Genomic DNA, 59,722 nt, shown 5'->3' on the forward strand with positions numbered 1-59,722 from the left:
TTAGGAGGCACCATGACCACCAGGCATGTGAAAAGCAAGCAGCACATGCTCTCCCTGCTTGGCTCCGTGACGTGTTAAGCCTCAGCAAAGCATTCCCAGCAAAGCGTCATGAGCTCCAAGGATGCTGTGAGCCTGCAGCCCTGCTCTCGTGGCTGGCCCGGTGCCCGTACCGGGGAGGAGAGCTTGGGATGGGGGGAGCAGGGCCAGGCAGCCCCTCTCCTGCCTGTCCCCTGCCCATCGAGAGATGCAGCCCATTTGCCAGCATTCCCCGCTGCCACATCCCCGAGCATCCCTGCAGCCGCGCATCCCCACTGCCTGCACACCATACCACCGCTCCGGGCATCAACACGCAGGCTACAAAACTTAAAGCAAAGAATTAGTGCAGATTAAAGTAGAAAATCTAAGTTCTACGCTATAAACCTCTATACAATTCCCTCACCTGCAGGGCCAGGTTTGGGGTGGATTTGTCCAAGCAGGCCCTTGCTGGGTGCTGGGGTGTCTCTGCTGGCAGCAGTGCTTGTGAAGGAGCGTGGGTGGGCAGAGCTCCGCTCCCCCACCAGGCGTGGAGCCACCCTGCAGCCGTGTGCAGGATCGGGCCTCCCTTCTGCTGGTAAGCATGGGAGGATGCGAGTGGTTTCCCCAACGGACAAAGCATTAAATGAGCAATCGTTAAAGCACCGAAACAAATGAACCGTCACCGGAGGATGAGGGATCTCTGCTGAATTCTCCGTTTTTCTTTTTGTAGGCAATTAAACCTCCCTGTGAGCTGCTGCGGGAAGGGGTGGCCCCATCCATCCTACTGCACCATCGCTGTGCTGCTGGTCCAGATATCGGGATTAATCTGGATTAAAGAGCACGGAGGAGAACCCACAATTGGCTTCACACACTGACCCAGCTTTTCCCAACTCTTTCTTTAAAGCCCATTGAGTGTTTGAGCTCACATCACCGAGAGGCCTGTGGGCTGGTACAAGGTGGGTGACAACCCCTCTGCCTCTCTAGGTGACAACTGTGACCCCAGAGCCACCCTGTGAGTGATGCTGGGGATGCTCTGGCTCAGAAGAGCCTTTCCTTTGGGAAGGCTGGATGGTGCCAGGAGGCAGGACCGCTCTGGCACGCGTCCCCACCGGGCTTTGCCATGACACCAATGGAGAAGGTGGCCGGAGCAGCGCTTGTTGCTCCCCACCGTGGCCGAAGCCATGCCGAGTGACAAAGGCCACCGCCGCGGCCAGCCCCTGCTGCCGGCTGGGCACTGCTCACCCCGTGCCTTGTCCCCTCAGCCCGGGCAGTGACATTCAGGCAGCACCTTGCGAGCCCTGGTGCAGAAACGACTCGCATCCGTGCGACACAAAGCCGGGACACCCCCAGCTCCGTCACCCCCGGGGAAGCAGCTGGAGCCTCTCCCAGCTTCAAAAGGCTCCGGATTCGGCCGCATCTTCGGCAGAGCGTAAAGGCAGATGCGATTATCCGCGCCGGCTGCACAGCCGTTCCGCCACCCCAGCAGCTCTGTGCTAGCCACGGGCCGGGGGAGGGCAGGGGGTTTGAAAGCTCTTTAAAGCCTCAGGATATAATCTCTGCTCAGAATAATAATAACAAAGTAATAATAAAATAAATAAAAAAACCAAACAAAAATGCCTTGCCACATCTGCCTGGGAAGCTCTCCAATGGCTTGGGCATGGAGCAGCCCAGACTAAAAGCTAGGGGCTGGGGGGGGAAGAAACCACGTTATGGAGCTGCACCTGGGGTGAAGGCGGCCCTGGGAGCTTTGCTGGGTTCACAGCTCAGACCATCCCTGGGGCCCCCCCAAAATAACCCCACCATTTGCTCCAGGCCCCCTGCCTTTCCCCCACACCTCCCTGCCCAGCCCCGCCATAAAAACCTATTGGAGAAAATGTGATTTTACGTCATCTTTCATGTTGTTCTGTTTTACATGCACACAAAGAAAAAAAGATCTGAAGCAAAAACAAGGTCAAACCTTGCTTTGGCTGCCTCATGTCCCCAGGGAGCACGGGGAGGTAGGGCTCCCCACCAGCACTGCCTGGGGGAGAGAAGGGGACCCTCCGGCTCTGGTCTTGGGCAGGGGGGCAGGGAAGAGGGGTCCCCAGCCCTCCTCAATGGCTCCAGGCACCCCAGGCTGCCTCTCGCTCCTGGGCTTGGCTGGAGACCCCCCCATGGGTCTTCAAGCGCAAACTCGTGACTGGAGGAGTTGGAGAAATCAAAGCATTTATTAAAGACAATAAATTACATTCCCTTGAAATACAGTAGCTAGTGAGACAAGTCCCTTGCTTGGCAGGACAGGCGGACCTCACCACCCTGGATAAGTGACTTCGGCAGGGCTGGGGGGCTCCTGGGATTACGATTGGGATACCGGTGTGGTCAGAGCCCTGAGGAGCGGAGTGGGCAGGATGCCGAGGCTGTGCCTTTGGGGAGGTATCACCATTTGCAGCCGTGCGACTCTTTCCCTGAAGGTGATTGATTTCTGCTCATCTGTGTTTACCATACCCGTGCAGCACGCACCGTTACCCCCTGCCGAGCACTGCCAGCACCTCGTGACACCAGTGACGAACGCAGCCAGTACCTGCCAGCCCCATGCAGGCAGGTTTAGGAAGCAAATGCCTCGACCTGACGCTCCTGCAGTGAGAGGGAGGCAGGGCCGGTGCAGCTGGGTGCTCGAGGCCAGAGGAGCGACAGCAGGCGCAGAGGTAGTTGCTGGGTGAGAAAGGCACAGCGGAGGGTGGGCACCAGGAGCATCCCCGACCCTCTGCCTGCTGCCGTCACCGACAGCCCAGAGCTCTCAGTGGGGCTCTGTGGGTCTGGGCTGCGCATACACCCACGGCTCCCCTGGAAGAATTTGGGAGGTGGAAGAAACATCCAGCTGAAGAGGCAAGAGACGTATGTGACTGGCAGGGGGGATATGCTGCCGGAGCCCGGTGCCAGGATAAAAATACCCAGCCCGTCGCAGCCGGTGGAGGGAATTAGAGTGGAATAACCCGCCCACTGTGGTCAGGGGAGGCAGACGGTCGAGGCAGGGCCAGGAGGGAACTCTGCCTGTTGGGAAATGATGCCAACGTCCAGGGAGAAGGGCAGGTGGCTCTACAGACCCACCCGTGGGACCCTCCCGGGGTGGGAGCCCAAGGGTGAGCCCCTGAGGCGGTTACCCCAAAGCAGTTGGGACAAAAGGCTCATCCTTCCTCCACCCCGGCGGCACCTCTTCGCACGGCAGCGCCAGGGCGGTGAGCAGCATCCCGCCGGCTGGCTCCCGGGCATCACTGCAAGGTACAGGCTGTGCCGGGCGGCACAGAGACCGTTCACTCAGCTGCACACGCCATCGTCACCCAGCCGGGTGGGATCCCAGCCACGCACGGCCCCATGCTGGGGGGAGAGGAAGGCGTGCGGCATCGGGATTACCCATGGGCAGGAATATCCCCGTGGCTGCAGCAGCTGCCAGGATATTGCCCACCACTTCAGCGAAGCCACAAGGGGGGACACTTCCCCAGGCCCCTTTTGTCAAGTCCCCTCCCAGGGGACAAGAGGAGATGGAGACAGGGACTCACTGCTCCGGACGGGCTCCGCCAGCGCCTCCTTGCCCATGGACTGCGCCTCCCGCATCTGCCAGGGGAGAGGGGTGTTTTCCAGGCTGCAGCCCCCCCAGCGTGCTCCAGAGCCCCCCTCAAAAGCAGCCGTACCTTTATCTGATCTTTCAGGTACTCGGCTCGGGCCATCAGGGTCTGGATCTGGTGGACAGAGAGGAAAGTCCCTTCAAAGCCATGCCAACAGGGACACGCCGCAGTCCCACAGCTGGCACTCACCTCCGCGTGGAGCAGCTCCCGCCGCCTCCCTGCAGGCTCCGCTGCGGAGGGAAGAGGGATGTGCCGTCCCATCAGCCCCGCGCGCAGGATGCGTCCCTGCCCCGCAGCACCCACCGCAGCCACAACTCACCGGCCAGGAGGAGCAGCAGCTCCCCCAGGCTCTGCTGGTAGAGCTCCAGGGTGTCACGGTCATCTTTGCCTTCCTCCTCCTGCAACAGACCCCAGGGGCCGGGCTGCAGCCGGGGGGATACACCAGCTCCCCCCTGCCCGGGTTTGCTCTTTCCCCTTCCACTCGAGGGGAGACGGGACCCCCAATGCACGACCCACCTTAGCGATGGCAGCAGAAGCCATTTCCAGCGCAGCGCAGAGCCGAGGCTTGTCCTTGGCCATCTCTGCAAGGGGATGTCGCAGTGGGAAGCACCCCGGGGAGGGGGTGACACCCTTCAGCCCAACCCCCCACCGGGTGTCCCCTTCCTGCTCTGAGGCTGGGGGTCCCCACAAAGCGCTACCTTTAAGGAGCTCTCTGGCTGGGTTTTCTTTCTGCAAGAGGCTCTTGTTGCTGGAGGTGACCAATGCCTTCAGCTCCTCTGCTCGGGAGATGTACTGCCCCACCTGCCCACAGCAGGGGGGTGAGGGGACCCCCACCACGGGGACTGGGGGGGCATCTTGCCGAGCTAAGCTGGGGGGATGCCATCCCCCACCTCCCCAGGGGTTTTTGGCTCACCTTAGCCCGGATGGCTTCTTTCCGGCGAGCATCACTTTCATCTGGAGGGAGAGCGAATGAATGCTGGGGTGGGTGGGCCGCAAACTGGCCTCTCCCAGGGTGCTGCCCACCCCCCAAAAGCAGCCAGCACTGCCCAGGACCCACACAGCCCCCGGGTGGACTCACAGTGCAGAGCCGGCACAAAATACTCCAGAGCTTTGCAGTACAGGGAGAGGGCGGTGGAGGCGTCCCCCTCCTGGTCCTTCTTCACCGCCTCCACCACCAGGTTGGTCTGGGGGAGACAAGGTGGGGGCTCAGGGCTCAGCCCCGCCATGTCCCCAGGGACCAGCTCCCCAGCACCCCGCTCACCGCCTTGCAGAGGCTCTCAGGGCCGGGGACGTGCTCCATATCCACAAAGGGGTGGGCAAAGAAGCGCTCAAAGGAGATGCGTTTCAAAGGGTCCCTCTCCAAGAGCTGTCCCAAGAGGTCCCGGCACTCCGCGGAGAGTAGGGGTCGGCTGGGCAGCTGGGGAGGGGCAGGGGCTGAGAGACCCCCGGTCCTGCCGCAGCCCCGGCATGCGGATGGGCTGCAAGAATCCACCCAGCACCATCCCATCACGCGTTACCTCAACAGCCCGGTCGCTGCGAATCTTCTCCTCCAGCTCAGCGAAGGAGCGAGAGGCAAAGGGCGGCCTCCCAAAAAGCGCTTCTGCAGGGGGCAAAAAGGGAGCGGCATGGGGAGATGGAGACGGGGAAATCGGCCCTGAGCCAACCCCTGGTGAGCACAAAAGCAAAAGCCCACCATAAAGGATGACGCCCACCGACCACAGGTCCACCCGGGCGTCATACTGCTGGCGGCACACCATCTCGGGAGCCATGTAGAGTGGGGAGCCCCGCAGAACGTGCTTCTCGTCCCACGGGGACATGTGCTGAGCAAACCCAAAATCTGTGGGGCAAAGAACGAGGAGAACTTGTGGGGAGTGGGGAGAAGGAATTACCACCCCCAGCCCCTCCCTGGGGACCTGCCCTGACCTGCCAGCTTCAGCTGGGGGTTCTCCAGGGTGCTCAGGAGGATGTTCTGTGGCTTGAGGTCCAGGTGGGAGATGTTGTGGTCGTGAAGGAACTTCAGGGCACAGGCTGGGCAGGCAGATGGGCACGTGGCAGCAGGAGAACACCTCTACAGCCCTGTCCCCCAAAATCTGCGGGCCAGAAGCCCTTACCGAGCTGCTGCAGGAAGATGCGTGCCACCTTCTCGGGGAGGATCCTGCGCATCCGGATGAAACGGGAGAGGTCTCCCCCAGCGCAGAACTCCATGATCAGATAGATGTGGTCACTGTCCCACTGGGAGGCAAGAGGACCCCGTCACGCTGCGCTGGCCGGTCCCACTGCATATCCCACCCACACAGGGTCCACCTGGACTGGTTTGCCCAGTCACAGGCACCAAGCCCCACGGACACACCCCTGGGGAGCCAGGGGGGACCCCAGGACCTGAGCTGGACCGGTGCTGGCTCAGTGTCCCCCCTTCGCTGGGAAACACCCAGCCCCACCTGGAAGTCCTTGAGCTCCACGATGTGCGGGTGTCGGATGGTCTTCAGGATCTCGATCTCCGTCAGCAGGTTCTCCACTGACGCCCGGTTAAGGCTCCTCTTGCTCACACACTTGATGGCCACCACCTCGCGCGTGTCCCCCTGCCAAGGGGCACCAACTCTAGGGTCCACCCGTAGCTCCCCCCAAACAGCCACCCTAGGGGTCCTCCCCCAGCCTGGGAGGGGTCCCGGGGGCAAAGGAACCCCTGCCAAGGCGGGGGACAGGTCCCATATAGGGGCTACAGGGCTGGCACCCCATATAGAAGGCTGTGAAAAGGGGGAGCGCCGCACGGGGGAGGAGGCGGGGGGGGGGGGGGGGGCCAGGCCCCAGCGGGCCCGACCCTACCTTCCTGTAGGCCTTGTAGACGGTGGCGTAGGTGCCGGCACCGAGGCGCTCGGTGAGGATGAACTCATCGAGGCGCGGCGGGGCCCAGCCGGGCCCGGCCATGGCCGATCGGCCCCGGACCCGCTTCCGCCTTCCCAGCGCGCCACGGCCGCAGGCCCGCCCACTACTTAAGCCCCGCCCAATAACCGCCCACAGCCTGGCTCAGGCCCCGCCCGCCGCTCAGGGCCCCACCTACCGCCCAAGCCCCTCCCACCGCGCAATCAGCGCCCGCCGCACGGCTCAGGCCCCGCCCGTTACCCCAGCTCAGACCCCCGCCCACCGCCCGCAGGGGGATTTTATTCTGAGCACATCTAGGTTTCATTATATTAATTATTAATTTTATTTCATTTTTTTTTTACATGAAAAGATCAGACGCAGCAAAACCCACCCCAGTACCCCCGGAGGAAGGGTGTGTGAGCCCACTGGTGTGTGGCCAAGGGGGCTGGGAGGGCAGTGGGCAGCCTCCCCCCCCCCCAGCACCCACTGCCCCCGCAGGATGCGGGTACACACCGCGACCCCCGCTGCTGGGCAGGCAGAGGACAGGGGCTGCACGAGGTCAAGTCTGCAAGTAAACCCATGGATGGATGGATGGATGGAGGGAGAGCTGGGGGGCTGCAGCGCACAGCCCCCACCACACCATCAGGCCCTGCCCCACACCCCAGGGATGCTGGGCACAGCTCCCAGAGCTGCACACACACCCCAAACCTTGGGCAGAGGAGGAGAAGGAGGAAGGCAGGGAGCTGTCCCTGGAGAAAGATTCATTCATGCTCTCGCCTGGCAGGCTCTCAAGGTTAGCCGGCGAGGGACGTCGCTGGCAGAACTGGCGTCCTCGGTGCCGCTGGAGCAGCGCAGCCAGCGAGTCGGGCGATCCTTCTTCCCCCTCCCTTCCCTGGTTTAAGGCCGCGGTGAAGACTCGGCCCCCCACTGATGGCTTCTCCCCCTCTCCATGCCTTGGGCTGCTGCCCAAAGGGCACAGGAGCCCCGAGGGCCATGATCTCTGCAGGATCCTTGTGGAAGCAGAGGGGGGTATCTGCCACAGAGGGACAAGGAGAAAGGTGTTTCCTCCCTTCTCCAACCCAGCCCTGCTCCCAGGTTTTAATTCATGCCACATTACCCCAACTCTCAGGCAGCCGAGCAGTTAAGAGGTCAAAATGCAGCATTGTTTAAGTGTAATAAACCAAAAGTACAGTTTCTGCTCTTAAAATTAACAACATAAACTACATGCAAGTTACAACCACCCCCACCCCACCCTCCAAAACAGCAGATAATCAAATTCTTCATAGCAAAGGCCAATAGAAGAGAGGAAAAAAAAAAAATCAAAAAGCCCTTCCCCTTGCCTTCCTGCTACAGGCAGGGCAAGGAGAGGAAGAGAAACAAATGCTCCGTATGTCCTGGACAGAGAAAGGTATTTGCTTCAGAGAATGTCTCCCCTATCTCCCCACACCCTAAAACAAGACAGGGAAAACTAATAGTCATAAATGTAGGCCAGCTGAAGCTAAAAAACCAGACCTCTTCTCATCTGGAGTCGGCATCACAGAGCTAACATGGTACTCCCAAAAAGTGCATCTTCAGGGAAAAAAAAAAAAAAAAAAAAAAAGGTTGGGGTGACAATGGCAGAGGAAGCGAGGGGGTGGCAGCCCCAGGAAGGGCTAGTTTCCCCGGAAAGCACTCTGTGCAGCTGAGGAGGCCACCCCAGCAGCTGCATTCTGGAAGCCCCTGTTGGTGAGGATTCCTTGGGAAAACTCCTCCTGGGCCCTTTGGAAACTGGCTCCCGTGCGCCGATACAGGGAATGCACCTGGAAAACAGAAAGAGAGCGGAAAACAACACAAAATCAGCATGCAGTCATGAGCTCGCTGCACACACCTTGCTTGCCAGCTTGCTTTTCCTCGGCCCTATTGCTAAGCAGCTCTCTTAGCAGCTAGAGAGGATGGGCCGGAGCCACTGGCTTCCACCTCACCCAGCACGTGATGCTGTGGATTTCAGGAGACCCTCAGTTGTCATAAAACGCGGAGCTCTCAGCCAAATGGCAGGCATCAGACCAGAAACCCCGCTCTCCGCACTGTGACGGTATGGACACTTAGCCCCTGCATTTACAGATACTTGCAGAGCAGGACCTGAAGGTGCCCACAACTACAAGCATCAGGTATTTCCTTCAAGACACAATTTAGGAGAACATGAGGAGGAAGCAATGGGAACAGGACCAGTTCAGCCTGTCCTTGCCTTCCCCAAAGCTACATTTCTGCTGTTAATTGCAGAAATACAACCCTCACACAGTCGCTCAGAGGAAGGAAGGGGGGCTTGTGGCTGGGAGCCAGCAGGAAGGTGCTTGTTTCGATCCCACCAGGCTTTCAGAAGTCCCACAACACTGTGGTAGCAGTGACTGTAAGGCCCTGGAAAGCCAAACAAAGCAACGGCCACCTCTGCTCAGCCAGCTCCGGACACACTCAAGGTAAAGGGAGGTGCAAGTTTGATGTCGGTGTTCAGTAAGGTGACATTTGGGACCTCGCTGGTTGTCTTTGGATGGCAGCTGATGCAGCACACCTTGCTACACTCTCCTTTATTCTAACATGCACGGTTAATGGCATGCCTTACTGAAGCACTTGTGCATCCTCTTCCCTCCCCAAAGGCTACTTTCCCACCTGCAAGTCCCCTTAGTGTTCAAGCAATGTGGCATCAATACAGGAAGCACAAGCAAAATTACTTCCATTAAAAGCTCTTGACCTGACAGTGCCCCAATTACACCTTCAAAAGCAAGCTAATCCCCAGAGAGATGAGAGGAGGTGGCAACCTCAGGATACCCTAGGAGCAGCCTGATCTGTGGCTCTGCGATTCAGCCAAAGTCACACCTTGCCTCCGAGCCACTCACCTGCTTCAGGAGGAAGAGTGAGAGAACCGCACACAGCGTGAAGAACCCTGCCACCACCATCATTATAACCGTCACGGCCAGGTTCCCGTGCAGCTCAGACAGCGCTGCAATCCATCCACTGCGAGAGAGAGGAGAGCAGGGTGAGCATGGCAAGCATTCAGTTCACAGGATGAGAGGGAGCAGAGGGAGAAGACGCACCGACAGTTGTGTAAGAGCCTTTGGGGGAAGGCTGCAGGGAAGTGCAAAACCAGCCATAATGGCTGTGGAAACAGGGACCCAGGTGCTCATCCAGGCACTTTTTTGGGGGCCAGAGTTTCCATTCTCATTTTTACAAGCAATGTGCCTCTACACAAGAGAGCTGTGCTCACCTCACCCACCCATGTTACAGCCCTGGCCCCTAGCCCACCCCGCCTTAAGAGGCAAACCCAATACCCTTAGTGCCATCATACATCACGTCACTTCTACAAGCAGCTTCTCAAAATTCAGCCACGTAGCGCAAAGACAGGCTGACACATCTAAATTGGAAATTGGAAGAGATCAGCTGGCAGATCCGAAGCCTAGACTTACATGTCACCATGACAGCTCTGTGTGGCCAGGGATGTAAGTGTTGGATAGGGAGGAAGAGGAAGGAAGGGGTGAAGTCAGAGCTACAGAAAGGAGGAAACTGGCAGTTGTTGAAGGGAAGGGGCAGGGGGGGACGGTGGGAGTTAACAGTGCTTGGCTGTGGGTGAAAATACCAAGATGCCTCACTCAAAACACCCTCCTACGTGCTGGAGAAAGGAACCTTCCAACTGCTAAACCAAGCAAGCCGTGTGCCACCAGGAGAGAGGGAATCAAGTGAGCCAAACCATCCCATTCGATGCACTGCACAACTTCTTGCTCGTTACCAGGAAGCGGAAAGGCACACCATGCACTACAGCCAAAAATAAATGTGCTGCCTGGCTCGAGGAAACACAGCAGAAAGCTCAAAGCACGCTCTCCAAGTCAGCTTAAAAACAGAGTGCCCCCTCCCAGTCCCCCGTGACTCAGGCAGCAGCAGCTAGCAGGGGAGGGAGCACGTGGACAGCTTTGCCCATGAGCCCTTCTGCAGGCAGCGGGCAAAAATAGACAGCAGTTTCATTGTGTTCATCACCTGAAGGCTCCCCCTCAGGAGAAAACACACTAGATGTTAACCTTTTCACTGTTCACAGAAACTCTGGAATCTGACCCACAGCCAAGGCAGCAAGGCGAACAGCAAGACTGTGCCCTCACTGCAGCGAGGCACTGCTGGCAAGAGGATTGTTGGAGCCACGCCAGAAGCCCAGACTCCCCCTTCTGTACAACACCATCCAGAAAGGGTGAGGGTAAAACCCTCTCTGCTTATATTTTTGAAGCACAGCCCACCACCAACACACTTAAGAAATTCAGTAAGAGTTTGGGGACAGAATCAAGCTGCTAACAGCAGGTACCATACCCAGACTCCAGGTCAGAGAGCCCTCCCCTCCACACACTACAGCCCCTGCCAGGGAAAGCTCCATTTTAACACAAGGCAGATGCGGTCAGCAAGGTTCAGCATCAAAAGGGGTAAGTATTATATGTAATAAGTGATGTGGAAGGCAGCAGAGGAGGCATGGAAGGTTTCACATACTCCTTTCTGCACTGGCCCCAAGCAGAAAAAGTACGTGCCTTCGCTGGGGCTAGGATGGGATGAGTGGAGGAGAGAGGCAGCCCAGCTGGGACCTGCCAGACTGTGTGTCGGGCGAGGGAGGAAACCCACGGGAGAAAGAAGAGACAGCTGTCAGAAACGGACCCCAAAGCTTCTGACAGTCACAGACCTGGTGAGAAAAAGCATCCATGCAGGGCTGTGACACAGCAGCGTGTGAAACCAAGCTTACCTGTCTCCCCAGCCAGGAATGCCGACAGCCTGGATGATGTAGATTGCTATTTGGCAAAAGAAGATGAAAAAGAAGACGAAGAAGCTGAAGGAGCTGTCAGACCTGCAGGAGAGACAGCAGCAAGAGTGAAACCCAGGGACGTGATCTCTGCACAGACTCCCTTCTCTACAGGGAGGGAAACTGTTTCAGTGAACTCCCTTCTCCCGGGGAAAGCTGCTAAGGAGAAGCAATTTCAGGAGGAACTTACGCAGCAACACAACTTATGCGTCCACTTCGTATCACTAAACCAGAGCTCTGCCCAGTGCAAGATGGGCCAGAGGCAGCCAAATGCACTGTGCTCAACACACAAATGTACCAAACAGTTTCTCAGAAATTAATAATAAAGCAGGACCCTGTGATTGGCTAGGCTTAGATTTCAAGATGAAAAAGGACCACCACAATTAAGCTCCCTCAGCGACTTCTAGTATGTTTAGGAACAAGTGGCTTTGATCTATTTAATGAAGCAAAGAGCTGGAAAAGTCCTGCAGGCAATGTACGATTGGAACAGATAAAACCAAAACTCCACGCACTAGAGGACACACCCCTGTTACAGAAAAAGCTAGTACTTGCCTGAAAGCCTTGTAAATTGGTCGGTACCAGCAGAGAAAGGCACAAGGTGTGAATAAAACAAACCACAGGATCGAGAGACCAAAGTCTACTCCCCTTTCTGACTCGACTGTGAACCATGCCAGGCAAGCAAGCAGGTTTAGGAGCAGGGTAATCGAATGCACTGTGCAGGATGGGAGAGAGAAAAAAATATCAGTAAGTTCTTGGAAAACTCGGACGCATCCCTAATCTCTCGCTGAACACCTGGAGCTCCACAGAAATTAAGGAGACTTTAGGCCATCTAATTTCCTTGCCTTGCTTGAAAGGAAAACAGAGCTTAACCTAGAGAACCTCATCTGATCCTGCTGCTTACAACCAAATCTTAAATCTTTTCAGAGCACCAAAACTGCCAAATACAGTTGAGACTGTTTTTCACCCAGTCTCTGAACTGTGCTATCCACTGTTTTTCAGAGTCTCAGGAGAGTTGTTAAAGTCTCTCCATTGCGCAAAACCAAAATTCTGTCATGAACAAGCTATTCCCAAAGCATAAACTTTGAGTCCTTTACATTTGCCTTCACAAAAAAGGGAGACATTACTTTACCCTTGCAGACAACACCCACAGAATTTACTGTAGGGCAAAGCTCAGCATTTGATACAGAATCTTCTTAGGAAGAATTTTTAATTGCAGTTCAAGCCATTACTTACGCATCCACAAGTAATACAGCATCTTGCATATCCGCTGGTAGTCAGCTGGGATGTCTGCAGAAAAATCCTGATAAAAACACGGCTTGATCGGACACTTCTTGGGAAGAGGTGGCCAGTTGTTTTGCCTTGCTGTGGAAAACAGAAAGGAGCAGTTCTTCACTTGGTCTTCTCTCATTAAAAGACTAATTTGCATGCCACAATTTGCAAGTAGCCATTCATATACACTGACATTAACAGCTTGGAAGAGGCTAGGTCTTGATAAGAGCAGGTGGCACAGCAGGGATGTGTAAAAAAAATCCGTGGGAGGCAGGACTCCCCTGCAATGGCCCAAGGGCTGTCACAACCATTGCCACTTGGCACTACGAGTCCAGATCCAGCCATCTCAAACCAAGATTAGAGGATAACACTGTTTTGCAGTGGTTAAGAGAGCCTCAACACTGGAAAAACGCTTTATTGCTCCCAGTGAAAAGCTTCAGTGTGGCAGCATCACACATCAGCTCAGGCACCAATACAAAATTGGTGTTTGAAGAACTTAATGTAGCCAAATGCAGATGCTGAGAGCACGCTCGAGGCAGAGACCCACCAGAGGTGGTCTCCAGAACCTCATCTCTGAGCTCATTTCCTATCTTGTAAGTTATGGGATGACAGGTACAGTCCCAAGAGGGTTGCCACAGCTGTGAAGGACTAGAGGAAAGACACATGGCTTCTAAAAAAGCTGCATACACTCAGACAGGCTGAGCCTTCAGCAAATCCTGACAAACCAAGCGACCCAGGCTTCCCTGGGCATCACGCTCACTGCAGGAAGCAGTACTTACGATTAATGCTGGCTGCATTACTCTGCAATTCCCTTTCCTTCTTCTCCAACTCAGCTGCCTTCCTCTCTAATTCTGCCTGCTGCTGAAGAAGCCCAGCCTGTGCTGCCGCAGCCACAGCCTAGAGCAGGGGGAGAAAAAGGTAAATCCTTCTCTCACTGAGGCACCAGCAACACCACCAGCAAACACAGCAGGTGCCAAACTGGAATGGAAGCAAAGGCAATTCAACAGCAAGGGTTAAGGACAATTTGAAAGCTGAACACCTGTGGCTGAGCTGAAATGTCTTGAGGCTTTCTGCCTTACCTGCTGGAGGATGAAATCAAGATCAATGCAGAACTCCACCCAGACATTCCTCTCTTATCCCATGGGAAGATAGGGCTGGAAGAGCCCTCAGGAGGCTATCCAGCCTGCTGCCCATCCTCTATGCCCTTTCCTTTCAGCAAAGCTATGCTTTTCTTGCAGTTTCTTCTACCTCCCAGTTCACCTCGCTCCTCTAGGCACCTCGCAACAGAGCGGTTGGCGAGACTCCTGAGCTTACCTTCCCTTCCCAGCTAGGAGAGGACGTTCAAAGGAAAGGCAAGACAGATGCCTACCACACCTCTTAAGCATCTCTTCTGCCTACTTGCTAGTCTGAGAACCGATCCTTTCTCCTAGCAGCCTTGGCTTTTCTGCTCTTTGGATGAGATGCTCCTGGCAGCCGAGTACTTGCCAGCCAGTCCAAGCAGCAGCTGCAATATATAGCTAGACTGCATTTACACTCCTGGAACAGAGCACGTCTGAGCAGTCACCAGAACTAAGCTAAAAGCATTAGCAGGATACATTTCAGTGTTTGCAGAGGGAAAGCCAGAGCAAACAGACTACAAGGCAAAGTGAGCTCCGCCACCAGGGGGACAGGGAAAAAGGCCTAAGAAGAACGTATGCATCTATGTACTCCCTATAGAGATCTGCTTCAGCAGGCAGGTACAAATCCAAGTTTAAAAGATCACCTGCAGCTTTCCACATCCAACACATCCAAGAGAATCCTGTTCCCTTCCTACTCCCACAAGCCTCCAGAGGCCACAGGAGCCCTTCACACTCTCTAGCCCAGCTCCTGGGAAGGCAGCAGTGAGGGGCTGCCATACCTGGGGAGTGGGCTCCACGGACGTCTGCAGAACAGCAGGTTGTGAGTGGCCAGAAGGCTGCACGGCTGGCGTCGTCCGTGCCGCATTTGTCTGCAAATAAATGACAAGCAACGAGGCAAAAACATTACATATCGCTTCTTTTAGCAAAGGATAGTTCAAGTTTTAGCGCTACTAAACCAGAAACCACTAGCAGGAAGCAACTCTACATTTTCACAAGTTTGTTAGCTCCTTAATGCACTGGGGGCACAGCACTTGAGGATTATGGCTGTTAGGCAAAGGAGAAACAAAAAGGGATTTCCATCAGTTGTTTAAACCACAAATATTGCTTTACCCTGGTTTCCTGTTCTCCTTTTCCCATCTCACACACGCAGCAGCCAGGAAATAAGAATGAAGTTCTTGCAGCGATCCATCAATGGTATCGCCACAGCACCTCACAGCTCCCAACCCAGAGACCAAATAAATATTGATGTGTCCTGCCACAAAACATCTTCCCCTTCACACTTCATATAGCTTTACTGCGAGCCAGCAGTGAGTTTGAGAGAAGCTGTTCCACACGAGTGGAGAGCTCCAGCTGGGAGTTTATTAGTGCTTAGGCGCAGCAGCGGTGGCTCGCAGCTTGCCACATACGCAATGAGCTACACCGTCCGTGAGGAAATCGGCTGCAAAAGCCTCGCTCTTATTTTTTTCAAGCTCCTCCTACCAAGGGACCTTCTACACCACTAAAACCACCACCAAAATACCTAGTGCAAAGACACGTGGCACGTACCAGCTGGGAGTTCTCAGAAAAGGGGTTGAATTCATCCAAGCCACTTTGGCTCGTGTTTGTGAGCTGTGTCACAGAGGGATCCTGAAAGGAGACAGAGCAAAACCAAATCAGCATCGTACATGGCTCATCACGAGCTTATACATTATCTACTGCCTGCCTTCCATCCGCTCGTTAACTGGGAACCAGATGGGGTAAAACACATGCCACAGGCGTGCCCTTGGCTGACAGTGGATTTGAATAACCAAGGAGATGACTATCAGCAAGGCAAGATTTGTGGGCAGAAGTAACCTCCTGTTCAGCCAGGAGTACATCTGAAGAACCACAACACGCTCTCCACACAGGAGCCCTTTCTGCAGATTACTACTGCTTACCTACAGCAAGTTATTCCTGATTTCCAGGGACTCAAAGCAGGACATGGACTCATTCCCCACAGTCAGAATGTTGCTGGGCACCCAGGACCACCTCCCAACCCTCACATGTACCACAAAGCAAGCGAGGATCCACAAAGCATAGGAGAGCCTCACCTCACAAAATTAAATTCCTGGTACAACTGGTCCTGCTATGTCAGCTGCCACCCAGGACATCTGCACCAGCAAGCTAAAATGCCAAGGGTTGCTCTGAAAAAGTGAAACGCCCAGGAAAATTGAGCTGGGTGTGTGACACCAACTACTTCTGGAGGTTTTAATGCTGCTGCCATAACAACTGCGTTCACCTGTACTCACAGCATCTCCCAGTCACTTCCATCAAATAGTTTGATTGTTTAAAAAAGGCTCTCTGCACCTCTGCCGAGAATGCCTTTCTTCCTTCACCTGCAATGCACGAAGCTATTTTTATCTTCTTTTTTATACACACTGCCTTCCATAAAGAAATCCTTCTTTGATAGCCAGAGTTTGACCTCCGGACTGCTTCCCTCCCCAGCTACTAGAGAAACAAGGTGCTTTTTGAACTCAGAAATCCTACTACGAGAACAGCCCGGCAACCAGATAGCTAGGTGTGGGTTAAAAAAAGAATTTAAATGTGGCTTTTTCTCCCTCCCTCCCCAGCAACTCATGTCTCCAGATTGGTCATTTTAATTTTGTGGTTAATGGGGTGAGAAGCAATTGAGACTGTGACAAGGTGAGAGTTACCAACGGAGGCGTGCAGGGGCCGAGCAAGTACCTGTGCTGCAGGAAAGTCATTTGGCTGGTCTGTAACTCTGGAGCTGTTCCTGAGGCTTTAGCGCAGCCTTCTGCTGAACAAGCCTCGTACAGTACAGTTAATGAGTAACTTCACACATCTCCGCGATAGCAGGCACTCCCTACGCAACAGGTTGCACTAGTTTATGAATCACCCTGGGCTGAGGGATCTCAGACAAGTAGGTTTTAGATGCTGCTTGATGAAGTACAACTCCCCAGCCAGGCAGGGCTGTAACAAACGGGGAGCACCAGCAGAACGGCCACGCTGGAAATAAGGGCTGCAAGGACTCCAGGCACAGGTTTTATTTCACCACTTACTCCTCTGGAGGTTTCAGCTTAACCTGTTTTGCAGACGCATGGGCTGTCTACGGAAGCTTACAAGTCAATTAATGCACACTAGCACGACACCCTTTAATCCAGACCAGGCAAGGTCCCAGCCTGACTTTAGTCCAGCAGACAACGACTGCACAAGGAAGAGAAACTCCCTTAAAGGTAGGCGAAGAGGAAAGCAAAGGCTGCGTAATGACCTGAAGAGCTTGAATGGTCAGACTGGGAAGAAAAGTGCTCAGAAATAAGGAGAAACACTAGAACACTGAGGCAAAATACACATTTTTCTTCCCTTTGCTCACCTCCATTCAAAAAGATAGCTCCCAAATTAACCAGCACAGCACTGCTATAGAAAGGGCAGGCTGCCAGCGGCCTGTGCAGGGCAGGGAGAGCGGCACCACTGTTTCACGGCTTCCAGCTGCAGAACAGTTTGATTTCAAAGGGAGACGACCTCTTATCAACCTCTTATCTTACCACGTAGCTTAGAAAAACCCCCACAATAATTTAACTCGGTGGCATGGACAAGGCAAGGCAGCTCAGCTTAACTTGCTTGCTGTTGTGCAAGTCTGTGTAAAGTAGATATACGTAGAGCAAGGAATTTGCAACAAAGCTGAAGTGTGTTTGGACACGTGCCTCTGCACCCTGGCTAGGGCAGGAAGGAAAACAGCAGCTGTGAAACAGAGGGCGATACGAAGGCACCAGCTTCCGCAAGCCTGGACTACACAGTGTTAAGGATGAGTAAGCAGAAGAAATGGAGGGGAGATGAACAAGAAGTTGCCCACAAGCTTCACATTTTACAGTTACTTTCTGCAGGCTAGAAAGGAAAAGGCAGTTGACCCTCTTGCAACAAGCACAGGCTTGATCCTTAACATCATGAAACAGGGACTTAATTCATCCGCTGCACCACTTGAAGCCACGTTAACCAGCTGTTCCCCTCCAAGGAAGTAACGCTCTCCTCTGCTCTGAAGGTCCCCACGTACCTTTCCTTCCAGAGGGTTTAGGTGTTAGGACCCCCAGTTAAACTCAAGCAATTCTCCTCAACTTCTTTCCTGCTTCAGAGCTATGGAAAAGCCTGAGCACCTGAAGGCTCTCTCCAACTATTCCACTCGATTTAATAAGCCCATCCAGCCACAAGCCTCACGCTCACACATCAATTATTAGCTCAACTCAATCTCCAGAACGCCAGCAAGCAGATCCCCATTTGCTGCCCTTCCTACCATTGCTTCCTCAAGCAGCAGGGATAAAGTCATGAAAAATGACATCAAGTTCCCCAGTACAGAATAATTTTGCCTTTCGACCAAATTGCACTGACAGGAAGATTAAAACTGTTATCAAATGCAATGATTAATGCAAATATGTAGTTGCTGTCGCACTGTGACAGCTGACAGAGCTGCTAAAAGATTTTGATACAACAGGTCTATGCAAGAAATTACATTCTTCCATTTCTATCTGTTCCTCCAAGTTAAAGAAACAAAACGAGATGCCTCTCTAGATGAGATTGAGGCATGAGAACTCAATTGAGAGTCACCTGGAACTTCACACAATTGTCTAAATATCAGAGTAACTGCCCCATATATCACCAGTCCTGCAGTCAGTCACCAGCATGAGACTCCGGAGCACTGCCACAGCCTGGAAGATGAACCAAGAGAAACCTCAAGGATTTTATTATCAGTATCTCTAAAAAGGATGGCAGTTGCCAGTCCTGTCTGAAGCTTATATCAAACATCTGGAAATAGCTGCCACTTATAGCAAGTTACTGAATAAACAGAGGCATTTAATCATCTCTCCTTAACTGGTTATAATAAGCAACAGAAAGAAGAGCCACAGATCTTTTCAAGAAGACCAAAACAGCTTATTTTATACCAAGCTTATTGAAAATTGTGAACAAAGTCTCCTTAAAAGGCAAAGATCCCCAGTTAAAGCAGGATTTACAGAGTACGAAGCACTACACTGGGATCCACAGCAAGGAAAGACGACCTGGTGCTCTGCCCAAGAGATATTCATCAGCGTGACAAGGCTGCGAGGGTGAAGATGCTTCTACACTTTCAGCAAGATCTCCAGAGCGTGTGGAAGGGGATGTCAGCACCAGCTGGGTGGCCAAACAGCCTCCCCAGCCCTGCACGGCACCGAGCCAGTGCGTGGACCCAAACCCTGGCAGGGAATGGGGTCATTTCATCAGATTTACTAGAGCAGGACAGCACTGTCCTACGTCGTCAGATGCCACTTTCAAATTGGAGAGACAGGGCTTTGAGGCTCCAGGCAGCAGCAGTCAAGACATTCCTCACATCCAGCTGCTGGCAACTGGGGAGATTTTTCTTTAAAAAAAGGGACAAAGGTGAACATGAGACCTCATGCTCCTGAAAGAAGGATATAAAGGCCACAAAGACCAGCTGTAGCTGCGAAGAGCCATCAGACAATTGCAGAGGCATCCATGGCATGACATATATTTGACCTCATTAAAAAGTAAGCGTGGCATCAGAGCTACCTGCTGTAAATTGCATCCAATCTTTTTTGTTTAACAGTGAGTAAAGCACGGGCATGGCCCTGTTCCATCAGATACCGGGACAGCTTTAATATTTATTTCCTCGTTCCGAAGCGACAAATCCCTGCGTGAACAGCAGCTGTACCCATGAGCCACCCTATATTCCCCATCCCTGGAAGGGATACTGCGGGCACAGTCACCCAAACCCTTCCTGAGACACACGAGAGCACATTACAGTGAACACGAGGGTAAGGAAGCATTTTTTTCCTTCTGATTTCACTTGAGATCCTCAAAACACTCAGCTCCATCGATAAACAGTTTCACTTTGGCTTGGCCATGAAATCAGAGGGGAGGACATCACCCCGTCCTGCCGCTCACGTCCCGGCCAGACGGCAAAGGCCAGGCAGTGGGTGAAAGCCAAAGCCCGGACGCTCTCACACCGGAGGGGGCCGGAGAGGCCGTTCCCGGCCAGCTCCCCGGGGCGTCGGTGACCCCCCGGTTCAGAGCGCGGAGGCTGACCCCGCAGATGAGAAACCCGCCGAAAGGAGACCAAGTCCCCCGGAACCTCGAAGGCAGCCCCAGGCCCGGGCCCCCAGAGCCGCCGCCCACGCCGCGGGGTGCCCCGCGGGCCGGTGGCAGGAGCTAGCCGTTACCGGCGGACCCCAGGCGGCAGCGCCCGCCAGGCCGCCGCGCAGCGCTCCCTAAGGGCTCGGCCCCCCGGTTACCGGCCGTGGCTTCCACACCGCCGGCACCTGCACCCAGCCGGGGGGCGCCGAGCCCCCTCCCCAGGCCCGGAGAGGCGGGGCTGGCCGCGCAGGACGGGGGTCCCCCGGGAGGGCTCACGCCGCTCCTGGGGGGTGGGGAGGGGGCGCGGGGACCCCGGGGCTGGCGGGGGGCGACAAGCGAGGCGGGGGGGGGGGCGGGCCGGGCCCGCGGCCCGGCCTAGGGGGGTCCCGGCCCCAGCACGCCCCCCCTAGTCCCGCCCCCTTCTCCTGATTGGCCGCGGCGGGGAGAAGCGGCGCCGCCACTGGCTAGCACCGCGTCAGTCAGTGCCACGTCCCGCCGGCGCCGGGCGGGGGAGGGCCGGGCGGGGGGAAGGGGCCGCAGGGCCCTGCGCCCACCTGGAAGGGGTTGATGTCCACCGGGTCGGCGAACGGGTTGGTGTCGAAGCCCGACATGGGCGCGGTCCCCGCTGCTCCGCTCCGCCGCTCCCGCCGCCGCCGCGCCAGGTACTTCCGGGTCAGCCGAGGCGCCTGCGCCGCGTGACCGGCCCGGCGGCGGGGCGGGTCTGCGTGACGTCACAAGGGCGGCCACCTCCTACAGCGCGTGGCGGGGGTTAACCCTATAGGCGGGGCCGGGCTCCATAGGGGGGGGCACCTATAGCGGGATCTGGCGGGGAGGGGTGGGGGATCAGCCTCTGCACGGGGTGTCCCCGCAGGATCTACAGCACGTCCCCTATGGAATGTCCCCTATAGAAGAACGTCCACCACAGGCGAATGTCCTCCATAGAAGACTATCCCCGACAGAAGAGTATCTTTCATAGAAGAACATCCTCTATAGAATATCCCCTATAGAAGGATATCCCCTATAGCCCCCATAGGCCCTGCAGATGTTCCTGCGGGCGGGCATTGCCGGGCCCAGGAGCCTCCGGCTGGGCTCCCCTATGGCCGCTATAGGGTGCGCGGAGGGCGCTGCCCCGCCCCGCCCCGCCCCGCCCCTCCTCTTCCGGCCCCGCCCGGCTCCGTCCCGCCCCGCCCGGCCGGGAGGCGGTGCCGGAGCTGCCGCCGCGGGACTACGGCTCCCGGCCTGCCCCGCCGTGCCGTGCCGTGCCGTGCCGTGCCGTGCCCTGCCCTGCCCTGCCCCGCCGGCCGAGCCATGACGGAGATCCGCGGTGAGCGGGGCCCGGGGGGGCTCCTGTGCGGGGGGGCTGTCCCCAGCGCGGTGGGGACCCTGTGGGGATAGGAGGCCCTTGGGGGGCAGGTCACCCGCGCGGCCGAGGGACCCCCACGCCCCCTATATAACGATTTGAAATTGCACACGCACCCGGTCCGCACGCCCTGCGCCACACACACACCCTTCCCGCAGGGCTGGGGTCTGCCCGGCCGGGACCCCCCCTCCTGCCGCGGGGCCCGGGAGGGGTTTGGGGGGGCAGAGGGTTATTATTGTCTCTGTGTGTCCCGCCCCCAATTCTGGCTTCCCCCCGCAGTGTTCCCCCTTTCCTGCGTGGTGCAGAGTTACTCCTGGGGGAAGGTGGGGCTGGAGAGCGAGGTGGCCAGGCTGGTGGCCAGCAGTGACCCCCTTGCCCACATCCAGCCCGACCAGCCCTACGCCGAGGTGAGTGTCCCGCCGTGTGTCCATCGGACTGTGTGTCCGCCCATCCCATCCATCCGTCCATCCATCCATCCATCCCAGGTCCGGCCGGCTAGGGGTGGAGGTTGGGATGCGGGTCCCCTGCCTGTCCCTGGTCCCCTCGAGCCTCTGCGTGACTCAGCCCCCGTGGGAGCTGCCTTGGCCTCATCGATCGCTGCTGGGGCCAAGCAGCCTTGAGAAAAAAACAAGTCATCTCCGCTGGCTGCTCGGCTCAGGGGTCCGTCTGTCTGTCTCCCGTAGCTCTGGATGGGCGCGCACCCCCGGGGCGATGCCATTATCCGGGATAACCGCATCCCCCAAAAAACCCTGGGCCAGTGGATCGCTGCCAACCCTGCCTGCCTGGGGGCAAAGGTGAAGGATGCCTTCCAGGGTCACCTGCCCTTCCTCTTCAAGGTGCTGTCGGTCAACACTGCCCTCTCCATCCAGGCACACCCCAACAAGGTAGGGGGAGCACCCCGAGGATGGGGGGGGCAGCTCCGGCCAGCCCCCGTGTCCCTGGGGAGCTCACCCAGGTCCTCTGCCCTCCGCAGGAGCTGGCGGAGAAGCTGCACGCCCAGTTCCCTGAGCACTACCCCGACGCCAACCACAAGCCCGAGATGGCCATTGCTCTCACCCCCTTCGAGGGCTTGTGCGGCTTTCGGCCAGTGGAGGAGATCGTCTCCTTCCTCCAGAGTAAGGATGGTGAGGGAGGGGGGTCACAGGGGGCGGACCCCTGGTGCCACCTTTCCTTCCTGCAGGGGGTTCGGAGTGGGAGGCAGTGGCTGTGCAATGGTGGTGCTGGGCTCCCCGGCGGTGGGGGTGCTGGGCTCCCGGGCGGTGGGGATGCTGGGCTCTGGGGATGGGGGCGCTGGGCTCCCTGGCGGTGGGGTGACATGTGCTGGTCACCCCTGGCAGGCGTCCCCGAGCTGCGGGCGCTGATTGGGGAGGTGGCGGCGGAGCAGCTGGAGCGCAGCGGCAGCGATGACCCCCGCGGCGTCTCAGCTGCCCTCCGTGTCTGCTTCACCCGCCTGATGAAGAGTGAGAAGAAGTTCTTTGTCGACCAGTTGAACATGCTGGTGAAGAGGATCTCCCAGGAAGGTGGGTCCCCTCTGCCCGCCGCAGCCCTCCAGGACAGCTGGGGGGGGCTGTGTTTAGGGGAGGGGATGGGGCACCCCCCCAGCTCCCACCCTAGCATTGCGCCTGGTCTCTGCCCACACAGCGGCGGAAGGGAAGGACACGTCAGGGAGCAACGGGGACCTGCTGCTGCGGCTGCACTCCCAGTACCCAGGGGACATCGGCTGCTTCACCATTTATTTCCTCAACCTGGTGAGGCTGGAGCCAGGGGAAGCCATGTTCCTGGGAGCCAACGAGCCCCATGCCTACCTGCACGGAGGTGAGCACCATCGTGGGCTTTCCTAACCCTGCAAAGACCGTCCCCCAGGGTGGCCACGGTCTCCTGCAAGAGGTTGGACCCCCCACTGCCAGCCAGGGACGTGCAGGAGGGCTGGGGTGGGCTGACAGCGCTGCTTCATCCTCGCAGACTGCGTGGAGTGCATGGCATGCTCGGATAACACGGTGCGCGCCGGGCTCACCCCCAAATTCATCGACGTCCTCACCTTGTGCGAGATGCTCAACTACACGCCAGCACCCAGCAGCTCCAAGATCTTCCCGGCTACGCAGAGCCAGCTCGATCCCAGCATCTACCTCTATGACCCACCCGTGCCAGACTTCGCCATCATGAGGATAGAGGTGAGCAGCGAGGGGGACACTTTGGGGACGCAGAGGGAGACCCCAGCCTTCTGCCGCCTTGGCTGTGCTCGTGGTAGGACAGCTCGGTGTTGGCTGGGGTCACCTCGGCATGGGTTTGTTCACCCTCATAGCTCCAAGTGAGAATGGAGGGATGCAGGGGATGCTTGTGTCGGCCCCGGGCCGTGCTGCAGGCTCCTCTCCCTCCCCTGTTCCTGCTGCCTAGAGCTCGCTCACCTTCTCCAGCAGCTCTGGGCAGAGGGAGGACCGGGAAGAGGTCTTGATGGGGATGCAGCTTGGATGTTCTCAGCTAAGCCAAGGTCCCTGGATTTGGGCTGCTGCAGGCACAGGGTGGCCTGGGCACAGCAAAGGCTGCAGCAGGGTGGAAATGGGGACAACCCCCTCCAAAAAGAAGCAAAACTGGGGGAGTCTGAAGCTGCGGTGACCCTTTCCATTGCAGATCCCCGCCTCCATCAAGCTGTACCTCGTCTCCGCTGTGGACTCTGCCAGCATCTTACTGGTGATCCAAGGGACAGCCGTGGGCACCTCCACAGCTGCAGCCTCTGAAATGACTCTGCGTCGTGGCTCCGTGCTCTTCATCTCTGCTAATGAGAGCATCTCCCTCCACCTCTCCTCACCAGACGGGATGTTGCTCTTCCGAGCCTGCTGTCTCCTCTGAGCAGGACCTGGGCTGCTTCCCCCTGCATCACTCCACATTTGAGTAGATAGAAACTGGCCTGGGCAAAGTCATCTCGCTTGGAAGTTTCCCTTCCATCTGTTAAACCCCAAAACCAGCCTGCACCTGACATACAGAAAGAGCAATTCCACCAGTCGACTCCTCGGACGTGGCATGGAGCAGAGCAGGCAGAGGAAGAGCATCTCCCCTCGCAGCTTGTTAGCCACATCCCTGTAGCATCGTCCCCTCTGGGTGCTGCTGATGCCATAGGATGCACACTCCATATTTTTATATATTTTTTCCCCCTTCCTTCTTACCAAGAAGAGGGGGGAGGCCCGAGGTCTGCACCCTGGGTCTTGAGCATCTCTTGCCTGGCTTCTAGGAGCTGCTGCTCCCTCCTTTGAATGTGATGCTGAAGTTTTCTGCTGCTCCTGGGTGCCCGGTGGGCTCTTCCCAAGCCTGGCCGACGGCAAGCAGTCCTCTGAGCCCTGTCACCCCTCACCTGGCTGTAAAAGGGGGCTGCTTGGCAGGGTGATGGAGCTGGAGAGCCTTTGGTGCTGTGAATAAAGTGATGACTTTGTCCTTGGCACAGGGCAGTGTGGTGCAGGGAGCAGGAGGATGGGGAGAAGCACTGGTGTTTGCAGGGTCAGGGACTGGAGGAGGCTGGGGGTCACTCCAGCACCCCCACCCCAGCACCAGGTGTGACCTTCCCCACATCACCCTGCAGCACCATCAGCCCGGGCAACACAGTAGCTCCCCAGGGAAACGGGACAGTGGTGTAAAACTTGACCAGGGAAACCAGATCACTCCAAAAACCCTCCGGGGCCAGGGAAGGAGCCCTCCAGAGTGGCACTGCTGGGGGGAATGGGGCTGAGCCCCCCGCACAGCACCAACACACCTCTGAGTAATGAGATCGAGTTTATTGAGTGTTCCCTTTAACAACTAAAATACAAAAAACCGCAACAGTTCAGATCTCTAGACACGACGTATTTAAATAAGGTTTCTTCGTAAGAAGCTGATTGTCCTCTATGTAGCAGAGCAGGACGGTGACTTAAGGCAGCTTTGAAGGTTCACAGCTGGCACGGGGGGCTGGGCTGCCCCGCACCTGCATCAGCAGCTTTGGGGACAACTGCCACAAGCCACTCACTCCAAACCCAGAACTTCATGGGTCCCTGGAGAGATGGAAAGTTGGGAGGTCCCAGCGACAGCAGCTGGTGGATGTAACAAGTGCAGGAGCTCGAAGCTCAGCAGCCTGCCGGTGTCTGCTCCCTTGGGTTCCCCCAGCTTCTCTTCTCCATCAGAGCTGCAATCTTTGGCTCAGATCAGCCCAGGGTTTAGGAGGAGGGAACCCGGCAGCAATTAATTGCAAGCAGCACAAGATAAGTAAATGAAGCGGCGCTCTGCCAGCCTGTGCTGACCCCAGCCTCACTGGCTTGGTCTCAGCCTGCCAGGGAGGAGGGGTGACTAAAGCAGAAATAAATAGAAAAGGGGTCTCAGGGCTTCCCAGCCTGGTCCTGCACCGTGGCAGTTCGACCCCACAATCAACTGCCTCTTCATTAGGGAGGGCTGGGGAGCGCAGCCTGCGCCTGGGGACAGGTCCTGATCCTTGATGTGGCTCATTGCAGGAGGAAAAAAGGAGGTCAGGCAAACCGAAGAGCATTTGCTGCTGCACCTCCCCGTTCCTTCCCTTTACACGCCCATGGAGGTGCCCGGGCTCTGCCTCCCCTCCCTCCCCAGCGCAGCCAGGTGACAGGTCCCCTCCCGTGCCACCTCTCCCTGATATTGCTGAGTGTCAGGAAAAGTCCTTCGGGTGGGTTGGTTGGTGCTGCTCACCACCAGCAGCATCGCAGCATCACTCAGTTCTTGTGTCACTGTCCCAGCATGAGACACAGACGCCAACAGCCATCCCACAAGACAAAAAGTGCTGGCTTTTGACCTGTTCCTGCATGGTCCCGGCCGAGCGGCATTACTGGATCACACAGGAGAGATTTTCTCTGAAACAACAGGGGCAAGAAGAGGAGGCGACAGGTTTTGGGGGGATGAGATCCAGATCTTCATCATCGGGGACCTCATCGAGGTGGTACCCATCCTGCAGCAGCTGCCGGCTCAGGTCCTGGTTTACCTGCTGCCAGGGGGGACAAAGGAGGCAGAGCTGGTTAAAATTAGTCCCCGTTTAGCTAAAATTTAGGTCCCAGGGCTTGCAAAGAGCAGGCATGTGAGCAGGACAGGCATCGCATCCTCCCTCCAGGGCCGTTGTGTGTGGAGAAGCAGCACAACCAGAGCAGAGAAGGTAAAGACAAGACCAAAGAGCTTTTCCTGGGCTGCAGCACCCCGACACACACCCCATGCACCCCAAAACACCCCGCAGGCTGTGACACCCTTGTATGACGGAGCTTTTCAGCTGCCCCGCTACAGGGTCTGGGGACAGATGATGCTTTAGGTGCAAAGGGCAAAGCAGCGGCAGCCAGCTGGGGCTTGCAAAAGGGAGATTTGTGCACGGCTGAAACGCATCGGGCAGCAGAGGCAGTGGGTTGCAAAGCAGAGCTCTGCAGGATGGACACACACACATCCCATGGGGTGATGCTTCATCACAGCCCCTACACAGAGCCCTAAGGCATAAGCGGAACAAGGGAGGCCGCGGGAACCACATCGTCAGAGTCAAACCCCTGGACTTGCCTCGGCGGAGGAGTAGCCCGAGGAACATCTGGATCCCAGCTCCCCATCGCTAAGAGAAGAAGGAAACGGTCAGAGCCAGCTGGGAAGCGGCATCTTTGCTTGGGATGCAGACAAGGGAATCTCGGGGGGGAAAAAGGGAGCCAGCAGCATAATCCCGAGGGATTTAAATCTGGGGACAATGGGCGTGTTTTGCTGCTAAGAGATGCCCAGTGCAATCAGGGACACTCTACAAGTGACAAGGAAAATCGGTCCCCCCCCAAAAGCCAGCTCTGAGCCTGCAACAGCCCCCACCCAAAATCCTGGGATATTCATCCAGTCCCCACCTGTCCGAATCGAGGGAGACCAGGTTTTCATCCACCGTCTGGCTGAGCGCTGTGTAGCCCTTGTTAAACCTCACCGATCTGCAGGGAAGCAGAGGAGTGAGCCCGGAACAGATGTTTTGGTGCGGAAATGCAGCCACAGGGCTGCTGGACTGAGGAACTAGGGCAGGAATCCTGGTCCTGAATGTCCCTTGCCAGCCAGGCGTTGTCCCAGCTAAGAATAAATTCCACCTAAGCTCTAGACTTCCCGATGAGATCCTGAACACCAAACCATCCCCAAAACCATGAGGAGGAGCATGGCCCCTGCTAGAGCATCTCCTAACTTGTGCAGGAAAGGTGCAATCCTTTGGTCTATTGAATGCTTGCTGGCCACAACACAGCAGCAGACTAAGGTCCCAAACTCATTTTTTAATCCTCTGGAGTTTCCCAGTCTCCTCAAGGAACATGACAAATACATCTTGGGTAAAGAAAAACGGGATCAGACCTTTTAGCTGCCGGCTTCGGCTGGTGCGGCACGGGTCCCCCCAGCAGCCCCTGCCTTCGCAGCGCCGCCTTGGCCAGCTCGCGCTGCCGCTCTGAAAGCCAAGCACAGGGGCAGAGCTGAAAGCACCCAAATGCTCCCCAAGGGTCCTGGTTTTGGGGGGTTGGGGGCGCAGGGCAGGTTGGCCCTAAGGAGAGCATGGAGGCGTTGCGGTGCTTTCCATAGGCAACACCTATGCGTTGCTTTTTTTTAATGGGTTTTGGTTTTGTGGGTTTATCCCATCAAGGAGTAAAAAAGCTTTCAGTCACTGCCCTGGGTGAGAGGTGTCAATGACTCCCCAAATCCCGGCAGAGTCCCCGGGGTGTCACTTACGCAGCTTGGCCTGAATGGAAGGAGGCTTGCTCATGATGTACGGTCCCCTCTTCTCCACCGCATCCGCCGCCTTGCTCGGCCTCTTGCTGTCAGCCCAAATCAGCTAAAACAAGGGGAGAGCAGCGCCGTCAGCAGCACCTCTGGGCGGATGAATTAAACCGGAGTCAGCTCAAAGCATCTGGTTGTTCTGGGGAAAGGTGCCGGCAGCCGGCTGGGAGCTGGGAAGGGACGGCTCCTCCCAGCCCTGCGCCGTGGCCACAGGAGGGAGAGGAAGAGGAATAAGCAGATCTATTAGCAGATGAAGGGATTATTGGGAATGGCGATGCTAAAGTAAAAGCAGTTGCTTTGCGAGCCTAACTGCTGACCAGCAGCTTCTTTGCGAACCTGACTCCAGTAATACTCGGGAGAAAATGTGACGGAGAAGATTTAACTAGCAGGTTCATCAGATAAAATATAAAGATATTTTATTTTAATTTCTCCACAGGTTTTGAGCCTTTCAAGCTTCTTGCCATGCTTTAAGGAAAAGCCTCCCCTGCCTGTAAGGCACTTAGCGCCAAGGAGAGCCAGCACCGCTGAATGACACGGGGGGTGTGGAGGGGTGGAACTTCTATAAATACAATAACTAATGAAGAAAATAGAGGAAAAATCAGAAAATGGAAGTTGGGGGCATCAGTGTGGGAGGGACAGGGAATTAGAGGAAGCAGTTAATGAGGAAACAAGGCAGAAGGGCCCGGGGTGGTGACTGGAGAGCACAGCCAGGGTCAGCGTCAGTGTCTTACACTGGGATTAGCAGGGCAGAGCCTTCCGCGCGGGAGCCACGGTGTGCCGGGAGCCCGGGCAGCGGGATTAACCGGGCAGGCAGCAACCCCCTGCCCCTGCCCTGCATCCCTCTGTGTGTGCCGGACCCCCCCGTGCCCCCCCATACAGCCCCCCTGCACCTGCCCAGCGCTGGGCTAGCACGTGTGTGCCCCCCTACAGCCAGGTGTGCCCCCCCCATACTGCCCACACACACACACCCAGCCCCATAGCCACGATGTACAGACCCCATACAGCCCCCCCACACCTCCCAGCCCCATAGACACGATGTACAGACCCCATACAGCCCCCCCACGCCTCCCAGCCCCATAGACACGATGTACAGACCCCATACAGCCCCCCCACGCCTCCCAGCCCCATAGCCACGATGTACAGACCCCATACAGCCCCCCCACGCCTCCCAGCCCCATAGCCACGATGTACAGACCCCATACAGCCCCCCCACGCCTCCCAGCCCCATAGCCACGATGTACAGACCCCATACAGCCCCCCCACGCCTCCCAGCCCCATAGCCACGATGTACAGACCCCATACAGCCCCCCCACGCCTCCCAGCCCCATAGCCACGATGTACAGACCCCATACAGCCCCCCCACGCCTCCCAGCCCCATAGCCACGATGTACAGACCCCATACAGCCCCCCCACGCCTCCCAGCCCCATAGCCACGATGTACAGACCCCATACAGCCCCCCCACGCCTCCCAGCCCCATAGCCACGATGTACAGACCCCATACAGCCCCCCCACGCCTCCCAGCCCCATAGCCACGATGTACAGACCCCATACAGCCCCCCCACGCCTCCCAGCCCCATAGCCACGATGTACAGACCCCATACTGCCCCCCCACGCCTCCCAGCCCCATAGCCACGATGTACAGACCCCATAAAGCCCCCCCACGCCTCCCAGCCCCATAGCCACGATGTACAGACCCCATAAAGCCCCCCCACGCCTCCCAGCCCCATAGCCACGATGTACAGACCCCATACAGCCCCCCCACGCCTCCCAGCCCCATAGCCACGATGTACAGACCCCATAAAGCCCCCCCACGCCTCCCAGCCCCATAGCCACGATGTACAGACCCCATAAAGCCCCCCCACACCTCCCAGCCTCATAGCCACGATGTACAGACCCCATACAGCCCCCCCACGCCTCCCAGCCCCATAGACACGATGTACAGACCCCATACTGCCCCCCCCCCCCTCCCAGCCCCATAGCCACGATGTACAGACCCCATAAAGCCCCCCCACGCCTCCCAGCCCCATAGACACGATGTACAGACCCCATACAGCCCCCCCACGCCTCCCAGCCCCATAGCCACGATGTACAGACCCCATACAGCCCCCCCACGCCTCCCAGCCCCATAGCCACGATGTACAGACCCCATACAGCCCCCCCACGCCTCCCAGCCCCATAGCCACGATGTACAGACCCCATACTGCCCCCCCACGCCTCCCAGCCCCATAGACACGATGTACAGACCCCATACTGCCCCCCCCACCTCCCAGCCCCATAGCCACGATGTACAGACCCCATAAAGCCCCCCCACGCCTCCCAGCCCCATAGCCACGATGTACAGACCCCATAAAGCCCCCCCACGCCTCCCAGCCCCATAGCCACGATGTACAGACCCCATACAGCCCCCCCACGCCTCCCAGCCCCATAGCCACGATGTACAGACCCCATACAGCCCCCCCACGCCTCCCAGCCCCATAGCCACGATGTACAGACCCCATACAGCCCCCCCACGCCTCCCAGCCCCATAGCCACGATGTACAGACCCCATACAGCCCCCCCACGCCTCCCAGCCCCATAGCCACGATGTACAGACCCCATACAGCCCCCCCACGCCTCCCAGCCCCATAGCCACGATGTACAGACCCCATACTGTCCCACAGCCCCCAGCCACGTGCCCCACACAGCTCCATGACCCCCAGCCCCCCCGGCCCCGCACGTACCCCCGGGCCCCGCCACGCGCTGGCTCTGCCCACAGCGGGACCGGCCCCAGCCCCGGCTCCGCCGCCGCCCGTCGCCATGGCCGCCCTCGCCCCGCCCCTGCCCCGCCCCTCGCCCGCCCAGCCAATGGGAGGCGGGGAGGCGGAGCGCCCCCGCGCCGCGCATGCGGAGCGTGCCCGGACCCCGGGCCAGCCGGATCCCGGGACCGCCGGGACTGCCAGATACCAGACTCCCAGGCACCGGGACCACCACACTACTGGGGCAGCTGGGACACCAGACGTCCGGCCCATCAGATACTGGGGCAGCTGGATACGGGCGCCTCCAGGACAGCCAGATGCCAGACACCAGGACCACCAGACACCTGGGACCACTGGGACACAGCAGTGGGTGTCCCTGCTGTGACCCCACTGTGCGACAGGGAACCGCTTCCCTGCACAGATTCCCCTTTTCCTAAAAAATGCCCTTTTTCTGGAGGCAGCTGGAAATAATAAAATATTTTCCTTTTTCTTCCCCTTTTTTTGTTGCCAAACCCCTGCCTGCACCAGAACAGAGGTGGTAAACAGGGTCTTCAGAGCAACGTCTATTCTGGAACAGATCACCAGCCCCACTGGACACCAGCAAAAGCCCACCCCTTGCAGGAGCCTCCCACCCACCTTGGAGGCTTCTTAAGCCCCAACTTTGTCACAGGGAAATTGTTGCTCAAGGGCAGGGGGAGCTTTGCAAGTACTTGTTGGTGTCCTCCTCCCCAAAGGGGTGTGTACCAGAGGGTCACCATGCCCTCCAGGTCCTTTCTCTTCCCAAAGGTGGAGCCAGGAGCTTGGGCAAAGCCACCCCATGCCAGGATTTATAGCCGCCTACTCTCTTGGGAAAGCACATTGTTTCTTCCTTTTCCCCATAAAAGCAAAAAAATAATCACACAAGCCACCACTACCACATCAGTCAAACCAGTTTTTCCTTTATTAGGTCCAACTTCACATCACATACATTGTGACTCAATAAAGGAAGTTATTTCAAATAAGGTAATACGTTAACATTTGTGTCTCCAGGCAACTGTGTACAATCAGGTAAGCACTGGTAAAATGCTCGAGTAATGCACCTGGAACAGAAAAGAATAAAGAACAGAAAAAACGTTAAAGCAGCAGCCCAGTATCTTCACAGAGTTTCCATGGGGTCTCAGATCAGTTACTCCACTGCTTGCTTTTAAGCTCAAGGACCCATTTAATCACACTCAGCCCCCAAGAGGCATTCCCAGCACAGCTGCCTCACCGTTCCCTTGCACCAAGACATCATATCCCAGGGCAAGGGGGAGGGTAGGGACTTAAACGATCGAGAATTAAGTACTATTTGCCATCTGACCCCCCACACCTCTATTCTGAGTATTAAAAAAAAAAAAAGAATATGACATGGGCCATCTCCTGAAGAATGTTAGACTGCCTTACCTAACTTCACTTCCATGAGGATTTTTATGTAGGGCTTAATTTTAGTCTGGGGTTCAAGTACATTCAGCCTTGCCTATACTTAATGAGAGATCCTCATTTATCAGAGAAATCGCTGTTTAGTAACAACACCTTCATATGCTGCAGCTCACATAAGAGGCTGGTACTTATGACTGAGATCTACATGTCTTAGTTACAGTTGTTTTCAAGTTTAGAAAGCATTCAGAAGTTCAGCTGTAAAAAACCAGTAAAACCAGTGGCTTTCTAAGACTTGAGGCTGCTGGAATCAGCATGAAATATTACATGCCCTGCTCCTGAATTATCAATTGAGGCTAAAGGATATTCTGCACACAGGTCAGCTAAGCTCTGGCTACACTACAGCTGATGTGTTTATTCTGTAAGCAAAGCACCCTTTAATGTAACGTTTAATTACACTAAAAGATGCTATTTTAAGTGTAACATGAAGAAACTTCAGTGTTGCTGGATGACTACCATTAGTGGGGCCTATTTTCTAGCATAACCTAGTAATTAGTATCTCCCAGTTTTCTAAATTGGCTAGACTGCGACAATAAAATGAAAGTTTGTGCATTTCCAGTGGAAATGATCCTGCCGTTTGCTAAAAATGCTTCTGCGGACAAGGTGACAAGGAGCAAAGGTCAACAACACGCTGCCAACAAAGTGCTGCAATACCCATTGTCTTGGCAACTGCTATCTAGAAATTTCTGGGAGGTTGCCAACCACCCTACCCCTTCTCAAGCAACTGCACTGTTCTTTTTTTAAGCCTTCTTTGAAAAGGGTTAGTGCCTTTCCAAGGAGACCTGCAGTGACATGAGATACTTGAAGAACCACATTACAAGCTTGAAATTCACAGCCTTTCACAGACCCATGAAGGCAAGGAAGAGGACTCTGGCAGGAGAGTTTTAGGGTACAGGAGTCCCATGCAAGAGTCTCAGAAGCAAGGACATCCCTTACCAATAAGGTCTATGCTTTGTCCAGGCCCAGTTCCTCTGGAGTGGAGATTCCCAGTTCACTCAAAGTTGGTCTAAGTTCCTGGATAACGTAAGGATAGATTTCCTTGTGAGGTCCTGCCTTGTCCTAAATAAAAAGGAACGGTGTTATTTCGACAGCAAGCTGTTGTTAAGGTCAGGTTTGCAATCAAGACGTGTTCACAAATGTGTCTATGGCCTGATCCACCAACTGCTCATGAAAGTAGCTCCTGCAGGACAGGAGAGCATGGCCCAGCTCCACCTGCATGTCAAGTAAACAAGACCTGTATACAGCTACACTGGAAAGTCCTCCTACCATTGACTGTGGCTGCAGAGCACCCCAGAATAATACTGAGCTCCCCTTCAGGGGATTTGCAGATTATTCTTAACACCTGACACCTTTCCCTCATTTAACATCACGCTGATGTGACCCGTGACTTGTGCCAGACCACACAAAACTCAAAGCGGAGCCAGGCTCAAGCTCCTTCAACAGGAGATGCTTTGCAAACCATCCCAAATACCACTTACACCTTAGGAAACAGAATGAAAATGATATCCAATCAGTAAAATGGGAAAAATAAAATCAGCTTTTGGGCAGAGCTGGGAGAAAATTTAACTTGCTCGGAAATCAGAGGAAAAACATCACTCCTTGAGTAATATTTACGTGGAGCTCCACAAAGAGCATATACCTGTCTCCAGGTTCTGATAAACTGAGTTGTCCCCTAGATGGTGGGGACAAAAGACAGGAGAAAAAAATAAGAGAGTTAAGAAAAACATATGAAGGTTCTTCCATTGGTCTTATGTCTCTAAAACCATTAAAAAACTTCCACTATTACAGAAGAATACAGAAAGCAGAAGTGGCAAACTGGGAAGCAACTGATTGTGGAGTAAAGTTTGAAGTGTGTATTTGACAGCTAGCAGCAAAGACCTCCACACCAGTCCTCACTTGTGGCAAAAACCAGTTGGAAGAGCACAGCTGGCTTCTACAACTGAAATAGAACGCCGGCCTCCATCCCCACCCCCTTTAACTCCCTGTTAAATGAAGGCTGGACTCAGGTTTCAAGGTGCTAGTTTATGTTATTTTTCAAGCCTATGCTGCTTCCTGAGTTACTACTCCCAGCCAGCTCAGTATTCATACCTTTTAAGAAGCCAGTAAGGTGCCTTCATTTGAGATATTTCTAGTAATGCTTATTAAAAAAAAAAAAGAAAAATCCTTAAAGACTTTCCCACCAGAGTCAGCATCAAGAAAGGAAAACATGAACGTAAGAATGCTTTACTTGAAGCTGTGCTGTTGAGTACTCTGACCTCAAAATAATTATTTCAAGTCACTGAGCACATGCTCGTAACAAAGCTATTGATTCTGGCAGCAGGAAACAGTGGTTTCCCTTTGCACCACTAAGAGTAAGCCAAGAAAAACTCTTCTGCTGCTGGGCTCTCGGCAGTGCGAACACAGCAGTTACACCCTAGGCTGCCATTCCACTCACCTTTACAACTTCTAAAATGCGGACGGCACTGGCAAAGTCATTTAACCGTCTGCATGCCCTCAGAGCTGCATCGATGATTTTTGGTTCCGGAACCAGGTCATAACCCACAAGTGTGTTTATGCCTGTAAATATAAGGAAATGTCAAAAGGAAACTGGCATCAGCTCATCACGCTACCAAAAGAAACCTGCCAAGCATTACTTTGCTCTCTCGTAAAAGAATAAAGTACTACCAGAACACCAGTCCCTACTAGAAGCTGATCGCAACTTTCACTGCTATTTTGGGGACACACACATCCCCCCCCCCGCCCCCAAGGATTTTCTTTTGCTTTCCTCCCTCTCACTTTTGCTCACTGATGTAGATTTTAAGTAGATTCAATGAAATCCCAGTGGGCCAGTTCTATCCAATCTCCCAACAGGAGTCAAGTGTCTGCACCACAGCACATCAGCTATGAAATCTTTAATAAACCCAAATTACTTCATTCCTACAGGTGTTAACGCAACTGGAACTTGAGCTGCTTTCTATTCCCTCCCTCTCCTTTCCAAGGGAAGAGCCCAACACCTTGTCATCCAGGTGATGCTGGAATGATCCCTCTGGCTGCCAAACACATTTTTAGGCCCCAGTTGGGGTATTTTAATGGGACCTGGCAACTCCACAGCAAATAACAACTGGAGACAACCAGGCAAACAGCCTACAGCGTGTTATGGCCAAGCCAGTAAGTCAAAGACCAAAGAAAAATGTGTGTGGTTACACACCAAGCAACAGCTGAACTCGAATACACTTTCCTCAGACCAAACATTTCTCTCCCTCCCACCCAGGTGTTAAAATGCATGTTCTGGGCTACTAAAACTTGCAAAGCCTGGACTCCCACTGTCTTATACCCCTGCTCTCCCTCACTGTGTGTGCTGTGGTTCCTTCTGACCTGCTTGTTTGGTTGGTGAGGTGCCATCACCTGCAGCACCAGGCTCAGAGCTGAGCAGACGGCAGCATGCCAACCACAAGCACATGCAGAGCAGCCAGATAACTCAGAACAAATAAGGCTCACACAGTGCCTTGCCCCAGCTGAGTATTTACAGGATTGCTCTCCTACACCGAACTCCCAGTTTTCACTATTTCTGGTCTCCAACAGCAAAGTAAAAATAAGTTGTTATTTCTGGTCACGAAACTATTACAAACCAGTTATATTTACTCCGTGTTACTGCCCCCTTTTCACTCAACATACCTTTCCTGAGCTCCCAGGCATCAATATCTGGCTTGTTGAAATACGTCACCCAGCGAGCATCGAATTCTTCATCTGATTCTTGTGACCCATGAGAGTAGCAGCGGGCATGCAGTACAGCTGAACGCAAAAAGAACCGAAGAGACTTTGAACAAACAGAAATAACTGCATTTTTAGTCCTGACCAAGAGACCAAAAGCCATAAAATACATATTTCACTCACTACAGTCAGTCTGGATGAGACCTCAGCCTGGATAAGCACTGGATGAATACAGCTTATTAAGTATCGGTTGGGTTTTTTGTGTCAAAGTGGGTATTTTCTGTTCTACATCAGACTTCTGAAGTGTTCCCAGACCCTTTGGTCAGAACAGGATTACTTAATGACAGGGGGAAATGCAAGAGAAAAACAATTCTGTGAAACCAGTCCTTAAGAGAATTTTTCTGGGATCCCAGTTTCTATAACATACAAGAATTTTCCATCTCCCCAGAGCCAAGCAAGTCAGAAAAATGTAACATACACATGCTTCATCAACAAGACACTGAAGCAGCACAATCGTTCTGTTCCCTACATTCAATCCTTCTCAAAACCACAAGACTTGTCCATGCAGCGAGTTTAGCTGGGTGAATCAGTTTTGCAGTAGCATTCCTGCCAGAAATAAAACCCTATACCCTATTAGTATACCCATCCACTTCAGATGAATATTCCGGTTTCTTCTGGAGTAACTTCCTACTCCTGAAATTGCTCCATAACCGATTTTGTAATCCAGGAAAAGCAGATTTCCCAACCAACAGACTGACTTTGATGGATGACTCAATAGCAATGAGCTGCAGGTCTTTGATTCCAGCACAAGTTCAGAGCTGATGAAGGCCCATTTTAAAGTGGTTTTAGGAATCTGTGCAAAATGACATGAGCTCAACTATAAAGGCTCTCAAAAGCAAAGGGATGAGAGCTATTTCTTCCAACAGGCTACTGAAGGGTTGAAGGAGAAAAAAAATAATAATAAAAAAAAAAACCTGCTGTCTCTGCACCTATCCAAGATAAAACTCCTGGATTCAAGGTTGTAATTGCATTAGTATTTGATAATTAATAAAGCAGAGAAGTCGATTGTACTCCAACGGACAAATAAGGCTGGTATGATTCTGAACTCATTTCTTCCCTCAACACTACTCTTTTATCACAAATTGTTTTTTTTCATTTGCGTGTCTTGTCTTTTTCAACCCACAAAGGTTGGAACAGTTTTTCAAAAGGAACCAAAACCTAGGGCACAGCCAGCCCCACTCACATCAGAGCTGTGCTGGGTCCTCCCTGCAAAGTCCGAGCGCTCTGCAAGCTGCCTTACCAGCAGAACACAAGCCTGGCAAGAGACCACCTCCTCTCCCTGATGGCAATTTCACTCCACTCATATTTGCAGAGAGGTCGTACACCAGATATGACCTTGCCAGTCTGAAGCTCCGCTTCAGAGGAAGTCAGATATAGCTAGTTACTTTTTCCTACTTCACCTAGCATGAACTGCTCATACTGACCCATTACAAAGCTTTAAATAAAGGAAGAAATCCCCAAACTGGGTTGCATTTTCATCTTTCCCAGATAGACTTTTCTACTTTGAAGATCACAGCAAACAGCATACTGCGAACCAGCATCCTAATTCTACATAAAATACAGTGGAGCAATCCACAGCGGTTTCAAGGAGTATCCTCAGTCTCATTAGCTGTCAGCCCAATCAGAACGCAATCCAGATTTTTAATAAAATTTAACATGGTCCAGCATTTCAGCTGCAATTCTGGTTTATGCAATCCCTCCCAAAACATGAAAATATCTTCATTTATCTACGTAAGGGAAAAGTAAACAACAGGCCAAGTCAGAATCATAATGCTCTTTTGCTGTTCTATAGGGAGATTCCCCATCCTCTCCCCAGCTCCAAAACCCACCTTTGACCCCGCTCTCTCCAATAAATCACGTGCACAGCTGATAGCAGAGCAAGAGCACTCCCCTTTAAATGCTCCTGCACCCAGGCAGGGAGCGAGCAGACGCTGCTGAAAGGCCCTCAGATGCTGGCCCATTTGGGGGAAAATACTTTTTTTCTTAATCACAGAGAAAAAGAGAAATAGCAGGTTTCAGTTTGAGAAAGACCTAGTTTGAAGCTCTCAAATGCCATCTCTATGTTGATAAAGTAAAGTCTTTTTCCATTGAGTGCTCAACAAAACCCTTCCCTTTAGTCTTAAAGGACTGACTCAGTTAAAACTAAAAGGATCCTGAAGAAAAATAAAAAAGACCACAAGAATCTGAACTCTGGATTTCCAGGATGCATTTTTCAATTGCTGCTATGTTTCTTTCAAACCCTTTGTCTTCCATCCTAGAACATTTATGTATCGGAGAGCAGGCTCTGCGAGCCTCTCTGGCAAAGCAGAGGGGCTGCAGGAGTGAGCCTGGTGCCTTGCCTTTCAGTGGGGTCCCTCAAGGTCACTGTCACACACACGCTGCATATATGACAGCTGAACCACACCAACCCAGCCGTGTGAAGATTCCCAACTCACGGAAGAAGCAAAGGGCAAGTATGTTTGCAGAGGCGCGTTTTCAAGAGAACTCAACAAACTTCGAGAAGCCAGGAGGCTAAAGTCACCTAACATTATGCAAAGGGGTGTTAAATCTTCCTGGAGCGTCAGAATTTGTCAGCTTTCCCTGTTAATGAGCACAGAAGAAAAACAAACATCAAGAGGAGCATTAATTTACAGAAAAAAGATGGGCAGTGAGAAGCCCAGGAGTGCAAACACATTACAGGCAGAACATTTTGCAGCATTATTTAATGTAAACCTAAAGCCACAGGCACGTGAGGTGGCCCCAGCGTGTCAGATCTGCCGAAACATAAACCGCCGGGGCCAGGAGCAAAGGCGAGGAGGGTCAGAAGTGTTAAGCGAGGCGTTTGTAAGACAAGACCTTGGAGAAGAAGAACACGAGCCCGCGCGGACGGAGAGCAGCCAGCATTCAGCAGGAGCGCAAAGGAACTGCGGGCAAAGAATTTTAATGGATATAAAAGGAAAATGGGGGGGGGGGGGGGGGGGGAGAAGTATGAAAGAAGTCCTAGCGTGCAGACAGAATGACCACAACTGATTTCTTCCCGTTTTTTAAAAATCGCAGCCGTATGCTCGCCGTTGCAAGTATTTGACTCAGCGGTGCTGCAGGAGAGGCATGCACAGGCCTCCCAATGCTGTCACCCTGATGGGTGCCTGCTAATTAGCTTTTAATTGGGACAACAGGCCCTGCAGCCCGGGTGCTTTCGCTCTGCTTCCAGGCAGGCACCGCGCTGCCTGCGGCTGCTCTCCCTCCCGTTCCGATAAACTGGGGGGTTAATGGGGGGGCGGGCTGGGGCAGGGCCGCCCCGGTGCCCCCCGGGGCCGGGCTGCGCAGGTCACCGCCGACCTCCGTCAATGTCACCTTGGCGGGCGACCCGGGGACAGCGCCGCCGCCCGCCCCGCCGCCGCCCCCGGGAAGGGGCCCAGCGCCCCGCAGGAACCGGCGGGGCCGGGGGCGGCGGGGGGGTAGCGGGGGCGGCGGGAGCGGGGCCGCGGCCCGGCCCGCGCACTAGGCCGCAGGGGCGGCCTGCCCTCGAGTGACGCCGCCGGGTCATCGCAAGGACACGGCGCCAGCCGGGCCGGGCCCCGCCGCCTCCCGCCCACCGGGGCCGGACCCCTCAGGGCCGGGCCGAGCCAAACCGGGCTGGGGTCGTGGCAGGCGGGAGGAAAGACGCGGGCGGCCGCTCACCTGCGGGGCCGGCGGGCCGGCGGACGGCTGCGCGGAGGCCGGAGACAGCGCAGCGGCGGAGGAGCGCGGCGGCGGCGGGCAGCATGGCGGCGGGGAGGCAGCACCGGGCAGCGGGGGCGCGCGCCGCTCGCTCCTGGCACCGGCAGCGCGAGGAAGGTACGGCGGCGCCGCAGGGACACGCCGCGCCGGGGCGGGAGGCGGGCGGGGCGCGGGGCGGGGCCGGCCGCCATTTTGTGTGTGTGCCGCCCTCAGCCGCCCTGAGGCGGCGGGCCCGCCGCCCGGCTGAGTGGCCGCGCTGGGCGCCTCGGGGGGATCGCTACGGGGCGATTGCTAGCTGGTCTTAGTGGTGTTATTTTGTGCTCAGAGGGAAAGTCATCTAAAGCTTGTGGTCGCTGAGGCGGCCGTTGTGTGGGTGAGTAATTAAACTCTCCCTGTGAGGGAAGTACATGGAGGTTCGGTGGTCAGTCAGCTGTAGCTGTAGGGTCGACTATCTGGGACCCTTTAAAAGACTCTAAAACGCCCAGAAGAAGCGTGTTTGACGTTTAATCAATCTAGTGCTGCCTACTGAATAGGACTTTCCCAAGAAATGTGATGCATAAACATAAGCGTAGGCTATATAATTCTGCTTGAATGAACGATACAGCATGCATGTTAGGTGGAGTGAGTCCCCCATGCATCCAGCTGTGTGATAAAAGAATACCCACTTCTTCATGCTGCATTAGTGTTCAGGGGTTTCTTATTCCTGATCTTGGTGACATGGCTGCCATTGCCCGTGTGTGGCCTGGCAGCCCTGTTAGCCAAGGTGGTGGAGCATGGCTTGGGGAGGCGAGGGAGGCCCTTCCCTGGCCCTGCCCGCCATGGCTGTGTGCTGCCAGCTCCTGTGAGGGAACAGCACCCGGCTCCTTCCCGTGAGGGGAAAATGGGGGGCCCAGCCCGGCTTTGGCTGCAGCATCCCGCAGCTCTCCAAGGCTTGCTGTGGCTCTGCCCCAGGGCCAGGCCTGGCACCCGGGAAGACAGCCTCCATTGCATCCTTGTGCCCAAACCTCACGGCCCCGGCTGCAGCGTGCTGCCCTCGGCCGCTGCTGTGCCACGTGCTGGCAGGAGGAGAGGGCTGGCCCAGCCACAGCCTGGGCTGCCGCACCGGGCACCGCCGCGCAGGGCACCACCGCGCAGGGCACCGCCATGCAGGGCACCACCACACAGGGCACCGCTGTGCAGGGCACCGCCACACTGGGCACTGCCGCGCAGGGCACCGCTGCACCGGGTACCACCACGCAGGGCATCGCCGTGCAGGGCACCGCTGCACCGGGCATCGCCGCGCAGGGCACTGCAGCGCAGGCCACTGCCACACCGGGCACCACCGTGCAGGGCACTGCCGCGCAGGGCACCACTACGCAGGGCACTGCCACGCAGGGCACCACCACGTAGGGCACCGCCGTGCAGGGCACTGCCACACCGGGCACTGCCACGCAGGGCACCGCTGCACAGGGCACCACCATGCAGGGCACTGCCACGCAGGGCACCGCTGCACAGGGCACCACTACGCAGGGCACCGCCGCGCAGGGCACTGCCACACCGGGCACTGCCGCGCAGGGCACTGCTGCACCGGGTACCACCACGCAGGGCATCGCCGTGCAGGGCACCGCTGCACCGGGCATCGCCGCACAGGGCACCACCACGCAGGGCACCGCTGCACCGGGCACTGCTGGGCTTGCAACAGCATCCTGAAAACTGTTTTTTGCAGGCTCCTGGGGTTGTGCCTCAGCAGTGCAGCACAAGATCATTGTGACAATTTTGCTCGCCCCATCTCCTTAGGACCCTGTGGAGCCAGATGTCATCATGCTATTTTAAATGCTTTGTATTTTTGGTTACAGTCTTTTTATTTTTTAACCATTTTCTCATGCAGGAAATACTTGGTCCACAGCTAGCAAAGCAAGGAGTACAAAATCCCCAGGCTCCTGTTGCCTCCAAGATTGGAAACTGCCTGCATATAGAATCAATTAAAAATAATTTTGCGCATTAATGGAATAATGAGAAATGAGTGATTTGGGTTTTTTTCTCTCCTTGCTGGGAGCAATGTCAGACAGCAGCAGTGGGGCAGGGTTGTGGAGGTGAAGGACTGTTAGTTCTCGGCTGTGTGGCTGTGACAGTCTTTAGGCTTCGATCAGAGCATTTACAGAGGGGTTTATGTATTAGCATGATTTTTAGCACATATGGGCTAAGAGCCTGTACCTGGTGCTCTGGCTCGCGTGTAGGGCAGAGGGTTGAACCAGAATGGTGGCTGCACTGGTGAGAGGAGACTGGGGAAGAGCGGTCACTGGATGGGACAGAGCCCAAAGCTTTCTCAGCCCCAAACCACCAAAAAAATAATTTAAAAATTACAATGGAAAATTAATATTCAACTACATAGTGGCAGATAAGTGAAGTGAATCAATCTGCAGCAGGACAGATAAGGGCAAGCCTCTGGCCCGGAGGAACAGCTGCCTGCTGAGGGAGATAACAAGGTCATCACCAAACAAAACAGACCCCTGCTTCCTCCTCCTCGTCGTTCCCCGGTCTCCTTTCATTCCTGCTCCCAGCCAAGCAAAGCACTTGCCAAGCAAGCCCTTGACAAAAGAGGGGACGCTTGTCGTTGCGGAGAGCGGGAGCGAGGTGGGGAGATAACGCGGCTGCAGCCAGAGCATCCCTCCCGGCTGGCTTTTGGGAAGCAAATGCTTATTAATACCAATTTAATTCATCCCACGGTGCCCCTGGGGGCTGCCTGGGCTGGATCGAGGGGAACCAAGTGGATTGGGCCTTGCTCAGCCTCCCATAACCCATCCCCTGCCCTCCCCACATCACCCTGGTCCCTGCTGTGCTGGCCTGAGGGGCTGACACAGGGGCTTTGCCAGGCTCTGCCATGCCAGTGGGGGCCAGGCTGCTGCCAGGGCACATAGGAGACCCCCATCCTGGTCCCATTCCAGAAAGGGACGGGATTTGGCTGGGATCCCTTGTCCTGGATCAGTAGCAGCCCTCACTGTGATCTGTGCCGTGGTTGGCAGCCAAGGTGATCCCCCCATTTTCCCATAGACTTATTTCAACTATTTCTAAAGAGCTTTTATTTTCTGTTCATTTCCCCTTACCCCCTGGAAGAAGCAGGGATTTTGTTCCAAAGGGCTTTCCCAGGGAGCCCGCGGCAAGGGCTCTGCAGCCGAGCCCACAACCTGCGCCGAGCACCACATCCAGCCACGACAACAACCCACCTAACACTCCCACTGCCCCCAGCTCGTGATGTCAGGGCTTCACCCCAGCTCCAGACTACAAACACCTCCAGGAGAGCAAAGACCAGAATATCTGATGCGGGAAGAAGAAGAAGAAGGGTTGTTTTATTTTCTTCTGCTGTCCCACAGACAGGCAGCGCAGTGCTTGGCTCCGTGGGCACAGGGAGGGAGCAACCCGTCTGCTTGTTTGTGTGTTTTATCGGGGATGAATCATGGTGCTGCGGGGCGCTGAGCCCGGCATTAATAAACCTGACAGCTCCTTGCCAGGCGTAATTGCAGCAGTTTTGATAATGAAGGTATTACTCCAACAGGCTTGGGGCAAAACCATCTCTCCTGATGGCTGGTAAATCACAATGGGGAGCGACGATGTGCAGCCACGTTCCCTGGTCCGGCACCGCTCGGTGAACGGCAACGGGTGCTCTGGCTCCCTGGAGTGACTGCAGAAAGGTGGCTGGTGGTGGCATTGCCTCTGGGTGGCCAAATTTGGGGTCAGCAGCTTGCCCCGACACATTCTCCCCTGCTTCAGTCCATAACCAAGAGCTGGTTAGGTTTAACCCTTTAACCCTCACCCCAAGTACACAAGGTACACCCCCCCCAGCAGCAAGCCCCCATGCACGGGGCTCAGCTGGAGCAGTAGCAGCGAGTGGGGACACGCTGCGGGGGGGCTGCAGCACACTGGTGACCCCGGAGCAAGCATGACACAGGCTTCCCACTGCCTTTATCCACAGCAAAGCAGCTAAAAAAAAATAACCCGGAGTTCCTCCAGCATACAATCGCCTGCCTATATAGAGGGCATACTCCTGCACATATAGCTGGCATACAGCTGGTCGGGGTGGGAGGTGGTGGGGTCAGTGGTGGTGGTCTGGCTGGAGGTCGGTGGTCCCGAGCCCCTCGGGCTGTCAGGTACCTGTACCTGCAACTTCTTGGTCAGCAGCTCCTCACAGGGAGGTGGCAGGGGCCGCTTCAGCCCCTTGGTGGAGGAGCTCGACGTGTCATCTCCTGCCTTGCCGAGCTCTGTCCCCAGCCCGTGCCAGGGCTCCGGGGGCTGGTAGCCTGTCTGGTTGGGATCCAGGGGGTCTCGGGAGAGCAGGATGCAGATGGAGGGGACATTCTTGTGGACAGTCAGGTTCTGCGCTGGGCCACCAGGCAGTGGGTCCTGGTTCTCCCAGACCTCCAGCAAGGTTTTGTAGCGTACCTTGGTGACCTGGTGAAGACCTCCCAGCTTCCGTTTCATGATCTCCACGCAGGTGATGGTCTTGGTGACCGCCCTGCCACAACCACTGAAGACGATCTGCCGGCTGCCCTTCAGCTCCATCTGGGCCATGGCGAAGTTCATCAGGTTCCTGATCTTGCTGCCCTCCTTCACTTTCATCTCCACCACGTCTGGGGGCAGGTCGGTGAAGGGCAGTGGGCTCTCCTCCTCTGACGTCCTCACCTTTCGGAAGTTCTCCATCCTGGACTGGGTAACAGGCTTGGCTGTCCCTCCTTCAGCAGTCATCCTTCACCTCTTCCCGATGGAACTGCTCAGGCTCTTAGCCCCCCAGGACCATGGCAGGCCTGACTCCACTGCCCTCCAGCCCAGCCCGCAGGAGGGCTGAGTTTAACGCTGCATCCCTGGGACCACCAGCCCTTTCCCCTCTGCTCACCTGGGGCTAGCTGTGGAGGAGCTGGCAGTGGGTCGGTGGCTGTGCTGGAGTCTGTCCCCCAGGGGCTGCAAGGTCCCCTGGGTGCCCCCGGTTGCTCCCAGCAGGGATGACAGCCAGCTCTGGCTCCTGGTGATGCTTGAGCTGCTCCGCTCCCACTGCAGCACTTGCTTCTGCTGCTCTTTGCTTCATTCTGGACTTCAGCAGCCCCCAGAGCTGTTCTGTGTAATTAGCAGATCCTCCCCCTCTCCCTCCCCTTCCTCCCCTCCTCCTCCCCTCGCTCTGCCTCCCATCCCAGCACCCAGCTCCTGCCTTCATCCCTGCTCAGTACCCAGAGTTGGGAAAGGCAAAGGGGAGGGCAGGGAGCCCGGGTCCCCATCCGGGAGCATGAAGGCAGGGAAGCAGCGGGCAGGGAAGGGAAGGTGGAAGGCAGAGGGAGAAGCTCACTCTTGCCTTCATCATGCTCCCGGAGTCCTGCCCCCTTAAAGAGAACCTGGTCTCTTCTGTCAGCGCTTGCTCCCCTCAAGGACGCCAACTGCTAACTGCGAATGTCAGCAGAGTGCGGGCAGCTGGCCTCCTGCCTGCCTCCTGCCTGCCTCCCTGGCACCCTCTACCCGGCAGCATCCCCAGAGGGGTAGGGAGTCCTGGCCACGCTGTGCCCGGGGATGGCATGGAGATGCAGGTGGTACTTTGGGAAGTACCGTGGAGCTTGAGCTCAACCCTTATTAGCCATCAGAGAAGCTAGTGGGACGAGCAGCCAGGAGAAATCCTGGCAGATGGCACTGTGGCCATGCCCGACTGCCTGCTGACCAGCTGTGGGGCTGGGGCATGCACCGAGCGGGCTGGGGCTCTGCTCCCCCGGCACCCCACAGCCTCAGCCCTGGCTCTGCCTGCAGGAAAACCTTTCCATCCCAAAAGCCCTGAGGAGCAGATGCCATGGCAGGCCCAGTTTTCATGGGTGATTTCTCTCCCTCCTCCTTCTCCCTCCCCAGCCCTGCTGCTGTCCCAGCCCCTGTCCCTTGCTCTGTGCCACATCCCTACCAAGGAGCTGCCTGCCGTGGGGTCACCATCATATTTACTGGCAGTACATCCCAGGAGATACCTATTGCAGGCCAGAAAATCTCCCCTTTCTGCCCCCAATGCCTTCCCCGAGCAGAGGCGATGTCCCTGCCCCAGGCCGGCCTTCTGCCTCCCCCTGTCACCTGCTCATCCCCTGCCTGCCCCAGCACCCCCAGCCTCCCGCCCCGCTGGCTGGGGGATCATTGCACAGTGGAAAGACATGCCAAGTATTGACTTGCAGTCAAATCTTATTGGCCTCTGGAGGCCCCTGGATTGTTTTCACTCCAAGCCAGGCTTGAAAAAATACATAAATAAATAAATCAATCTGATGCCCATGGAGGTGAAGGCTGTGGCAAGGCAGGATGTGGCCATCCCCTCCCAGACAGGGCAAACCCCCACATCTCTGTGGTCCCCACAGCAGCTTTCTGTGGGTGCTGCTGCCCTAAATGGGGGCAGGTATGGGCCACCCCCTGATCCAGCCACCAGACTGGGGTCCAGGGGGTCTGCAGGTGAGGGGAGGACAGCACCAGTGTGGGATGGGATGCTCCAGCTAAGAGCAGTGCCCCGCTTCATTGGAAAATCCAAGGGATGGAAAGCATCTTTTTCCAACCCAGCTAATGCCCCATGAGGCCCCTTTGGCACAGAGGGGGAAACTGAGGCAGGGCCCACCATGACCCCAGACTCACCCCCAGCACCGGTGGCAGATTCAGGCTTTGAGCACCCCCCAAGTCCCACCCAGCACTCTGCAGTAGCAAGCATGCCTGGTTGCTGTCCTTCCACCATGAATCCCTCACTCATATGGGACAAAACAATGTCATTTCCCCCCCCTTCTGCTTGATGACTACTTGAGGCATCCTTACAGAAGGTGCTTGGCTCCTTCCTCAGGCAGGCAGGGATGGATTAAGCCTCTCAGGGAAACTGCTGCCTTCAAAAGATGCTAAAACCCTAGGAAAATAATCAGGAAAGATTTTAGCAACCATTTGCAGAGTGTGTGCAGTCGAGGGAGCTGAGAAATCCCTCCGAGTCGCTATTCAGGTGTTCAAACAGCCACCACTGGCACAGGAGGGTTACGTGGCCACCGCGGGCTGATGGCACCAAGGCTCCAGGCGAGCCAGTGCTGCTCAGTGCCGAGCCTGCAGCCGGATGAGTCCCTACTGCTGGGTGAGCCACCCAACCCTTCTTTCCTGGCCCAGAACCAGCTCCTGCCTCCTGTGGCCCATTTTTTGTGCCATCAGGGTGCCTTCCCTACCCATCGCATGATGGAAGCAGCAGCAGCTTCTCCCACCCCCCACCTCTAATTGCTGCTTAACAAACTCTGCTTATTGCAGCCTCTGAAATGGAGGCAGACGAGGTGCAATCACAGCCAAGCCTTTCTGCATCCCTCAGAGGGCTGCGGAGGGTGCCCTCCCCCCAAGGCAAAGGCTGCGGCAGGGGGGCATTCATGACAGGGTCTTGCTTTCCCTCTGCAGTGCTTAAAATGTAAATGAAATTCATTATTAGCAACTCCATTGCTAATTGCCATCTGAAGCTATTCATTGGCCTGTCAGCTTATTTGTTGGAGGACAACAGAGTGGATCGGTTATTCCAAGTGAAGGAATAGCTGAAATGAGCTCAGCCGCAGCAAACAACAGGATGGGAGAGGATGGAGAGTGAGAATGGGGGGACAAAGGCACAGACAGCCCTAGCCTGGGGGGGACTGGGAAAAAAAAACATTGGGAAAGATGGGGAGTCATTTAAAATGGAGAAGAGGTAAATGGTAAAGGCAGGAAAGGAAAAGAAATAAGAACAAAGCAATTACACCCTGCGTATTGTCTGTCTGTTCTGAGCATCCACTCCAGTCACAGTGGGACCCAGGGACTGGTTTCTTCCCCCTTTTCCCCACTATGGTTTCTCTCTGAGCATCCCACATCCCAGTGCTATGGGCTGCCAGCACCCTACAGGGCTGGGGGGGGGGGGGGGTTGTCCCCCTTCCCTGCAGGACCCTCTTGCCTGGCTCTGACCCCACAGGAGGTGTAAGTTTGGAAGGGGAGCCGAGAGGGGAGGGCTGGCAGTGGTGGGGATGGAGAGGGCTGCAGGGAATGGCATGGAGCCAGAGCTGACAACAGCCCTAGCCAAGCCTGGAAAAGCGGGGAAAAAGCCCAGAAACATATTCTTAATAGACAGGAGGGCAGCTGGACAGGAGCAGTAACCTGAGCCCCTGTCCTCCACCTGCCCTCTCTGTATTTTCTGTCATCCAAGGCGGCCCTGCATGGGAGTGGGTCGGAAAGTCAAAGCATCTGATACAAGGAAAGTCTCAGCGCCACCCTCCATCTCTGCGTCACATCGGCCCCGGCTCAGGTCTCAGGTGCTCATCACATTGCACTTGGCAGCAGGCTGATGCCCAAGCTGATTGCAGCCCCAGGACAGGGTCGGGGGGTGTACGCAGATGGACCCCCAGCGTGCCACAGCTGCAGGGATCCCCTGCTCTGATCTTAACTAAGGTCCAGGGGCCACTGCTTCCCAGGATCAGCCTCCAGATGATGCAACCTCCAGCTGCCCGGCCTGCAGGGGCTGTCTTGAGATGCTAGAGGAACACTAGGAGTATCCTTTGGTAGCACCAGCTCCCTGCTAAGTGAGCCAGCAAGGGAAGTCCCTTGCTCTTACCATAAACAGAAAATAACAGACAATTCTCGTTTTGAGTGGGGCAGGCAGTAAAAGAAGTTCCTTTGCAAAGCTCCAGCACAGCAAGCATAGGGACATCATAAGGGCCCTGAGGGCTTAATAAACCCTAATGGTCCTGACCAGTCCCACCTGGGACCCCACACCCACACCCTGCCCATGGTGCAGGAACTCTATTTCAGCTCAACTCAGTCCCAGTCTGAACTATGATGTAGCTGGTCTCTAGGTCAGTTGTAGCTGTCCTTATGTCTGATCTCTGCTGGTCTGGACTCCAGCCCATGGGCTGACCCCTAGACCCGACCTGTAAATTGACTTCATGGCTTGCCTTTGAAGCTGTTTGTTCGCTGGGAACTTGCTGGTCGACGTGGACTTTTGGTTGAACCTGCCCAGCCTGCCCTGCTTATGTAGTGCAGCATGGGCAGTGAGGTTCTTACCCTGCCCTGGCATCTGCTTGGCTCCCTGGCCGTCCTGACGAGCAAGGGGAGCACACATCCATTTCATTTCTGAATATCTCTTCTTGTAAAGCCTGCAGGCAGATGGAAATGTGGTGGTGGGGCAGCTCTGCGGTTGGCCATCCTCAAAGCCTCAGTGAGATGGGAAGGTGCTGGGGGAGCTGAGGCAGGCAAAGAAGCAGGTTGGGAGCAAATCTGGCTGAGAGAAAGCTCATGAGATGTGAAATAAGGGACGCAAAGAAGTCCCTGTGGTCCTGGGCCCAGGGGAGGGATCTTGTGGCCCATCTGTGGTAAAATTGGGACTGAGCTGAGTCTGCAAAGGCATCTTCCCCAGGGAGTGGGGGTGGGCGCTGTGGCCAGCCCCAGATCCCCGGGGTGCTCAGTGCCTGCAGGCAGGGCAGTGAGGCAGAGCTGGCACAGCACTCCAAGTCTCAGAGCACCCCCGTGAGGTCTCGCACATGGGTGAGCAGTGGTGCTTGGCAAGAGTGGGGATCCACAGCCATGTCTGTCCCCTTCCCCCCTTGCTCTTCATGTTCTTCCCCTTGCTCTGCTGCTGTCATGCAGGGGATGGAGCTGGATGCACAGGGGTCCCACTCTCTGCAGGGGACAACAACTCCAGGTCCAAGACCCAGAGGGTGCTTAGAGTGGACAGCTGGGTCCCCAGATATGGGGTCGTGTGTGGCATGCTATTTTTCCTGCTTCCCTCTATTTTACCATCTGTGAAATGGGCATTTTCCCTGTTTCTGCCAGGTTTCCTTCCTAGCGTTCCCACAGAGCGATGCTGTTCATCTGCCAAGGGTGTTTGGTGACCAGGGCTCACTGGTGTAAAAAGAGATTTAGCTGCTTCCCTGCCCTGCACACATTCCCACAGTGGGATGCTCTCCTCCATGCCCGATAAAGCATGACCGTATGCCGATGCTGGAGGTTGGACCCTGGGAAGGGAGGGTGATTTAATTGTCAAATAAAGCTGTTTCCATGACACTGCACCGACATGCTCACAACCACCGAGGCAGGAGGCCCAAGCGATTTGCACAGGGCTCCTTGTGATGACACTGAGGACAAGGGACCCTGCTTAGAGTCCTCCTCATGTTGGTTGGAGTTCTCAGGCTGATATGGGATTTATGTCCGCTTTAGGAGCTTTTTGTCCCTGTTCTAGCCCACCTGTGAGTTAATCCAGTCCCTTCCCCTGCCCTTTGCATCCCAGCCTTGGCATTGCTGACAAAAACAATCAAGATATCTTCTGCCCTTCGTGTGGGCCATTAATTAATTACTGCCCGGAGCAGCACTGGGTGTGAGGCAGACCACCATGGGAACCCAGGCAGGGTGGTGGGGACAGTGGCTTCAGGCCTGTCTTGGACAGCGGGAAACTTCCTGCTCTTGGAAGCAGTGATGTGGGATTTTTGACATTCCAGCGAGCAGCCCTGCAGCTGCACGGCTGGGCTGAGAGAGGGAACAACAGCAGCACAGCAGCTCCTCCAGCAGCCCTGGCAGCAGGACTGGTGGCAACCCAGAGGGAGAAATGGCTCCCGTTGTATTGCCAGCACACTTGCTGCAGCGCCTGGGGGTTTTTTAGACTGTTTTCTCATTAAAATACCAACTTCCCTGATGCTGCTTGCAGGCGATGGCTAACAGCCACCTGTGAGCACGGCTCCAGTGGGCTTTGCAGGGCACGGGCTACAAAGCCCCCAGGCATGCATAGACATGTGTGAGCTGCGTGTGCCCATTACTGCTGCTGCAGCTCTGTTGTGCTTGGCTAAAGGGTGAGTAAGGTGACTTAAAAAGTAGTAGTAGTCCCAAAGCACTGTGTAATTCTGCGGGGACAGTGCGACAGCAGTGACACAGAGCAGGGCACTGTGGGCAGATACTGGCTCTGCAGGAACCCGGCCAGGAGCACAGCAGGGTGTGGACATGGGGTGCCCTAAATTTGGTCCTGCCCGTGGGACCTGCAGGCTCAGACTTAGCCTCCTGGGTACAGGCAGCCTGCACTGACCCCTGCCTGCTCTGTCCCCCAGAGCCCCTGCCCCATAGAGGGTCTCCCCTGCCCCATAGAGGCTCTCCTCCTATCCACGTGGAGCTTCCCATACCCATGCTCAATAGAGGGTCTGCCCCACGGAGGGATTACTGTACCCCTGCTCCGTAGAGCTCCCCCCCCTCAATAGAGCCCTTCCCACCCATAGAGCCCCCCAACCCTATAGGAGCCCCGCCCCCTTTCGGCGGCCCCGCCCCTCCCCGCCGGCGGCAGCAGGACCCTGGACAGCGGCAGAGGCTGTTCTCGCGAGATCTCGGGGCTGCCCATAGTGGGGCCGGCGGCGGCGCCGCAGTCTCGCGAGATCGCGGCCGCTGCGGCAGGAGCAGCGCCAGGCGGGCGGGCGGCCGCCGCCACCCGCCGCGGGACGGGTCGGGTCACGCCACGCCAGGCGGGTGAGCCCCGGGGCCGGGGGGCGGGCTGCCTCGGGGTGGGGGGGGCGGGCGGATGCTGCCCCCGAGGGGGACGACCGCCTTCTGCACCGACCCCCGGTCTGCACCCCACGCGTTGGGGGGGGAGCTGCGCGACGTGGAGGCGCCCCCGGGGCTGCCCGCACCCGCGTGGGTGCCGATCCCTGCCCGCGGGGACCGGGCGTGAGGCGGGCCGCCGTTGTCCCCTCGCCAGGCAGCTGCGGGAGGCCCGCGCCCGGTTTCGGGGCGGGGGGGACGGGAGGCGTGCGTGGGGCACGGAGCCCTTGGCCCGTGGAAACCCCCGGGGGGCGATGGGCGCCGCGGCCGAGCCCTGCTTGCCCTCCCCACCACCCCCGAGCAGCACGCGGGGGGCTGGCACCCCAGGCACGGAGAGGGTGCTGGGGTTTCCCCTCGGGGTTACCGTCCCCCCCATTGCATTGCAGTAGCCCCCCCCACCCCCCCACCCCCCCGGTTCGCAAGCCCTCCCCATATTGTAAAAGCCCCCCTCGGACAGCAGCCCTCCCCCAGTTCTGCGGCAGCCCCCCCAGCTTGGCCAGCCCCCTTTGTTTTGGCCAAGGTGCTGCAGTGCCGGAGCAGGTGTCGTGCCGGGGGGCACACCCGGCCGCATGTCCCCGCTCCCGGCACATGTGCGGGGGCCGTGTCACCCAGCCCTGCCGCGAGACGTCACCGCGCAGGCAGGCGGCTCGTATTTATAGCGCCCAGGGGATGGAGTCATCCGTGGGCTGCCGTCGGATGTTGGGAGACGGTATGCCGGTGAGCCACGCGAGTCTGCTTTGCCTGGCCGGTGTCTGGCGTTGGGTGATGGTTTTGCCCAGGCAGGGACCCTCAAACCCTCCGGAAAGCCCAAAGCGTTGACCCCTGGGACCCCCATCATGAGAGACACGTTTGCTGCTGCCATTCCTCTGCCCGAGGTTGCCTGGGAGAGGGCAAAACCTGGAGGCAGAGCTAGCAGGCAGGTGAGGATATGCAGAGTGGCTGTCTTCACGCTTATATTTAAAACTTCAGCTCTTAATTTTTGCTTTAATTTTGCTTAATTTTCACTGCATGAGTATGGCATGGTCTGGGACTGTCCTGGGATGCTAAGCTCCCCACCTCTCCCACCTGCAAGGTGCCAAGTGATGTGACTAATCATTAAGCCAGCACTCAGGTGACTCATTAGTGACAATCACAACTGATTATTTTTTTTTCCAGCTGATATTTTCAGCCAATTTCCCTGCTCCCTTTTGGCCTGGTTTCTGGCTTAGGCTTGCAGAGATGGGAGCTGCGATGCCATCAGGATGCAGCCAGGTAGTTCCCTGTGCTGGAGCTCTTTGCAAAAACAAAAATGAAAAAAAAAAAAAGTTTTGGGACAGGTAATAAACCTGAGGATTTCAAACTGTCCACAGCTGCCCCATTGCTCAGGGGGCCATGTCCCTTCCCCTGCCATCCAGCCTGGTCCCTCTTCTGGGGCTGGATGTAGGTCAGTTGGGAGTGGGAGGCTAAGCCCGTGCTCTGCCTCACATCACTGGATCTTCTCTTAATCTTCTGCCTTAACTGGTGCATAAGCCTCGGGCCGTAGGAGCTGGGATTTATTCTGCTACCAGCCAGGTGCCAGCGGTAAGCCTGGATGTGTGAATAGTGTAGAGCGTCCGTGTAAATAAAGCAAACTGCTTTCTTATAGCACTGTCCTTGAACTATTTTGGAGTGGGGAGGAAGGTGAAGGCTCTTCAGGGAGGTACCTGACCACTTCGTATCACTTTTTCTCTTGTTTTCCTCCAGCTTTGATAAAGCTGCTGGGTTTTTTCCCCCCTACTTTTCCTGCGGAACGGAAAGGCTGAGCGTGTGCCGGCATGGCAGGTATTGGGGGGTCCATGGTGGGGCTGCTCCTTGCCTCTGAAGCCCATCTGGGATGTTACTGGCCATAATATCACATTATTAGTCCCCAATGGGGTTGCAGGTGTCCACACTTGCAGGATCCATGTGGCCAGTGGGGGCTAAATTTGTCTTGATGCTTTTCTGTGGGTTGGTGGTGGTAACAAGGGGAAATCCTTAATTCCTGCATGAAACTCAATTCCTGGGGCTGAACAAGAATAATTAGGAAGCCTCTTGACCTATGTGCAGCTCTGTGCAGTGCCCAATGCTGGTGAAACTTTTTATTGCAGAAAAAGTGAACAACTTCCCTCCCCTGCCGAAGTTCATCCCCTTGAAGCCATGTTTCTACCAGGACTTCGATGCGGAGATCCCACCGCAGCACCGTACCATGGCCAAACGGCTTTACTACCTCTGGATGCGTGAGTCGCTGGGCGGGGAAGGGCTGGGGCAGGTTTGCATTCGCCTCTCTGAAGGCAGCTGCTCTGGAAGTCATGGGCTGAAAGAGCAGAGCAAGATCAGAGGAAGTCCTTCTGCCCCTCCAGGCCTTGGTGTCTCCTGTTCAAACTCCTCAGGCATGGGACATGGGCTGCAGCATCCCTTGGGTTTCAGCCCTACCAGCTCCAGGAGGCTGGAGCTGGCTTAGTGTCCAAGGGCCATCGGTGGTGACCCTGACATCCCACTGGAGTCCACTGCGAGGAGACAGCTCTGAACCCGCACCTCCTCCTCCTCCGAAAGGATTTACTCCCCTCTCCATCTCGCTCAGCTGCTGGCCTTGTGCCCCAGGAGAGGAGAGGTGCCAACCTTCCGCTGGCTTTGTTTGGTGGCTGGGCAGGGGAAGGGCTTTCTCTGCCACCCCAAGCTCCTTGCAAGTCCTTCGGCAGCGGCCCAAGGCCAAGATGCTGCTTGGACTGGAGGGCTGGTGTGCCTGCTCCCCAAAATGTGGGAGCCCAAGGCTTCCCTCAAAGGTCCTGCCTGTTCCTCTTGCATGCCTCTGTGTGCCGTGCTGTGCTAACAGGGCTGTTGCCATCTTCTAACTCTTAAAACTAGCCTGGATCTCTCTTCCTTACCAGCCCCAGGTGGGGAGAAGAGCCAGAGGGACAGATCACACCCTGCCATACGTGGAAATGTGCGTGGTTCAGGGCAAGCTGGCACCGTTTTATTTCTTTTTAGAAGAACTTAGTTCCTTAATAGGTGTTTTCCCTGAACGCTGGGAGCATCAGTGCCCAGGGAGTGCCTTGTACTTTGGAGGCAGGTTACGAGCTGAGCTGACAGCAGAGAGGTCGGGTGCTTCTGCTCTCGGCACAGCACCAGGCTGGCACCCCTGGGGTGGTGCCTCGCTCCGGCTTTTGGGGGCTGCGTCCCATTGGGAAGGTGACCCTGGGGTAACTTCCCCCATCGTGTCAGGAGGGTTAGCATAGCTTGCCTATGAAAGGGGAAGAAAATAAAACTGTGCTTCCCTGGGGAAGCTGTCTTGGGGCTGTTCAACTCCCTCCCCATCCCCATCTGGCTGTTCTCGCTCTTAATTTAATAGAGCTCAGTTCTTGCTCCAGCCTCTCCCACAGCACAAGCACCAGCGCTCTGAGCCAGTCGCCTGTGTCTTGGTTTCTGTCTCTGGAGCTCCTCTCTGGATTGTTTTCTCCCCAGCTCCCCCGCAAACACCCAGCCACACGCGAGGCTGAAAAGTTCCCTCATGTCCTTGGGGGCTCCGGGAGCAGCGAGTGCCCGGTCAGCCCAGCCGACTGAGCTGTCTTTCTTGCCAGCTGCAGCTCTCTTGCAGGCAGTGGTGGGAGGGTTTTAATTCTCGTTGAAATAATGAATCATTCTCAAAAATCAGAGGCGTCAGAATGCAGATGAGCCTCCTCTGCTTTGTCCTGTGTCTGCTAAGCTGGGCTTCATAGTAATAGCCCTTGTATTGTGTAACCCCAAGCAGGGGTGGGAGAAACAAACATGCACCCCCCTGAACTGGCGAGGCGGGGGCCAGGAGTTCAGGACTTCAGCTCTCAGTGATGCTCGGGGAGCACTAGCACAAGCTCCTTCTGCAAAACTGTAGCTGGAGACAAGTGAGGAAGCTTCACTTTGATTCCTCCAGTTTTCTTCTGTTGGTGGAAATGTGCCCCGGCTTGCTGCTAGCAGGAGGATGTGGCTCTTCCCTGTCCTCAGAGCCCCATGAGCCCTGGACCTGCTTAAGACATTACAACTCTGAGTGATATATTTTTATTTTTTTTTCCTCTTGCTCCTCAGCTGAGGTTAGACCTCCTTTGGCTGAGCCAGCCTGGCGACGCTCTCCAGACTCAGCCGGCTTAAGGGCATTCTGGCTAGGGTAACACACTGCTGGCCAAACCCGCTGGAGGTCAGCCCCGCATGGGCATCCCTGGGGTTGGGGTCTCATATTGCACTGACGTCCTTGCGTACACGCTACTCTGCTCCCTCTGTGTGTGTGTGTGTGTTTGCAGTGAACAGCATCACCTTGGCGGTGAATCTCGTTGGCTGCCTCGCATGGCTGATTGGAGGCGGTGGAGCTGTTAATTTTGGACTGGCAATTCTCTGGCTCATTCTCTTTACGCCCTGCTCCTATGTCTGCTGGTTTAGACCTATTTACAAAGCTTTCAAGTAAGTGGTCACACCTGAGCCTGGCTTCTCATGTTTTTTGGTTTGGGTTTTTTTTTTTCCCCTAAATGGTTAGTGCTTAGCTTGGGGCACTGCCTGAATATTTGGGGGAATTTCCGCTCTTTCCATCTAGCCCTTTAACTTTCTAACCTTCAAAGCAAGAATTTGGAATTTCCTGAGGGCCAAAGCCCCAACCATGTGATACAAAGACGCCCTACGTGAGCCTCTGTGCAGCGTTGGGGGGATCGGTGAGGATGCAATGGGGGTGCCACCTTTCCCTCCCTTCCTGCCCATCCTTGAGGCTTCTTTTGTATTTTTCCACAAGTCCTCGAGGTGCTTGTATGGATTATCCGTGCTGCTGAGGTCACTCCCCAGTGCAGTGTCCCCAGATCTAGAAAACTGGGGACATATTTATTCGCGGTGGGGGACAGTTGAGTTTCATGGTAGGGTAGCATGAGCTGAGAGCTGTGTCCGAACACAGATGCCCTCTCGCCTGATGCGCAGAGCTGGCTGAGCCATGGGGAGGGTCTGATGCCCCGTGGCTTTCCCAGGTGCCCCTTCACTACCTTCAGCCTCCCGCAGTTTCTCCCTTGCCTTTAGTTTTTCTCTGATGCCTGCTGTCTGCAGGCAGCTCCGCTTCTCACCACCCTCTCACTAAACCACAGCCACTTCTGCCCTGAAAGAGTCCGAGATGTGGGAGCATCTCCTTTCCCTTGCAGAGCAGCAGGGGTGGAGAGGTACGGAGTGACTGAGCGTTCTTTTGCAGGACAGACAGTTCCTTCAGCTTCATGGCCTTCTTCTTCACCTTCATGGCCCAGCTGGTGATCAGCATTATCCAGGCGGTGGGAATCCCTGGCTGGGGTGTCTGGTAAGAAAGATGCTGCTCTTGTGTTGGGTGCAGGGACAATCACCATTGTGCCGGTGCTGTGGCCTCTGGGTGTTTTAAAGTCCTCAGTGCTTTAGTAGCTTCTCACCTTGGGGAAGATGGTTTGAGGAGCTGGGAGGGATGCTGGCAGGCTGCGGTGTGCAGAGCCAGCCGGGAAAGCCCCCAAGCTGCTGAATGGTTGTTTTGATCTCCTTGCAGTGGCTGGATTGCAGCGATTTCCTTCTTTGGGACCAATGTGGGGTCAGCCGTGGTGATGCTGATCCCCACCGTCCTGTTCACAGGGATGGCAGTCTTCTCCTTCATCGCTCTCACTATGGTACAGGGGGAGAGAGGGGTGCTGCGTTGCTTCAGGGAGCCCTCGCTGCTACCCTGGACGGTCAGTGTGAGCTGCAGTTGCTCAGTGCCTCTGGATTTTCTCTTTCCAACCTGCTACAGGTGCATAAGTTTTACCGGGGGAGTGGTGGGAGCTTCAGCAAAGCTCAGGAGGAGTGGACCACGGGGGCATGGAAGAACCCCCACGTCCAGCAGGCAGCACAGAACGCGGCCATGGGGGCGGCGCAGGGGGCCATGATGCAGCACGAGACGCAGTACTCGGCCACCCCAAACTACACCTACTCCAACGAGATGTGAGCAGCAGGACTTTGTCCTCTGGCGAAAGATCTGGGGGGGAAGGGAGGAGGAGGAGGAAGAAGGCTGGGCCGAGTTTCTGCAGCTATTTCAGAAAGTCGGAGTGTACCATAACAGTTCTTTTCCCATTCTTTGTAACGAGATCATTTTGGATTTTTTTCCCCCCCCCATCCTCCATTATTGTCTTGAGCTCTTTTATTTTTCTCCTTTATTTTTCATTTTGAAGAGGCCATGAGTTGACCTGCAGGGCTCTTGTTGTGCGTGGTAGTAAGTGTACATTCACGTGTCTTCTTTTTCCCTGTGAAACAGTGTACGGTGGTGGTTTTTTAATTACTGTGGTGATAGGTGTATGTTAGAACTACATCAGCCAAAAGCACCCCCACACCCCCATCCCCAAAAGGGAAAGAGAAAAATAGCAACCAGCACCCATCTCCCCTCTTGGAATAAGCCGTGAACCACAGTAAACCACAGGTTTACGACATGCGTGAGTTTTCTCTTTCAGTTGGTAGTGTCCAGCCACTTGCCACTGTCTCAACAAGGGCAAGCAGTCCTGGGAATTCTCCCTTTTCTTTTGCTTTTTAACTAGCAGGTGGCTGGCTGATTTAGCGTTTTAAAAAAAAAGATAAGGGGGGGGGGGCAGGCGGGAGGGAAAGAAACCCTCAGTGCTGCTGTTGATAATGCTGGAAGCCAAGAGATTCCTAATCTACACCCTGGCTCAGGATCTACAACTTCTCTCAGTGTGTGGTATTGTAAATGAGTAGTTTACATTTTGACGTGGAAGACCAGTATTTGTGCGTGGCCGTGGGCAGGAGCCCCGGTGCACTGTGTGTGTGTGCGCGTGCGTGTGCATGTGTTGGGGAGCAAGGACAGGGTTTCCCTGTGGATACAACCATCCGGTTCCAGATTCTGCATCCTGAGTCTGGTGTTTTTTGTGTTTTTTTTTTTAAGGCTTCTATTTTGAAAAGCAGCTATAAAATTGGCAGTGTTTCTCAGAGGACCTATTCTCCAGGTCAAATCTTGCCACTCTGTATGCAAGCACATACAACCAGTCTCACTGACTATGTAAATAGTGAGGCCAAGATCTGTCCCCGTTAGCTTTTGAGCTAATTTAAGGCTCTTTAGGAAACCTCCAGGCTGGTGGGAAGGATTCCTGCTCACTTGCACTTCTAAAAACCGCAGTGAAACGTGGCCGTGGGTTTTCCTGGTGCAGAAATCCCTGCTCCTGTCAGCCCCGAGTCCTTGCCCAGTTAGGGGATGTTGGGCTTTAAATAAATGATCTTGCACCTTCGTGGGGAGCAGCTGAGCTCAGACTGACACCTCTTTGGCTGTGGCAGCAGGGGAAGGTGACCAGCAGACCCTGGAAAAGATTGGTTTGTAAATGGGAGCTGACAGGACAGTGCAGGGCAGCAGTAGGGAAATCTCCTTCCCAGGGACGCTTTTCAGACTCTAAATGCACTTTAAATAGGCCAATTTTTTCTCTCCAAGTCCTAGATAAGCAGCCCAAACAGAATCTGATCCAGCCCCTTGGCTCAAATATCTCCTCTCTGCTGCAGGCAACAAGCTTAGTGTGCCACCGCTCATGCCCACAGCTAGCCAGAGCTGTGCGAGTCCCCAGCCCTTCGCGCCCCATCCCTCTAGCTGTCTGGTGATGCTTGTATGTGACTCCTAGCCACGAGAATCACCCCAAGGAGGAACTTCTCTTTCCCAGCAAAGCACACCAAGAATAGTTTCCTTTTTAAGGGTATCACTTCAGTCATTCTGCAGTAGACAGTCGTCTCTTGACAAGACTAAAATGCAATTAATGATAAAATGCCTGTCTGTGTGTGTGTATATATATATGTATAAAATGTAAGGAGAAAAGTAATCCTTTGCTGACCCTATTATGTACTTAATCAGGTTTAATTATTGTGCAATTCATTTACAGCTAGCCTAAAACTGACTATGCCAAATCACATGCTCTGTCATCCATGTCTGAGAAATGATGAATTACGTGACTTCACCTTTTGCATTTATAATAAGATGCGTAAATAATAACTGTAACAAGCTGTAACTTACAGACATTGCTTCAGCATCTAACCCTCCTCTCCAGTGTGTCTCCTAAACGTGTGAGTGTCAGTGCTGACCACTGAAACATGCCCCTGTGGTTCCAGCCCTCCTGCCCCGCCAGTGGAAGCTGGGCAGGACACCAATCTGTGACGGCTTTGGGTGGGGGCTGCCGCAGTTGTGATCGAAGGACAGTACCGCTGGAGCCCACAGGAGCCCACAGGGTGGGAGAGCTGGTGCGTGGGTGTTTCTGCAGCTGGGTGAGGAGGCAGCTCCAGACTAGAGAATGCTTGCTTGGGGTTTTACAGAGGTCCCACATTGCCTTCCACATCCCGCAGCTGGTGAGGCAAAGCCCTCTGCCTCTTGCCTTGCTGCTTATTTGTAGCTGACAACATCAGAGGGATGCCCAGGGAGCTGCTGCTTTTAAGCCGTATCTGGAAACCGTTGGGGACTGCCTGGCAAGCGCTGCCCCAGATCTGTCGTGCTTCTGCTTCAGACAATAAACAGGCAGCCCCTTAACTGCCTTCCCCCTGGCACTGCCCTGCGGCTGCCCTGAATCCTGTCCGAAAGGTTTCAGTCCTGCTCTGTAACCCCTCCCTGGGCTCCCCTGTCACCGAGAGCTCCCCACCTCCTGTGGGGATCCGGGGGTGGCCGGAGGCCCTGCGCCCCTCGGATACTCTCCTCAGCCCTGTCCATCCTGCCTCCCCATTTCCCCCC

The 59,722-nt window shown here is 55.6% G+C and overlaps 7 protein-coding genes across 26 annotated transcripts; 2 read left to right on the forward strand and 5 right to left on the reverse strand.

Annotated features, from left to right (window-relative positions):
* Positions 1-2,200: 2,200 nt before the first annotated feature.
* Positions 2,201-6,611, reverse strand: ULK3 (unc-51 like kinase 3). Of its 16 annotated transcripts, none has more exons than XM_037395749.1 (16): positions 6,441-6,611; positions 6,056-6,196; positions 5,729-5,849; positions 5,541-5,645; positions 5,311-5,454; positions 5,135-5,217; positions 4,879-5,034; positions 4,696-4,801; positions 4,531-4,571; positions 4,316-4,418; positions 4,134-4,198; positions 3,937-4,015; positions 3,807-3,847; positions 3,684-3,731; positions 3,552-3,634; positions 2,201-3,280 (listed from the first exon to the last, which is right to left on the reverse strand). In XM_037395749.1, the coding sequence occupies exons 1-16, from the start codon at positions 6,540-6,542 to the stop codon at positions 3,091-3,093; spliced, it is 1,608 nt and encodes a 535-aa protein (XP_037251646.1). In that variant the 5' UTR covers positions 6,543-6,611; the 3' UTR covers positions 2,201-3,090. The 16 variants fall into 16 exon arrangements, 15 of the variants coding, with proteins under 15 accessions (XP_037251646.1, XP_037251648.1, XP_037251652.1 ...); XR_005105486.1 differs by having other exon boundaries at positions 3,219-3,280; positions 3,552-3,606; positions 3,684-3,754; XM_037395751.1 differs by lacking the exon at positions 3,807-3,847 and having other exon boundaries at positions 3,552-3,606.
* A 1,006-nt stretch (positions 6,612-7,617) lies between these two features.
* SCAMP2 (secretory carrier membrane protein 2) lies at positions 7,618-20,471 on the reverse strand. The gene is made up of 9 exons (XM_037395357.1): positions 20,315-20,471; positions 15,210-15,290; positions 14,444-14,533; positions 13,326-13,443; positions 12,511-12,639; positions 11,830-11,989; positions 11,221-11,322; positions 9,347-9,464; positions 7,618-8,275 (listed from the first exon to the last, which is right to left on the reverse strand). The coding sequence occupies exons 1-9, from the start codon at positions 20,369-20,371 to the stop codon at positions 8,129-8,131; spliced, it is 1,002 nt and encodes a 333-aa protein (XP_037251254.1). The 5' UTR covers positions 20,372-20,471; the 3' UTR covers positions 7,618-8,128.
* A 480-nt stretch (positions 20,472-20,951) lies between these two features.
* On the forward strand, positions 20,952-24,680 carry MPI (mannose phosphate isomerase). Of its 2 annotated transcripts, XM_037395679.1 has the most exons (8): positions 20,952-21,084; positions 21,400-21,527; positions 21,804-22,004; positions 22,094-22,235; positions 22,458-22,640; positions 22,762-22,935; positions 23,083-23,291; positions 23,749-24,680. In XM_037395679.1, the coding sequence occupies exons 1-8, from the start codon at positions 21,069-21,071 to the stop codon at positions 23,965-23,967; spliced, it is 1,272 nt and encodes a 423-aa protein (XP_037251576.1). In that variant the 5' UTR covers positions 20,952-21,068; the 3' UTR covers positions 23,968-24,680. The 2 variants fall into 2 exon arrangements, with proteins under 2 accessions (XP_037251576.1, XP_037251577.1); XM_037395680.1 differs by lacking the exon at positions 21,400-21,527 and having other exon boundaries at positions 20,967-21,084.
* A 185-nt stretch (positions 24,681-24,865) lies between these two features.
* Positions 24,866-30,688, reverse strand: FAM219B (family with sequence similarity 219 member B). The gene is made up of 6 exons (XM_037395681.1): positions 30,583-30,688; positions 27,814-27,916; positions 27,445-27,535; positions 26,964-27,041; positions 26,641-26,689; positions 24,866-26,089 (listed from the first exon to the last, which is right to left on the reverse strand). Exons 1-6 carry the CDS (start codon positions 30,658-30,660, stop codon positions 25,931-25,933), a joined length of 558 nt encoding a protein of 185 aa, XP_037251578.1. The 5' UTR covers positions 30,661-30,688; the 3' UTR covers positions 24,866-25,930.
* Positions 30,689-31,515: 827 nt separating this feature from the next.
* On the reverse strand, positions 31,516-39,589 carry LOC119151337 (cytochrome c oxidase subunit 5A, mitochondrial). 2 transcript variants are annotated; one of them, XM_037395151.1, is made up of 5 exons: positions 39,463-39,589; positions 35,707-35,823; positions 34,487-34,608; positions 32,989-33,111; positions 31,516-31,676 (listed from the first exon to the last, which is right to left on the reverse strand). In XM_037395151.1, the coding sequence occupies exons 1-4, from the start codon at positions 39,545-39,547 to the stop codon at positions 32,998-33,000; spliced, it is 438 nt and encodes a 145-aa protein (XP_037251048.1). In that variant the 5' UTR covers positions 39,548-39,589; the 3' UTR covers positions 31,516-31,676; positions 32,989-32,997. The 2 variants fall into 2 exon arrangements, with proteins under 2 accessions (XP_037251048.1, XP_037251049.1); XM_037395152.1 differs by lacking the exon at positions 39,463-39,589 and adding an exon at positions 36,221-36,239.
* Positions 39,590-41,368: 1,779 nt separating this feature from the next.
* Positions 41,369-44,897, reverse strand: RPP25 (ribonuclease P and MRP subunit p25). The gene has a single exon (XM_037395150.1). The coding sequence runs from the start codon at positions 44,218-44,220 to the stop codon at positions 43,504-43,506; it is 717 nt and encodes a 238-aa protein (XP_037251047.1). The 5' UTR covers positions 44,221-44,897; the 3' UTR covers positions 41,369-43,503.
* A 5,944-nt stretch (positions 44,898-50,841) lies between these two features.
* SCAMP5 (secretory carrier membrane protein 5) lies at positions 50,842-59,033 on the forward strand. Of its 3 annotated transcripts, XM_037395677.1 has the most exons (8): positions 51,814-51,947; positions 52,183-52,278; positions 52,750-52,827; positions 53,133-53,261; positions 55,296-55,452; positions 56,216-56,317; positions 56,534-56,651; positions 56,771-59,033. In XM_037395677.1, the coding sequence occupies exons 3-8, from the start codon at positions 52,821-52,823 to the stop codon at positions 56,963-56,965; spliced, it is 708 nt and encodes a 235-aa protein (XP_037251574.1). In that variant the 5' UTR covers positions 51,814-51,947; positions 52,183-52,278; positions 52,750-52,820; the 3' UTR covers positions 56,966-59,033. The 3 variants fall into 3 exon arrangements, with proteins under 3 accessions (XP_037251572.1, XP_037251574.1, XP_037251573.1); XM_037395675.1 differs by lacking the exons at positions 51,814-51,947; positions 52,183-52,278 and adding an exon at positions 50,842-50,955; XM_037395676.1 differs by lacking the exon at positions 52,183-52,278.
* The last annotated feature ends 689 nt before the right edge of the window (positions 59,034-59,722 follow it).

Source organism: Falco rusticolus, chromosome 7 (genome assembly GCF_015220075.1).
Source record: "Falco rusticolus isolate bFalRus1 chromosome 7, bFalRus1.pri, whole genome shotgun sequence".
NCBI lineage: Eukaryota > Metazoa > Chordata > Aves > Falconiformes > Falconidae > Falco > Falco rusticolus.

Coding starts and splice junctions, on each gene's coding strand:
- ULK3 (XM_037395748.1), bottom strand. CDS start 6,542: ATGGCCGGGCCCGGCTGGGCCCCGCCGCGCCTCGATGAGTTCATCCTC. Junction 4,419..4,530: donor AAGAAGCCATCCGGGCTAAG/GTGAGCCAAAAA, acceptor TGCTGTGGGCAG/GTGGGGCAGTACATCTCCCG. Junction 3,635..3,683: donor ACCTGAAAGATCAGATAAAG/GTACGGCTGCTT, acceptor GGGGGGCTGCAG/CCTGGAAAACACCCCTCTCC.
- MPI (XM_037395679.1), top strand. Junction 22,236..22,457: donor GATCGTCTCCTTCCTCCAGA/GTAAGGATGGTG, acceptor CACCCCTGGCAG/GCGTCCCCGAGCTGCGGGCG. Junction 22,641..22,761: donor GAAGAGGATCTCCCAGGAAG/GTGGGTCCCCTC, acceptor CTGCCCACACAG/CGGCGGAAGGGAAGGACACG.
- LOC119151337 (XM_037395151.1), bottom strand. CDS start 39,547: ATGCTGCCCGCCGCCGCCGCGCTCCTCCGCCGCTGCGCTGTCTCCGGC. Junction 34,609..35,706: donor TGCCTGGGAGCTCAGGAAAG/GTATGTTGAGTG, acceptor TTATATTTACAG/GCATAAACACACTTGTGGGT. Junction 33,112..34,486: donor GCATTTTAGAAGTTGTAAAG/GTGAGTGGAATG, acceptor CTTTTTATTTAG/GACAAGGCAGGACCTCACAA.
- SCAMP2 (XM_037395357.1), bottom strand. CDS start 20,371: ATGTCGGGCTTCGACACCAACCCGTTCGCCGACCCGGTGGACATCAAC. Junction 15,291..20,314: donor TGGACATCAACCCCTTCCAG/GTGGGCGCAGGG, acceptor GTCTCCTTTCAG/GATCCCTCTGTGACACAGCT. Junction 13,444..14,443: donor CCGTGGAGCCCACTCCCCAG/GTATGGCAGCCC, acceptor CCCCTGCTCTAG/GCTGTGGCTGCGGCAGCACA.
- FAM219B (XM_037395681.1), bottom strand. CDS start 30,660: ATGGCGACGGGCGGCGGCGGAGCCGGGGCTGGGGCCGGTCCCGCTGTG. Junction 27,536..27,813: donor TTCCATTCAGGCCAAGCTGC/GTAAGTGACACC, acceptor CTTGGCTTTCAG/AGCGGCAGCGCGAGCTGGCC. Junction 26,090..26,640: donor CGGGCTACTCCTCCGCCGAG/GCAAGTCCAGGG, acceptor CCCCCCTGGCAG/CAGGTAAACCAGGACCTGAG.
- RPP25 (XM_037395150.1), bottom strand. CDS start 44,220: ATGACTGCTGAAGGAGGGACAGCCAAGCCTGTTACCCAGTCCAGGATG.
- SCAMP5 (XM_037395675.1), top strand. Junction 56,318..56,533: donor ATCCCTGGCTGGGGTGTCTG/GTAAGAAAGATG, acceptor ATCTCCTTGCAG/TGGCTGGATTGCAGCGATTT. Junction 56,652..56,770: donor CCTTCATCGCTCTCACTATG/GTACAGGGGGAG, acceptor AACCTGCTACAG/GTGCATAAGTTTTACCGGGG.